The sequence below is a fragment of the Acinonyx jubatus genome, chromosome B2 (genome assembly GCF_027475565.1).
Source record: "Acinonyx jubatus isolate Ajub_Pintada_27869175 chromosome B2, VMU_Ajub_asm_v1.0, whole genome shotgun sequence".
NCBI classification, from domain to species: Eukaryota; Metazoa; Chordata; class Mammalia; order Carnivora; family Felidae; genus Acinonyx; species Acinonyx jubatus.
The window spans coordinates 23,431,510-23,503,598 of NC_069385.1; positions in this window are offsets into that span (position 1 = coordinate 23,431,510).

Below are 72,089 nucleotides of genomic sequence, written 5' to 3' on the forward strand. Positions count from 1 at the left end.
AAAATGTCATTGGCTAAAACTGAAGGTAAAGGATTTCTCCAGAATGCAGAAGGCAAACTCTCAGCATTTTCTCACTATTGGTGAGTTATGTAAGAAGCAAGATCATAATCAGAATGTTTCTTAGGTGAACACAGAGGTCAATTAAAAAAAAATTCAGATGATCTCATAAAGAGTCCTTCAGCTGAAAGAGGGATAATCTTGCTCATAGGATAAGGTACTTATAGCCCAAAGGCCACGAATATTCTCACTTGGGTGGTTCCAAATACACTCTTGACAAAATTCTAACGCAGGCCTTTTTCCAATGTTCCATTCAGGTTATCTACTAGTGACAATTTTTATTTTCTTTATAAACATGCAAATTCAACAGACTTAATATACCAGTGCCATAGTATTTTGGTTAAACTCTAGAGCAAGGTTTCTTAACCTTTGCACTATTGATATCTTGGGCTGAATAATTCTTTGTTGTGGGGGTCATCCTGTGCATTGCAGGACATTTAGCAACATACCTGACCTCTACCCGCTTGATGCCAGTAGCACCTTCTCCCCACTCCCCCACACCCCCCGAGTCATGACAATGAAAAGGACACCAGACATTGTCAAGACCAAAACTGACCTAGAATTTCTTTGGTCACTTGATTGTAAGAAACCTTTTAGTTTATTTTTATTTTCTTTTTTAAGAAACATTTTACTTTAGTCACCCATGTACAAATTGTTGAATTGCATTTTAGAATGGCCATCTTCTCCTTGTGACTTACCATAGTCCCTGAATAAGAGAATCTATTTTTTTTTTTTTTAAATCAACATTCATTCTTGCAAGATTCTGGCTTCTCAGTAGCAGCCAGTCTCTGTATAAAGTTATTTGATGCAATGCTCAGAGAAGTAGAAGAGTGTAACACATTCTATGTATTCTTAAAATTGACATCTTTTTATGTGTGACCCAATCCCTCCTTGGCTCTAAAGTCCATTTTATCTTATGTTTTCATGTACTTCAACTTCCATTATCCTCCTGCATGTGACATCAGCCTGTCTCAAATGCCTTCTGAATAAACAGTGGCAATAGTTACATACCTTTTTGTCTACCTGATATTTACCCTCAACCATCAATTGTTGCAGCTTATTCTGTATCATCTAAAAATCTCCAAACCTTCCAAGTCCCCCTTCTTTATGTTATTCATTATTTGAAGAAACATTTGGTCTCTTCTTGAGAAGAGAGTTCTTTCTTTGCTTTGAAGTTCCTTTTTTTCAAACTCTAATGTCACTCATCACATTGTATTACTACTCATATGTCTCTCTTTTTCACTAACAATGTGTCATTTGAGGACTATACTGCCTATTGATTTCGGCATCACCCAGGACCTAGAGCAGAGGTAGATGGAAGGAAGTATTGTTTAATGAATTGTGTTAGTGAATAGCATTGCAGTTGAAGAGCTCAAGAAGATAATACTGCAGTACTATGAGCTACCCCACAGGTCGACTGCTTATGTCATTAGATATCCAATCACACTTTTCTTCTCTTCTTCTGCCCCACCAGTAAGCCCAGCTCCTTCACCTTTCCTGCTCACAGGCTCAGGGGAAATAGAACTTTGGAACTTTTGAGTTTTGATAATGCATACTCTAAAAAGTGATTCTAGGCTGAAATGGGAAGAGTAATTTAGAAGAAAGAATTGATTAGGCAGAGGTAAGCCATGTGTCATTATCAATTTTAGAATAAGAAGTAGATGTATATTGAAATATTAAACCCTTCCACCAAAAGGAATCAAATCAATTGACTTTTAGGAAAGAAAGGAGCTATTTTGCCTATGGGCAAATTACCTTTGGAAATTATAAAGCCTAAGGACTTAAGGCTGTAAAAGTTTCTGGGTTAATATTGGACTATTGTGGGTAGGGAGAGACAGGAGTTAGCATTTTCTCTCTTTGTCTCAAATTTGGCCTTTTATTTATTTTTTTTAAGTTTATTTATTTACTTGGAGAGAATGCAAGCAGGAGAGGGGCAGAGAGAGAGAGGGAGAGAAAGAATCCTAAGCAGATTCCGCACTGTCAGCATGGAGCCCAATGTGGAGCTCAAACCCATGAATCGTGAGATCACGACCTGAGCTGAAATCAAGAATCAGACACTTAACTCACTGAGCCACCCAGGTGCCCTTCAAATCTGGCCTTTTAAAAGACCTCCTTAAAGGTGCAGATCATAAAAAAAATAGCTTAAGATCCAGGGATATCTAAATAATAAACTAAACCCACATATTTATACAAAGAGACTAGTCTTTAAAAATAAAATTTTTAACTGAAGAGCAAAGACATCTAGAATCCTATAATTCTAGAACTAGGAAGAACTCACTCTCCTCATTTGTAAACATATGAAGTTAGAATGGTTGTTTGTTGAAGTATATTTTTTCTTGAGGTTGTATAAAATTTTGAGTCAGTGGAGAATGATTTGATTTATAAAACAAAAGCAAAATCAAAAACAAAAAAAAACCCACCTTTTCATAAAATTCTTCAGGAGCACATCTACTGTAGGTAATAATAAATATGTGAATTCAAATTAGGTGTCTAAGAAACAATAATGATGTGAGAAGAGGCTGAGAATGATGCTGGTAAGCAGAGAGAAATGTGTGAGGTATGATCACTTGATAGGAAAATATAAGAATTGAGAGAGGTGTTCTTTAGACTCCCCTATACACACAGGGCCATGCTGAATTGCATAGCCAGCTACACAGTATTCTCTCATGATACCAGTGCCCTGTGATCAGGAGGGGATGTTCTCACATGGTCTTTCCAATACTGGAGATGGCTTTTGGCTGATGCATCACAATACCCTCTTTGTGATCTTTGAAATAGGATTTCTGGATAGCTCAGGCATAGTCTGTGGTCATGAAAGAGTATTAAGCTAAAGAGGGCTCAAAGTCTTGTTTTTGGCCCTCTGGGTGTGGTAGCTATCCAGCTGAGGAAAGGGCCACATAATGAAGGTTCAGCAGGCATGGGCCCAGCTCTTGGGACAATGGTTCTCAAAAGTCCACATGCAATAATAGTGCCCCTGGGGAAGGTGTTCACAGTGCAAACGTCTAGACCCTATTCCCAGACATTTCGATTTAAAAAGTTGAGCGAGTTGTAAAATAAATGTCACTGTCATGAGGATGAAAAATACAACATATGGAACAGCCAATAACTGTAATAATGTTGTATGTTGACAGATGGTAACTACACTTATCATGGTGAGCACTGCATAATGTATAGAATTGTCCAATAATTATGTTGTACACCCGAAACTAACATAACATTGCATGTGAACTATACTTCAATAATAAAAATGTAAAAGTGAATAAAAAATTAAAAAATAAAAAGTTGGATGTCGGGCCCAGAACTTTGCATTTCTTACCAGCAGTCCAGGAGATTCTGAAGCAGGTGGTCTTCTTTGAGAAATGAAGCTCTAGAAATTCAGTTGATTTCTGCTTTTCCTCCTTGGCTCAGGTTCTTTGAGTTAGACCCATTAATTTTTTTTTTCATCTGCTCCTATTTTGATGAAGCCAATTTTAGAATCATAATTTACTTCTAGAATGCTCTTACTGTTATTCAAAATAGTATCATTTGGCAAAGTGGAAATGATTTTGAGAAGAGGGAACATAAAAAGCTTTTGAAAAGAAAACCAGATCATAAGATGGCCTATTAAGCAGCAAGAATAGATTCAACTTTCAAGCTATGGAGAATTTTGCAAATGGTCTCAGTGAGGAAATGACTAATGGAGATTTGGGGAGCCAAGGGAAAGAGAGAGAGCACCATACTCCTGTCAGTAGTTAGACCAAGAATGTTTATTCTGCTAGAAGACCTTGTGACACAGGGAGAGCCAGGTGACTGGGAAATTAGTGTTCTCATCACAGACTTTTATTCACTTACGTAGAAACCATTCCAGCTGAATTGGTGTTTCCAAGACTGAAGAACATCCAGGGGGAAACTTGCCTGGATTTATAGGAAATCTAAAAACCTTGGCTTCAGCCTGAGTATTTGGATCTTAGGTTGAAATGGCTGAGAGATTGATTTTGTGGTCCCCATTATTAGAAGAACCCAGAGTGGTTAATTATCCAATATGGGTTGTGGTGGGAAATGGGCTTAGGCAAACACATAAAATCTGGTGAATAATTTGGAAAGAACAACATACAGGTACAGCGGTGTTTGCCCTTTTGCCAGAATGATGATTTTGGTAAAGCAGAAAAAAAAATGCACATAAATTACTTTGGCCAATATATGCCAAGAAGCATAATGACTAACAACAAAGGCAGCGGAAAATACTGTGGCATCTGTTCTCACTATAGTTGAATTCAGAGAATCACCATAGGACTAATAAATAAAAATAAAATTAAGAAAAAAAAATTGTAAGGCAGGCAGTCTGAGCCAGCCCTTTTCTCAATGCCCTCCAGCCTACCTTTTTATAACCAGGGCTCAGCTTTCCTGTGTCTCTAGATTGCCCTCTGGCTGTCCCTGCCTGTACTGCTGCCTCTTCTAGGCTGAAAGTCTACAGAATTTCCCTTGGAAAACAGATTGCTCTGCATCCCATTGTCTTCTTGTTCTGCTCTCTTCTATTAAATCTGACAAGCTATTTTCAAATACTTCTAATTGCAAAATCCTTTTTCCAGATAGCATTTCATGCAGAAGCCCAGTACATAAAACAGAAGTACTGCTTAGCTTGAATGGAGGAGAACCTGCAGCCATATCCATTTGGCCTCTTTGGGGAGGCAGCCCCATGGAGCAGTTAAGCAACTACTGTGATAAACTCACTGTGCATGTGGACTCCTCTTTGGTATCTTAAAGGCTATATTTGTATTTAAGCAGAGCCATCTTGAGAATAATATACATTCATCAGAAAATCATTAGGTTGGAATCAACAGAAACCCAACTCTAACTAAAGCAAAAATGAGAATCTTTTGTTTATGTATCTTTAAAATGTAAGGGTCTGGTCTGAAGTAGGACCAGATGTAGATGTTCAGAAAATGTCAACAGGAATTGTCTCTTTTTTCATCTTTCAGGTTTGGTTAAAATTTGTTGTCTATATCCTGTAAGTTTTCTCCACAGAGCTGCAGAAGAAGACATCCAGGTCTGCATGGTAGATAAAGCTAGACTCTCATAAAAGAGACATCTTTTTCCCTTTGGCTGAGTCTCTGTTCCTTCCCCACCACCTTTACCCATCCATAAAAAGACTCTGTTTGGCCCTGTTTGGTACTGAGATTCGCTACTGCATCAGGCGATGAGGTTATATATTGATGACTCCCACAAGGATGAGTGTACCAGAAAGGATCCTTATTACAGAACATTCAACTATTTTCCCCTATTTTCTTAATAAAGGGAATGAATTATCTAAGTGAAAGCCAAGATGGGGTTCAGGATGCAGAAGTCACAAAGTCATTAGAGCTATAGCTCGATTTTGGTGCTCTTGGTTCTGCCCTCCCCCTCCTGCATGCTTTGCCCTCAGACTGACTTCACACATGCTGGTAAGATGGCTGCAATGGAATCCCAAGGCTTGGGGCCTGCATGGCTCAGTTAGGCGTCTGACTTCCGCTCAGGTCATGATCTCACAGTTCGTGAGTTTGAGTTCCACGTCGGGCTCTGTGCTGACAGCTCAAAGGCTGGAGCCTATTTTGGATTCTGTCTCTCCCTCTGCCTCTCCCCCACTTGTGCTCTGTCTTTCTCTCTTTCTCTCTCTTTCTCGGAAATAAACATTAGAAAAAAATTAAAAACAAAAAAAAATCCCAGGGCTATGTGCTCTCTCATTCATATTATTCGATAGAAGACCTAGGCTTCCCTCTGACTAGATTAACTAAATTAATGGTCACAGCCCTGAGTCAATCTCTGCTGTAAGAGTTTGGGAATTTACTGATTGGCTCAGGTCAGTCAGGGTCCACTCCTGTAGCTAAGGATGGCTCAACGGATAAGAAAGTTAAGGTTTGGGAAAAAAGGGATGAAAGGAATGGATGCCTCTCACTACAGTGGGAGAAGTTAACTCTTTATGGGGCATAAGGAACTGTATCAATCAGTATCTGATCAGAAAAGCAGAATCACCAGGAGACGGAAACACACACATACACACACACACACACTCCACCCCATTCCATATGTTGAAGGAAATAATTATGATTAAATAAGGTCATGATCTGAGACTTCCAGCCTCCAGACTGTGAGAAAATAAATTTCTGTTTTTTTAAACCATCCACTCTATGCTACTTTTTTTTTTATGGTAGCCTGAGCAACCTGAGCAGTTTTTGGTACCAAGAAGTGGGGTTTTGCTATAAGAAATACCTGAAAATGCAGCAAAGACATTGGAATTGGGTAGTGTGAGAGGCTGGAAGAGATCTAACGTGCATTCTAGAAAAAGCCAAGACTGCCTTGAAGACACTACTGGTAGAAATAGAAATATTAAAGGTGATTTTGGTAAGAACTCAGATGGTAACAAAAAAAAAACACTATTGGAAACTGAAGGAAAGGTGGGCCTCCTTATAAAGTGGCAAAGAACTTGGCTGAATGGTTCAGTGGAAGGTAGAATCTGCAAATGATAAAATTGGATATTTGGATGAGGAGATTTCTTTTTTAAAAAAAATGTTTAAAATGTTTTATTTATTTTTGAGAGAAAGAGAGAGTAAGAGCAGGGGAGGGGTAGAGAAAGAGGGAGACACAGAATCCAAAGCAGGCTCTGAGCTGTCAGCACAGAGCTCAACATGGGGCTCAAACTGATAAACCAGGAGATCATGACCTGAGCCAAAGTCAGACACTTGACTGACTGAGCCCCTCAGGCACCCCAGTGGCTGAAGAGATTTGTAAGCAAATGTTGAAGGTCTAGCTTGGCTTCTTCTCACTTCTTACGGTAAAACATGAGAGGAGAGAGAGAAATTGAAGGAATCATTAGGCAAAAAGGAATGAGAACTTGGAGATTTAGAAAATTAGCCTATTCATATTTGAAAAAAATGAGAAGGCATGATCTGGAGAAAATACCAAGGGTGTGGTTGGACAATCACTCCATAAAGAGATTACCCATGATTTTAATCAGTCAAATCAGCAGAAGCCAGGAACAGAGCTGGGATTATACTAGGAGAGATACTGCCAGTTTGAACTAAAGTGAATAGAGACAGGATGGAATAAAGGAAGGCTTTTAAGCCCCTGGGATTCTACAAAAGAGGACAAAAGAAGTATCTAACTATGAACATACTTTATTCTTCAAGCAAAGGTAAGAGTGACTCTCAAGGTGATTTAGAGATCGTTGGGTCTGTCACTTATAACACAGGCCCAGACTGTAAAGGCCCAGGGGACAGCACTGGTTCTCCTTGGTTTCAGAGAGTGATGCATCACATGCCCACCTGGTGCCTCAGGGGCAGGGCCACCAGGAAAGATCTATGTGAGCAGAGCCACTGGAAAGAGCCATGAGGATAGGGCCACTGCCTAGGGCCATGGGGGCAATGCCATCCCCCCATGAAGTGATCCCAAAGGGGAGAGCATTTATCCGAAGAAGATTATTCTTTTTTTTTTAATTTTTAATTTTTTAACCTTTTTATTTGAGAAAGAGAGAAAGAGAGAGCACACACAAGCAGGGGAGAGAGACAGAGATTCTCTCTTAAAAGAGAGAATCTTAAGCAGGCTGAGCATGGAGCCCAATATGGGGTTTGATCCCATGACACTGGGATCATGACTTGAGCCGAAATCAAGAGTTGGACAGGCACTCAACCCACTGAGCCACCTGGGTGCCCTCAAAGAGATTATTCTTGAGGCTTAAGTCCTAATGGAATTTTTCCTGCTAGCTTTTGTACTTGCTTGGAAGCTGTCACCTCTTTCTCCTTTCTCATTTCCCCTCTTTGGAAAAGCAATGCTTAATGTATATATGTCCCACCAATGTATTTTGGAAACACATAACTTGACTGATTTCATAGGATCACAGCTGGAGAAGAATTTTGTCTCAGGATGAATCACACCTTTAGTCTCACCCATACCTGATTGAGGTGATGTCTAGATGAGATGTTAGACTTGGAATTGGTGCTGGAATGGGTTAAGACTCTTGGAGCTGTTGGGATGGAGTGAATGTATTTTATATGCAAGGACATGAATCCTGAGGGACCAGAAGACAGAATGTTATGAACTGGATTTGGTCCACCCAAAATTTCTATGATGAAGCCTAATCTCCAATTTGAGTGTAGTTGGGAGGAGGGCTTTCAAAGAGGTAATTAAATTTAAGTGAGGTCATTAAGATAGGACCCTAACCTGATAGGACTCATGTCCTTGTAAGGACAGGAAGAGCTATCAGAGCTCTTTCTCTTTCTCTTTACACATGCACATAGAGGAAACTCCATTTGAAAACACGGAGAGAAGGTGGAGGTCTATAAGCCAGGCAGAGAGTTCTCACCAGAAACCAATCCTACTGGCACTTGATCTTAGACATCTAGCCTCTAAAACTGAGAAAATAAGTGTTTTCTTTTTTTTTTTTTTATTATTTAAAAAAATTTTTTTTTTCAACGTTTATTTTTGGGACAGAGAGAGACAGAGCATGAACGGGGGAGGGGCAGAGAGAGAGGGAGACACAGAATCGGAAACAGGCTCCAGGCTCTGAGCCATCAGCCCAGAGCCTGACGCGGGGCTCGAACTCCGGGACCGCGAGATCGTGACCTGGCTGAAGTTGGACGCTTAACCGACTGCGCCACCCAGGCGCCCCAATAAGTGTTTTCTTTAAGCCACCCAGTCTGTAGTATTCTGTTATGGTAGCCTGAGAAGACTAACATATGTAATAATTTTCTCCAAACACAATTATTGGAACTGGTTAAATAATCCATATGAGGCTACTGCTTCTATATCTGGTGCTGAATCCTAAAGTTGCAGATAATTCAGTCTGTAGTCAGGAAGAAAAGACAGGCATGAAGTAAAAAAAGCAAGGACAAACTAGAAACTATGAAGATGAATTAGAAGTCCCAGGGATGCTCCGGAACTTGCTGGTCCCTCACCACCTGTAGGCCACCAACTTTGATGATGAGATGATCTAAAGAATCAGCTGATACCCTTTTGTCATAGACCTAAACGTGCACTTGGCAAAGTGGAAAAGATTTGGCAAAGCCAAAGGGGCTGTGGGTCTGGCTCCTGCCCTATGCTAAATGACCCAGCAGATAAGTGACAATATATCTGAGCATCAACAATCCTTCATGGTCTGTGCCAAGCTTCCAAGCATTAAAAAAAAAAAAAAGTATTACCTGTCAGATCTCATGCAAAATGTCTCATGTGGCTCATGCCAATCCAGAACTAGGCAGTGATGGAAATTCTAGAAAATGTAGATTAGCTAAATTGACACAATACAAGTCTACCACAGGAATTAACACAAAGTAGAAAGAAAGGAAACATGCCAACTGGACAGTATCTTAACCATCGGTCAGACGGAAGATCTGAATCCACAAGAGTCCTTCCTGAGCATTGGGCAGATGTTTCAGTGCCCGTCTTAGAGCACTCTATGTCCTAGCAGAGGTAGTAGCAGGACCCGTTTTCCAGGAAGATCCAGGCAAAAGGTAGTTTTAGATGCCTAAGTTCTTTTTTAAAAAATAATTTTTTAAAACGTTTATTTATTTATTTTGAGAGAAAGCATGAGCAGGGTAGGCGCAGAGAGATAGGGAGAGAGAGAATCCCAAGCAGGCTCAGTGCTATGAACACGGAGCCTGACTCACGGCTAGATCCCACAACGGTGAGATCATGACCTGAGCCGAAATCAAGAGTCAGATGCTTGAGGGACTGAGCCACCCAGGAGCCCCTAGATTCTTAGGTTTTATTGAGTATGTTAAACACAGAGTCATTTTACCTTGGAGTCATTCTTTTTTTGAATTTAAGAAGTGATTGTTTTCTGGAGTGTTCTAAGAAATGTTTTATACTCAAGCTTTCTCACTTTATAACATTTAAGTCTATTCATACGGGAAAGAGAATGACAAGCAGCACAAAAGAAAGAGAGAGAGGATACCTATTTAGGATTTTTATCACTATGGGCAAAGGAGTCATACAATTGGGTAGAACTTTTTTTTAAAAAATGAGCTTTACTATGGAAGTGAAGCAAAATATTGCCTATTTGAAAGCAGCAGGGACAGCTGACTCTCAGTTACACCTAAGAAGGTGAACTATTTGTATGTGTTTTTGTATAAGAAAGCTGGAGCAGGAATAAATTTATAAGTCCAAGGATCAGAATTAAAGTCAGAGAAGTCTATGGACAGTTATAATAGGTAGATCTGAAAGCAATAAGTAGATGTTTTATTTGAAACCATCAGGTGTTCTGAGAGTGTAGTGAGGGTGTATTGATGAAAAGCATTGAGTTTAGTTATAGTCAAACTACCCATAAATGTATCTGGTTTCCAATATGTACTAACCATGGGACCTTGGGCAAGCTACTTAAATTCCCTTTGACCCCATTTGTTCATATTTAAATGGGGATGAGAGTAAAACTAGCTATTTGAAATAAAGATTAAATGCTTTACATATGTAAAGTGCTGACTATCACGAGGCACACAGAAACACTATGTGGTAGCTATTATTATCATTCTATATCTGTATGAGTTGAGATCATAGAATACCGCCATTAGCATTTTTCAACCAACATGTTGAGAAGCACCAAAGATCCTATTTTTTAAGTGGTTATCATCTGTTGAGTACCCATTGTATGGCAGGTACAATGCAAAGTACTTTTCAGTTATTATTCAATTAAGTCCGTGCAACAATCCAGGAAGATAAATTTTCTTATTCTTATTTTATGGATAAGGAAACTGAATCTCAGAGTTGAGTAATTACTCAAGGTCACATAGCTAAAAACAAACAAACATATAAATAGGACCAGGATTCTAACCTGGTTTTATCTGACTACAAACTCTAGGACTGCTCCCTCTAGTATTATGAAGTCACACCCCGTGAATTCCAGCACTGAGCCTGCCCCTAAGGGAGGTCCTTTTGCACATAATCTTAATGAAGTCTCATCTTTCTCTCAATGCTCTGAGCATCCTGTGAGGGAGACAATTTTAGGCCTTTTTTTTTTTTTTTTTTTGCATTTGTTTTTCTTTTGAGGAGTGTCCCTGAGCATTAGAAAGCCTTGGGAGCCTCATCCAGTTTGGGGATGGGGAGGATTGGTTGATAAATCTGTGAGCATTGGGAGATTTTCACTGAGGTTTTGCCCTCAGATCAGAGCAGCAAGTACCTCCAAAGGGAAGAAGACAGAGAATTGATGGGAAATATTAGCAAGACCCCCGATATCTGAAACAGTTACTTGGATTAGGCAAGAGACCTGCAGGTGAGACAGAGAGCGAAAGCGATAACCCCCCCAGAAACTGCAGTGTCCCAAGCCTTAGGGACAAGCTCACCAGTGCCTGTGTGGCTGCCTTGGGCTGCTCCCCTTCATCCCTCACTACTGGATTTGCCCTACAGGGTATTAGGATGCTCTCCAGTCTCCTGGGGATTATCTCTGCACAATTACTTTGTGATTAAATTGATTAGAGACCAAGCAGTCCTTTCTTTCTTTTTCTTTTTCTTTTTTTTAATTTATTTTTGAGAGAGAGAGATGGAGCCTGCAAGTTGGGGAGGGGCAGACAGAGGGAGACAGGATCTGAATTGGGCTCTGCGCTGACAGCATGGAGCCCAATGGGGGCTCAAACTCACAAACTGTGAGATCATGATCTAAGCCAAAAGATCTCACCTGAGTCACGAGCTTAACCGACGGAGCCACCCAGGAGCCCCTCTTTTTTTTTTTTAAGGTAAAATGTTTGCAATGGTGGCAACTAAAATAAATTTTAGGGCCACTGAGATCACGTTGTGAGAATGACCTGTGTGTAAATGGGAAAGTGTTGCTCTACTGATTTTGTCTTTGTTCCCAAATATTTTTTTTAGTTGGTGTTCTAGGTGTGAAACTGGTCAGAAGACCTTGGAAGTTTCTTGACGACACTTCTGGTGACTGAGGGGTGTGTGTGTGTGTGTGTGTGTGTGTGTGTGTGTGTATGGCGGAGCCACTGCCCTAAATCCCTTTCAATTACATCCACTCTCCTTCATCAACTCTCAAGACTTGAATACAAAATCATCACAACCCATAATATTGCCTGCATCAGAGACCTTTCTAAATAGTCCTTAAGTATTTGAGAGATCTCCTGTTATCTGTATCAGCAACTCTGTGCTCTCATGCTAAACATTATTTGATTCTGTAAAAAGTTACAGAGAGACAATCTAGAGAAAATTAAACAGAAAAAGAGGTTTTGTTTATTTTTTGTTTTTCTTTTCCTCTACTAAAAGAAATGTCGATTAAGGTAAGTTGATTCACAGACAGGAAGAGAACTCTCTGTCTTTTCCATATCTGTTCTACCTGGAGACAAAAACTAATGATTGTTCATAAATGGTTTGCTGATGCTTCTGTATTGACTTGTGGTTTGCAGCAGCCTTACTTCCTTTCCTTTGTGACATCATTTTCCTGTTCATTTCCCACAGTTGCATATGTGGGTTTATGTGGTACACACTAATCCAACAAATGGAAGAAATTACGGGCCATGTCAAAGAGCTTTCAGGAATAGAATTTGGAACAAAGGGGCCAATACTTGAAGCATCCATAAAGCAAAAAGGGTGATGAGACAACTGGCAAAGAAGGTTCTTCACTTAAAATTAGAGTCCTGCTCACGGAATGTTCTGAGTGGGCTGTGGTGATTTTCTTTATTGCCCTTGATTCTTACGCTTCTGATACTCACTTCTGGGCTAGTGGGCATGTTGGGCTATTAGGCAGATATTTCTCCCAAAGAGCCCAATGCGTTGACTAAGACTGACTGGCAACCAGGGGGAATCGTTTTCATCAGAAAGAGATAAGAAGACTTCTTTAGGGTAGTATGGTGTGAGGGAACCATAGAATTCCAGGAACTTTAGGATACTGGTAGAGTTCCCATGGAGAGAAAAAAAAGGGTTTGAGGCTGTTCCACATGGCCAAAAGCTTTCAGGCTGGAAAATCCTTCCCAAGATAATTTTGGGTCACTACAAATTCTGTAATCATTCTCATCCACTTACTACCCCACGAGCTAAGAGCACCTTGGAATTTCAACTGAGTGCCAGAAGTTCCCCTTGACTGATGATAACTCTTACTCTGAAGGATGATAACTTGTGTTGTACTTTTGCTAACATTATCTGCTGTGAGGAGCACCCTGGGTTTCTGTTCACTAAAATCCCTTGCCACATTACTGGGATTTGAGCTTGATAGTCAAGAAAAAGGTGCTCTGTAATGTTGCATTGCTGTTTGATGTCTATTCATTTCTTAATGTTCCCCATGCACTAGAGGCTGCACTTACATATTGCATTAACCACTTGCATTAAGTCCATTATCCAAGCAATTTTTCACTCAGAACTTATCGGACTACAGAAAAGAGTAAGCTTTTTTTTTTTAAGAGTCTGAGTTCCAGTTCTCAAAGTGGCATCTGAAATAAGTTTGCTATTACGTGGCATCCACAGAAGCTTAAGGAAACAGTAGAGTCACAAGGTGTGCAGCAATGTTGATCACGGAAAGATCCCATGGTTACCATCAAAGCCACCATTATGCTCTGGAAGGACAGCAGTAGAATGAAAAAATTAAAGATTTAAGCTCCAACCTACTGGATTACCTAAGTATCTTAAGAGGCGAGTCCCTTAGTTTTTCAGTGTTTATGGCAGTGCCTGACATATAGGACATGCTCAATGAATGTCTGTTGAAAGAGTGACAAAGGAATGTTTAGCCTAGGCAGAGCTTGGGGAGGACTCTTTGCATCCAAGGCTGTGAAACCCCAGCCTAACACTGTTGACACCTCCTGCAGCTGGAGCAGGAGCAAATGCTTGGAGCAAATGCTGCCATAGGACTTTCTCTTCAACAGAAAGTCAGGGTACCTTGATACAAACAGAAGAAAAGCTTTGTGATTGCAATGACCTAGATTTTGAATACAGAACTTCAGTGCTTCAGCATACTCATTTATAAAATGAGATATGGAAACATATATAATTGGAGGACATATTAAATAGTACTATAGGTCATTGCAGTTGGAAAAGCATCTAGTTTACTGCCTAATGCTTTCCTGAAGATTTTTCCCTACGCTATTCTGGTCACTTAGAGAAAAATCAGTGTATCTTTATCATTTTGAGGTGAAGGATTTCTGGGAAAAAAATGAACATTTAGCGAGTACCTGAAATACACACACATGTTAGAAATACCTATGTGTCTCATCTACTATTTACAATAACTCTGTGAGGTAATAGTCTGTAACTTATATAGATCAGCCAAGCCTCAAAATACTTAAATATCCATATCTAGCCAGTAAATGATGAAGCCATCATTTCAGTCCGTTGTGTCTGATCTGCCAACCTATGTCTGTTCTCTACATGATGCTGCCTCCCTATGGGTAGTGTAAATTGGGTGAGAGAAGTTTAGAACTGTTAATTTTTTTTTTTTTTTTTTACTTTTGGCATTTAGTTGATGTTACTTAATTATTTGCTTGGCTTCAAGAGCAACACATGTAAAAGAGGTCTGGGTGAACCTTGTACCTAATGTCTAGTAGCCTATACAAATTAATTTTAAATCAATTCTTGCCTTTAAGATGTCATGTAACAACATTCATAATTCACTCATATGATTTTTCTAAGGTTTTAGAAATTTTCTATTTTAGCTTTTGAGTTAATGCAATTGAATTTTATTTTCTTTCTTTTTTTTTTTTGCATTTTTTTCTTCTAAGTTCACAGGCCTTTCTTTTTTTCACAACAGAAAGAAGTATCTTTTCATGTCTTAAGGATGAATGAACCACCTATGGATAAATATACTATAATACACACCCTCACACACACCCACATCTACAGTAAAGAAGTAAGGCTACTTATTCCTATGACTTCATTTCTCTTGTAGATGAAATCATCTCATGTATATATGAATGATATATATATATATATATACATGCATGTGTATATAATGTGCATACATGTAAATTATATATGCCCATATGTAGAGCATATATATGTACATATCTACATATGTATATATACTCTAGAGGCATTTTCAATAAGATCAATTTGAAACAAATCATTATTCTTAAACCTTTGATTTGTCTTATGACTCCTCTACAGCTCTTGTGAACACCCAACATAGTATTTTTCTTTCCATTCTGTTTCAAAATATACACTAATCTCACTCAGAACCAATATTGAACAGCACTTTCTGAGAATTTTCCTTTAAGTGTCAACTGTCATCTCAAAACCTGGACCATCTAGGCTTCTGTTCCAGGAAAATTCCTATATATGGCTACCTTTTAAGACCTAGGAAAATATATTCCCCATCAGTCTAGGGCTACGTGATGTACAGATCTCTATTTTTCAAAAGCACAGATTTGTCCACTTGTCGTTATAGCACGTGTCTCAGGGCAATATGCTGCCCATCTGCTGAGCCAGTCTTCCTGGTTGTAAGCCTACTGTGGTGACCTCCTGCGTCCTAAGCCTACGACTTCTCATTGCAGAGGCAATACTGGGACGGCTAAACAAGTTGAGGAAGAGAAGTTGCTGGGGCAACTCCTCAGTCTGAAGTAGAAGACACATGTGGGTAAAACTGGCATAAAATAGCTTAGCTGAGGTAGCTTCCACGTAGCTACCTTACCATTGTCCCTCACACCTCTGGACTGTGTAGCAAATGGATGCCAGGTGTCCAGAGTTCCAGTGTTGAAACGCTCTGTTACAAGGGCTCCCTAGGCTGCCCCAGAGCCATCATTACCACCGGTAATACCCGTCTACACTGAACAGTACCACGGCTTTCCTTCTCTTATTTACTGTTGCCCCTGGCAGGATTGTTTTTATTGTATTTTATTTTATTGTATTGTATTGTATTTTAGACTCAGTGTGGAGCCTGACATGGGGCTTGATTCCATGACCCTGTGATCACAACCTGAGCCAAAATCAAGAGTTGGGTGCACAACCGACTGAGCCACGCAGGCACCCCCCTGGCAGGATTTTGATGACTAATTTTCCCATTGGATCATTAAGCCTGAGCTTTGACATTCTATTGGCCTCAAGTTTATATGAATATTATCCCTATCTTTGTCATTGTATATTTTTCTCAATCTTTTATTTGATTGCTCACAAGTCAGAACAAAGTAAAATTTTTTTAAATGTTGATTTATTTTTGAGAGAGAGAGAAAGAGTCAGAGCACAAGTAGGGGAGGGGCAGAGAGAGAGGGAGACACAGAATCCGAAGCAGGTTTTTGAAATTGCTTCTGTGAATTGGGGGTGTTTGAGGCAAATGGAAGAGTACAGAGTGGATAGCAACTCATTGAGCTTCTTGGCCTCAGATGAGTATGTGAGTGGGGAGTGTGAAATCTAGACTTCACCATCATCAAACACAATTACATGTTTGTCTTCACCATCATCATCACCAAACACAATTTGTAAGCACTGTTGGTGCATGGTTGGAATGAATGACCCAATGCTCAGTTCAGTGTTTCTGAGAACTGTTCTGGGGCACGACAGTCAGCCTGTACCTTGCCCTTGGTCCAGCACAATGTGAGGTCAAGTCCCATTACCAAGTTTAGAGTACCAATGAAGCCGTTCCAATCTTTCTCCATCCATGCAAAATTAGAAAATGGTAATATTTTATGGCATTTGGATAAATGCATAAAGATGCTTTTGGCCCGAGGCCACCAGTCCAGGAACTTTGGCAACTCCAGGTCACATATGGCTGTCATAAGGCAAGGAAAGCAGTATCTCGGCACTCCCTTGGTCCATGGCACAGCATTGTGCTACTATCTACCAGTTGAGAAGTGCTAATCGACATTACTTATATTGGTGAAACACATGTGTACCTACTGACAAAACTCTGTGCCTATAATATGTGACGATTCTATGCCCCTAAATTAATGAAGGCATTTAAATATTCAACAAAATGCTAAATTCCACTCATTGCTTCTCCATGAGTTCTAGCAGTTCAGTTGACCCTAAAGGCACATACAGACTGAAGGGAAAAGAGGAAGCTGTCACAAAATACGTCAAGGTTTCATTACTACCAGATGTCTCTAAACCATGGACCCACTGTTTTCAGAGTATCCAGGAACTTGGTAGAAATGTTTCTATTTAGTTACCTCCACTGAAATAAATCTTAGCTAAGTTCAAAAAAGTAAATCAAACAACCCACTGGACATGGTGGCATGGGAGGGAGACTTGGAGGAAAGTAGCTAAAAGGTGTTGCCTAGGGGGGTTTCAGATCATTGCGGCACTTAATAATTGCTTTAAATGGTCACTAGAATTACAGACCCCAGACCCACCCTTTAAGAGAGTATCATTTGAGACATTCCTCAGGAGAAATCTAATATACTTGTCCTTCAAGGTACAAATCCGGATCCACTTCCTCCTAAAATTTTTCTGTTATGCTTGCCCCCCATCCCCACTCCCCCCTTCTCAAGAAAGCATCTTATTCTCTCTTCAACCACAGCCCTCATGTATCATGTGGTAACTGCTTTTTCAGAGTATGGATAAACTCCTTGAGAGCTGGGATCATGTCTTACACACTTCTGCATAGCTATCTTGCAAGCACCCAAGAAACTATCAAATGGCCGTTGATGAAGAATATAAAATTGGGAGAATGTTTATTATATTCCTCTATTAGATGTATTTTATTCACAACAGATGAGAAGCTGGTATGTTATAGACTAGATAGGCCGCCCCCAATTTACAAACGTGGCTTTCCGAAAGTTCATTTTATCAAGTCAGTTGTGGAAGGCTTGGAAAGGGTTTTTTGGAGAAACATTTTTTATATGTGGTGGGTAAGTTCCCACTCAAGCTATAAACTTCGACCTAACAGCGAATGTCACCACATCAAAAGACACATGTAACAAGCCTGAAGTCTGGACGTGGAGGGTTCATAATGCAGAAATGAAGAGAAGGGCCCTAGCTTCTCCCATCTGGGCTGGGCTGGTCCTTGGCAACATTTTGGAAAAGGGAATATTTGAGACTCTCCCCATTTATCTTAAAACATGATTTTTGCCTCATCCTAGATCTGTCCTAGTTCCTAAAATGCTGCACTTTAAAAATATCCCCTTTAACTTCAATCATAACACAGATTTTCTTACTGTACAACATCTTACGCTTGCATTCAGCATAAAACAAGCTGATCCAAATGAATCCCACAAAAGTGAACGACTTATCTGTGAGATGCTTGCTCTCTTGAGTGGTGATTGAGGTGAATCCTCTAAAGTATTCTCCAGTTTCCCACATTTTGTCTGGCTTTGAGGACCCACAGTGTCTCTCAATGCTCTGTTATTTCACTCTGACTTTCCTGGAAACAGAAACGCCGGTGCTGCCTCCAGCCTGGGCAGGAGTGACCCTCTGTGTCTCTCTTGGATCATTTCTTTATAAACTGGGAATGTGCAAGTCTGGTACTGCCTGTGCTCGGGAAGGCTGACTAACATTCCCCATCCGGAGGCACCGGAATGCCCACTTCTCTCCACCTTCCGAAGGCGGCTCCTGCCACACCCCTGAACACCCCGGGGGACAGGGGAGCCTCCCTGGGGCTTGGAGGCTCGAGCTAATGACACACAACCGCCTGGCTGTGGTTACGGGCTGCTGTGCCAAGGTTGTACAGCTGGTTGCCTGTGTGTTGGAAGATTCGGATGCCCCCTGCTGAAACCCGGGTTGCCAGGGAGAGCAGTTCCAGTGGGTTTTAAAGGGACCACGATTTATCTTTTCTCAGAGGCATCCTTGTTCTGTTGCTTCTGGCAGCTTCAGCTCAGCTCAGGTTGTGGTTACGTAAGTGTTATCCAGCGAGCCATCTGTCTTCCCGAGGGGCCAGGCTGATTTACAAGCAAGGCTACAGACAGTGTTCGGCACTGTCGTAGCTTGGATTTTACCTCAGGTTTGAACCTCCGGAATATTCTGTGCTGCCTTCACTCCCTTGCATGGGGCGAGCATTCCATGTATTTTTTTCCCTTTCCCGTTTGCCTGGAGTGTTTGTTTCCCATAGAGCTGTGTAACACCTCGGCCATTTCCTTAACTCTCTTAATCTCCCCCAATGAAGACTGTTTTTGCCTTCTATTCAGTTGCTCTCTCTACAGCTGCTAGACGCTCTTCAAATGTATGCTTTTATTAAATATTTAAACATGTATTCTCAGGGATGGAACATAGTCTCTGCTAAGAGCTGTGCCAGCAGATTTATCTCCTCTACCAGTGGAGAGATGAATTTATGAAAGGCTGTGAAGTGTCCCCAAGTAGCTAGCAGAAGATGAAGATGGCTGAGGTTTTATGTGATTTTAAGCTTCAGACTGACCCTTATTCCTAGAAGCCCCTCGGCACGCAGTAGAATTGCAGGGCCATGAAATCCGAAGGTCAGCATCACAGAATGAAAGCAAAATGGACAAATGCAGGCTGGTCTAAAGTAAAATGTGCACCCCTGAAAGAAGATGGTAACGTTTAAATTCCTGCAACTAAGGCAAAAATCTTTTATTCAATGAACGGGACTCCTGCAAGTAAACTTCGCAAATGAGATCATCTTTTAACAGTTGTGTGGAGCGAATCAACCCCTCCAAGTGTTTTCTGAGCCCCTGCCATGTGCTCAGCCTGGTGGTGGGAAGAGGCTGCGTTCAGAAACAGCATACAGAAGGGCCCCCGTGACTTTGTCAGAACAGTGAGGGCCGAATCCAGCCCTGACAGTGCAGCAGAGTTTTTCTTCTGAATGCAGCCCTTTCCCCATCCACGACCCTCCAGGGTAAATAGTGCCATTTATGAGAAAGGAGAACAGAGTGCAGAAGGGAAGACAGATGATTTGGTGCTGAACAAGTTAAAATCCTCTGGGGAAATACCAAGCCACCATTACCCATAGTAAGGAAAAAATGATCTTAAAAGAAGCAAAATTATTAGTTTATTTTCAACTCTAAAGGCAGCAGGCATGAATAATATCTAAAGGCAAAGCAAAGTAAGTGGTTTTACCAATTGTCTTTCCATCCTTTCCAGCTCCTATACCAGTCTGCGTTCTTAACACCTAAGACTTAGCCCTCTTCCTGGTTCAAGCACTCCAAGGGTCCTTAGCCAGTGACAGGCCATCAGTCCTCTGCACTAAACCTGACCTTGCATTCCAAAAAAAAGTAAGCAGACACTTACCTTGACCATTTCGCCTTGACCAAATTTCCTTGGAACTAGCCTCTTGTTTCTTCTTTTGAGGTCGTGGAGAGACCATATTTTGCCTCTTACCTTCACTCACATAAATAGTTACCTGGCACCTGCCGCCAAACATTCCTCGAGCTGCTTCCCAGCCTACCTGTCTGCCGCCTCTCACCTGTCAGCGTGCTCTCGTGGTACCCTCTCTGCCTCCCGGTATTCATCTCCTCTCATTTCCCCCTGCTGGGTTTGCACACCCTGGCCACTCACCCCGATACACACACAACTGAAAGCCGACACATATTGCCTCTTTGCAGGATGTGTAATTGCTTATTTTGACCTAATTCCATCTGGGCCCCTGGCCAGTTTATCATTTTTTTCTTACTATCTTCTGTTCTAAATGATTCAAGTCCCAATAAAAATTATAAATTAATACCGCTTAGAGTTCAAATACCTTCTATCCCAGTTTTGCTTATTTGTTGGGTTGCAAAGAAGTCTGTCGCCCCTTCCTAGAAGAACCTTAAAAACCCTCCCTTTGATCAAAACTGGTACTCTACATTCTGAGATAGTTTTCCGTACCCCATGCCTACGCTGGCCAGCGCCGATGACTTCGGTCTTGCAAATCTTTAAGTCTGATACTAGGTGAATGATGTCATCACTTGGCATCTTTTAAAAATACCAAAGTTAGTTTTATGCACAACATATGTTAAAACGAACTTGATCTCACATGTGGATATATATAAACAAATAACTTTCCTCACAGTCCCTGATTGCAGTCTACTTGAGGAGACAAGACTAGCACACATTCATTAATTCTGGAATAATGTAAGGGTGCTAAGCTAGGTGCTAAATCACATGATACCGTCAATAAGAAACCAAGAAGTATAGGGAAGAATGAGAAGGATACAGTGTCAGTAATGTAGCAATGGTGGTTTCTGAGGACCAGACGATTTAATGAAGAGAAGAAAAGAGCAAGGCATATAGGGAAGGGGAACAATTAAATAGAGGCAAAAAAAAAAAGCAGGGACATGTTTCTTGGGAGAGAAGAGGACATTTAGAAGATTGGCTGACAAACATACAACAAGAAGTGATGGATTATTTTTCCATTATTTTTCATTATTTTTCCATAGTTTAAGTAGGGTGAGCCTCAGTTGTGGTGGGCTTTAACAACTAGATGTCAAGACTTGAACTTTAGATGTTAGGGCATCGCTATTAGGTGTTGAAAACATTATGAAAAGTTGAGTCTAAAGAAGCTGAATTCAAGGCTTGGGACAGCCGAGAGGTTATTTTATTATACATTTGCAGATAATGAGGGTCTTGTCTGACGAGTTTTTTCTTTAATCGAAGATTACATGGCCTTTGGCAATACTCATCAGGAAACTTTGAAAAAAATAAAGATTTATTACTTACAGGACCTGGAAATTACACAGCACACCTGGGGCCACATAGCAAGGTCTCAGGGACCCAAGGTTGAGGGTTGGTGCCTAGGGTTTCCCAGGCTCTCTCTTTACTGATGAATTTAAAACGTAAGAATGGGAGGGGCTCCGGGTGGCTCAGTCGATTGAGCATCTGACCCTTGGTTTTGGTCATGACCTTGCAATTTGTGGGTTCGAGCCCCGTGTCAGCCTCTGCTCTGACAGTGCAGGCCTGCTTGGGATTCTCTCTCCCCTTCTCTCTCTGCCCCTGCCTTGCTCGCTCTCTCTGTCTCTCTGAAAACAAATAGATAAACTTACAAAAAAAAGGAATCTTGAAAACACAGGGGAGGGAATTTAAAACAGAAGAGAAAAAAACGAGTGACCTAATGATCAGTTACTGAAATCAACCTACATCTCTAGACCAAAAGCCTCAGTTCAGGGAGACAGCCTGGTTCTTTATCTAATCATGTGGTTGGCCCTGTGTTTATTGGAGATAGCCATCTTTGAAGTGGATGCCTCATCAATCAAAGCTTAAGTTTGGCACTTACATTACAAAAAAAGAAGATTTAAAGTCAGGGCTTACAGTATAATGGGCTACACTTGGCTACACTGTGATGCCATGGCATAAGAGTCAATGGTGAGGACATCGACTGCCTGGTAGCTGATATGTTAAAAGTCAAGGGTGGGGCACACTGTAACCCAGAAAGTGCACATCTAAATAGCATCATAATTACAAATCCTATAACCATTATACAGGCAATATTCTGAAATCCAGTCTGTAGCCACTGTCCCCAACTTGATAGTGTTCAGCCATGAAAACAAGCCAGTGATCTTGTGGGCTGGCCCTGGGAATCTGTACAAAGACCTGAGTAATGTGAAATATTTTAACATCTGGAGCCATCAGGTATAAGGAGATTTGAACCTGCCCTGAGTTGATAGACTATTTCATGTCTCATCAAACTAATCTCTTAGTCTTAAAAACTGGTCAGGTCAGTTAAAGCATTGTGTCTTATTTCAAGAGGCACTGATGACGGTGGGCTTCCAAAGTTAGGCCTGTATGATGCAAGTATTTGCATCAGGTATTTAATAAGAGGCATTTCTATAGAAACAAAAGAAAAAACCCCACAGAGGTTAGTAATCCCAGTTTCTGAGTTCTAAAGACAGCCAGTCGAGAATATTTCTAGATGTCAGATGGCTCGAAACCTCTTCAGATGGAGTGATAGCAGACAGGGACATCTGATAGATTATGTGTCTGGTGATCATTCTTGGAAAAAACAATTTTTTTAATGTTTATTTATTTTTGAGAGACAGAGTCACAGCGTAAACAGGGAAAGAGCAGAGAGAGAGGCAGACACAGAATCTAAAGAAGGCTCCAGGTTCTGAGCTGTCAGCACAGAGCCCGATGCGGGGCTTGACCCCACAAACTGGGAGATCACGACCCGTGGTTCAAACCCATGAACTGCAAGATCATGACCTGAGCCAAAGTCTGACGTTTAACCCACTGAGCCACCCAGGTGCCCATGTCTGGTGATCTTTCTGAGTCAACTTGACAGCAACAGGCATGAAGACTGTCCATCCAGGAGCTGTTGTGGGGATTTCTCTGAAGTTACTGTCAATCTGTGCCACTTTAACTTGCACGGATTTGGGAAAGGGCAGTTTTAGTTCTCAAGGATTCAAAGTCAGAAGTGGGGTGGGGGGAGCTGAGGTGGAAATTGGAAACATTAGTTTGGAGAGTTGCAGCCAGATATTGGAGGAATAAGAGGAGTCCCGTCCAGGTTACAGGTGGAAAACAAAATCTTACAGACAATTAACAGAACTAGAATCTAATATTCACAAGCATATATTATAATTTCTACTGGAAAATAATTTTTCTCTTCATAATTATCCCCATTTCTGTCAAAGATACCCATAGTAAGACTAACTTGTGTGCAAATTAAGTTTAGTTTTAAATAAACTTGGCCTGTTTCCGTAAGTGCCGCAACAGTAGCGATTGACCATATAGGCTCTTTTAAGTCCGCTTTGTTGGAGTCTTTCATAAAAAACCTCAGATTCAACTTTTAATAACATCTCCATGGAGTGCCTGGGTGGTGCAGTTGGTTAAGTGTCTTGAGTTTTGATCTCAGCTCTGGTCATGATCTCACAGTTTGTGAGTTCAAGCCCCACATGGGAGGCTGCTTAGAATTCTGTTTCTCCTTTTCTCTGTCCCTCCCCCATTTGTGCACTCTATAAATAAATAATAAACAAACAAACAAACAAACCTCTCCAGGCTAGGAAGCCCAGCCAAGGACTTCCCATCAGACCTTGCCTGCAGTACCTATAGATTTGGATGACTTCTTGAGATCCTCCAAGATATTCTGAACCTTGGCCTAGGAACCTGGAAGGGAGTGAATTTCCTGGAAGTAAGGCTGCTGGGAACCCTGTAAGCATGGTACCAGACTGATTACCAACAAAGTTTTTTAAAAAGTCATAAAAATTATAATTATCCTCATGAGATCAACCAGCCCTATGTAATTAATTCTTTCTTTAATGGAATTGTTTTTATTATTTTTTTATGTTTATTTATTTTTGAAAGACAGAGCATGAGTGAGAGAGGGGCAGAGAGAGAGGGAGACAGAGAATCCGAAGCAGGCTTTGTGCTCTCAGCTCAGTCTGGGACTTGAACTCAGAACCTTGAGAAGTCCAATGCTTAACCAACCGAGCCACTCAGGCGTCCCTATGTAATTAATTCTTGATCTTAATCTTTTGTTAGCAGTTTTATGAACCCAGAATTTCCTTAGAGCTCTGTAAATTCTTACCCAGTGCAGTGGTATTTTCTGAAAGTTATCAGAAAATTGTACCTGGCAGAGTCCTTTTCATGAATCTCCTTGCAGATGAAATACTTTTGAAAAAGCATCAGAGTAAAGCCATAACTGCAAATGACAAAAGACTTAAAAACATCCATGGTTAAAGATTTGATGAGAGTTCATTATAATGCAATTAACAGGGAAATTTGATTATTGCTGTGACACACAGTGTTTCAAGATAACTGGGATTACAACTAATAACATTTCATATCAGATTTTTAAGAATTTCATATAATTTTTGGAACACTTATATTAATTACACATATCCACAGGGTATGCACTTATGTGACAATGCTTCCCATGTAACTTAACATATCAAATCAGCCTAATTAGTTTAATGTCTCTTTACGTGGAGAGAACACAACTCCTTTGAGATGTTCCAGTGACCCTTTGGAAAATCACAAAGTTATTTCCAGGTCAAAAAGATTTCATTTAAGATTTGATTTGGGGAAGTCTGTGAAAAGTATTAAAGGTTTTGGACACTTGACTCTATGGGATCACAGCTCATTATTAAACAATACTTAATTATCTACTTAACCAAGGTGACAAGAGATTAAAAAAATTTTTTTTAATGTTTATTTATTTTTAAGAGACAGAGAGACAGAGTGTGAGCAGGGAAGGGGCAGAGAGAGAGAGGGAGACACAGAATCCGAAGCAGGCTCCAGGCTCTGAGCTGTCAGCACAGAGCCTGACACGGGGCTCAAACCCACAAACTGTGAGATCATGACCTGAGCCCAAGTTGTATACTTAACCGACTGAGCCAACCAGGTGCCCCTAAAGTTTTTGTATTTAATCTTATTTGGAAACAATCTAGACATTCAAGGAATTCCCATCAATTAATTTAGCAAAATTCTAAAGTTTCAAGTTATCAAAGAGATTTAGGAAACTATTTTGAAGTAGATATAGCATAACATACAGTTATTGCTGAAAAGTTTACCTAAATTCTTATGCCACTTAAATCTATGTAAGTCAGTTGTTTCCAAAGATTATGTTTTGGCTACCAGTGAAAATTTATTACAATAGTAGCCAAAGCCAGCCATTGTCCCAAGCTACTTTTCTTATTGACAAGATCTGTAATAGAGATAGCATGAATTTATTTGACTAGTAAACACAGGTAGAATTACAGTTGCTTCTCTGCATAATATTTAATATTTATAACTCTGAAGGCATACCTATTTTAACTAAAACAAATTTAAACTAGATTTTATTTGCCAAAGATTATCCCAGATGATGTGAACTTGAAAAATATTTGAGTTAATTTCTATATTTCTGAGTTTTAGAAATACTTAATTCATAAGCAATTTTTTTTACCTTTTTAAAGTTTTATATAAATCCAAGTTAGTTAACGTATAATATAATAATGGTTGCAGGAGTAGAATTTAGTGATTCATCACTTACATATAACACAACACCCAGTGCGCATGCCAACAAGTGGTCACCCATTTAGCCAATCCCCCCACTCAATACTCCTCCAGCAACCCTGTTTGTTCTCTGTGTTTAAGAGTCTCTTATGGCTCACAAGCACTAATTTTTAAGCCAATTAGAGCTCTTTTACAAATTAACTCTGGTAGTACTTTTTGGAAGTAAAAGGGGGGACGAAGCACATATACATAACATACATCCATAGACATGCGTAAACATAGCAGAAACAGAGACTGTATAGCCTGCATTCCAAACCTTTCAGCGCAAATCAGGTACAATAATATAAAAGTCAGAAGTTTGTAATAACAGTTGAATCCAAATTTCCAGATGAAACAAGTTAAGCTTATCTCCTCCTATGGCTAAAGCATTTTACTAATATTCGCGGAGACTTTCAAGATTTGTACTTGCAATCTTGAGGAGGCTGAGGACTGAATTTGGGGCAAAAGCTTTCATAGCATTTTGTGTGTATTGGAGTGTAGTTGACACATAATGTTACATTAATTTCAGGTGTACAACGTAGTGATTCCACAAGTTTATACATTATGCTGTGCTCACAGTGCAGCGTTTTGTAATTTAAAAGGCCTCTCCCTTAGCTCTCTCCTCTCACCCCACCTTTTTTTTTTTCCTTCACCTTTTTTTTTTTCCTTCGGTCTCCAGCAACTGTGGGCAGTTTTTGTTACTTTCTGAGGTGGTTACATTTCAAAGACATTGTAAGATTTACATCTGAAAGGGACAGCCAAACAATGTGAGTGTTCTCCCAGGAGTTTTATGGCCTTTTGGATGGTTTCAGCAGTCCCAATAAAACGCAGTAGCTAGGGAGAGTGCCCTATAAAAGTAATTCTCTTGACTCCAGGTCAAATGGGACCTCTTCAGAGTTAGAAGCAGGGAGCGGGTCTTTTGGGTCACTGTGGTCATGAAAATGATAAATCCCCTGGACCATGTCAGTTTTGTGCAACAGGGGATGGGCTTCATCTTAATGTTTTTCCTTCCCTGTGAGCCTTAGCAGCAGCCATTGGGAAGGAGGAATGGGCACAGCGTACTGGTAATAAATATCCAAATGAGCAGAGGGGGGACCCTGCTATGAATATCAGTGGCTCCAGGGCTTTTGCCTTCCTTCTCTCTAGAAGCTTCAATCACCCTGTCAGCTCTTCTCTTGGTGACAGGTTGATGCCCTGTGAAGTGTGCTTCTGGCTCTCCCCTGTTAAAGGAAAAGCTGAGGTGGCTCAGCATCTGTGGTATCTCAGAGGACACAAGCATATAGCCCACTTGGATCTTCAGGAAAATGACGGATTTTAGGGTCTTTAGAAATATTGGTCAGTTGCATTTTGGCAGCTGTAACAATTCAGAGCCTATTCCAACAAATGAGAAAACCCACACTAGGCAATTAGTTCCCCTCTCTCCTTCCTGCTGCATAAAATCTTAAAGAAAGGTTTGAATTTCAGGTAAGCTATAGCTTTTGATCTGTTTCTATTTCTTGTTTTTATCTTGTTACCTTAATCTTATGTGTCATTACCAGAAAATTTTGGATAACCTCCCTCACTGTGAACCTTCTTCATAGGTAGATGTTTTCCTTTTTAGGGTGTCCCAAGAGACTGCTCTGGGATTAGGGTCCATCTCCATTAGTGAGATATGCACAGAGTCTTTGGGAAAAGCTCCTAGGCGTCTGGAGTATAATATCCGAGTCTGGGGATGCTGGTGTGCATGGCACTGAATAACACCCAGGAAGTGTTCGTGGGGTTTTGCACTTATCAAAGAGCTGGTGTATCTCCTCAGGGTTCTTAGGAGACGCTAGCACCAGAGGTTTAGGACATTTGTATTTATCCATTAATCTTTTAGCAACATCACAGCAGGGATTGGACCCACGATATCCCAGCGGGTCAGAGGGCAAAGAACAACAACAGTGAGTGAAATGGTGACACATAGACCATAGGCCTAGGAGATATTTTCCCTTTAGAGATGTTATTAGTTTCCAGTTGCAAGACTACTTTACTTTTCTGGTTTAGGACATGTAGTCCTGGCATGACCCACCAGCTCAGTGGTTGCTGGTAAAATTCTCCCATTGTTCTTTTCACCTTTGGAAGTCTTTTCTGTGCCTTTACCCTGAAAGGGCGGGCCTATGCCTGCCGGACTCCATCTTGTTCTTTGTCCTTCACCTTGACCACACCTCCTCCCCTTGAGTAACCCCCCCCCCCCACCTGCCTAACAGGACTCGGACCCTTCCCCAGCCAATCGGCTGAGGCCACAACCATTACCTCACCAACTGCCCCTAGACCCCAATAAAACCTTTGTCCTTTTGAAACTCGCTCTCTCTCCCGGGTATCTCACCGCTGCGACGTGCAGGTAGGGGATTGAGCTCGAGCTAGCTCGAATAAAGGCTCTTTTGCTTTTACATCGGACTCAGCTCCCTGGCGGTCTTTGGGGATCACGAATTCTGGGCATAACAACCCCAGAACCTCTCTTTGGGTGATGACAGACAATAGCCTTGCAATCCAATCCACTCTCCTTAGCTCTCCTTGGCCTTGAGGCCTTGAGAACACTTGCACACATTAATAGTCAATTAAGGCCTGTATTATTAGTAGCCTAATCATCCTGTTAGACCTTATGGCCTTGATCATGCTGCTCTGGGGAGACCGTTGGATTACTGGGACGCCTTTTGGGTTGGATATCACAGGCAACACAGAATGGAGGCCGTATGCGAAAACGCATAGCGTGTGACAGACCCACAGCAAGTGGGGCTCCTTTTCCAGATGGTGTTACCCACCTGAGTTAGGTGGTTCGTAAGCAAGTTGCTTTATAAAGGGCATTCCACCTGGTTAATTCCAAGGGCAATGGTGTGATCCTGCCAACTACACCAGTTGTTATGTGTTGGTCACTGCCCGTCGATAGCCAGTGTTGTGGCTGGACCAGCCCTCGTGCTTCTTTTTATCATTGCAAGATGTTTTGCAGTAATAACCATCAGGTAACTTTTACAGAACAAAGGCTTATTGCTTATAGGACTTGGAAGTTACATAGCACACCTGAGTTCACACTGAGTTCAAGGGTAAAAAGAAAGAGAAAGACAGAGAAAGAGAAAAAATGGGAGAGTGTGCATGGGTCTGGGGTTCTGCTTTTATTGGGATCAAGGGGGGGACTTAGCATTTCTGGGTTTACTCTTTATTGTGTAATTTAAAGTGTAATAGCAGGAGTTTAAAGCAGAACAGAAAAAAAAACAAGTGGCCTAAATGATCAGTTATTGAAATCAACCAACATCTAAACCAAAGGCACTTCAATGTGGGAAGGCAGGCTGATTCCTGGTCTAGTCCTGAGGCTGGCCAAGTGTTTATTTGAGATAACCATCCTTAAAGTGGATGCCTCTTTGAAGTGAATGTTATGTAATCAAAGCTTAAGTCAGGCACTTGCATTACAAAAAAGAGAAAAAAAACAAAACTGTCAGTGCTTATAGGACAGAGAGCCAACCTTGCAAAAGAGCTGAAGGAAGTAAAATGGAAATCACACAAAGGCTTAAGGAAAACCACTGTCAAGGGGGCGTCTGGGTGGCTCAGTAGTTAAGTGTCCAACTTCAGTTAAGCTGCATCTGACTTCAGCTCAGATCATGATCTCACAGTTTGTGGGTTCGAGCCCTGCATTGGGCTCTGTGCTGGCAGCTCAGAGTCTGGAGCCTGCTTCAGATTCTGTGTCTCCCTCTCTCTCTCTGCCCCTCCCCTGCTCGCTCTCTCTCTCTCTCTCTGGAAAATAAACATTAAAAAAATTTAAAACTATATATAAAAAGAAAAACTATTGTCAAAGATACCACACTAAAGAATATGGAAGGAGATATAAAATCTTAATATTTATTTAAAATTATTTTATTTTATCAATATGCCACATGCAAATATAATAATTCAGCTGGCAGCTGGTATTTATTTTTGAAAGACTCTGGAATTCTATTCCTGAATATCAGCTTTCAGAATGGCATTCTTGCTTACAGCCTCTTAAAAATGGTATAGTCTTCTTACATCATGGCTGTTTTCAGCAATATGATAGATATTTTGAAGAACTTTTCATTGATTGTAAGAATGTCAGGACCAGTAATGAAATAGGTATATGGATGAAAGATAGGAATATGGAAAAGGCAACACATTTGGGATGATCAGGATGATGGAGATTTCAATGAGAATTAAGGAATTGGGGAGAGAAATTATATTGTGAATAATGGATTTGATCTTGATTATGCAAATTAGCAGCAATGTCAGGAAGCACAAGCAAAAGGGTCCAGGAGGTATGCTAATGACCACAGAATGGCCATTCTTGATTTGTGACTTGCTGTTCCTGTGTGTGTGGAAGGATGCCTCTTTCCCAGCAGGGTGGTTCTTATGGAGTAAGTTGTGAATACTCTATTTACTGAAGTAATAAATGTGAATAGATAGGTCTGAACTGGCCCCTAGCACATGTATCTATACTTACTCATCTGTTGGTTTGTTTATAAAGAAATATACCCCTATTAAACACACTGGCTAACTTATTAGCTCTATCTTGTATATTTGTCAATAGTAAAATGAAGTCAGCTTTTTCAGCATTACCTCAGAGAGCCAGCAGGTTTTTCTATTATACACTCTATATTATACACTCTCTATTATACACTCTATATTATACACTCTGTAAACCCTGATTCAGAAGACTTATTTCCTAAAAACCTTCATGGCGCATGTGAACAAGATCAAGGAGAAAGCCAGTAAGCCATGACAAGCTGCCAGTGTCCCCCATGAGGGCCCTCAATTTGATGTAACTGTTATTAATGAAGGAAGCCAATGATTTGAGATAGGCCATTGCAAAGAATACTGGAGCCTTCAGAATTTTAATAGAGTGGAATGTGTAGAAGAAATCAAGTATAAGATGTTTGGGAGGATCCCTATTCTCTAACCAGTGAGAGAAATGAGTAGGAAGGAGGGTTTAGGGTTAGCTTTCTCTTAAAATGTCCCTGTCAATGTATTTGCGTATGGTGAGAATGCCAGAAATCTGAAGACTGGAGGACATTTGATCTGGTGAAGAGGAAAGGTTAGATTAAATGTCAATATGAGATATTTGGAATTTGGTCTTAGGTATTCTAGAAACATAAACAAAAGCCTACTATTAATTTAAATGTTTTAAATTACAGGAATCAAAACATATGTTTTAGTAGCTATGGTATAGAGTAGGGAATGCAATGATTATGATCCCACTGTTTGGTGGGCACCTGCATGTCCCTGTGGGTTTAGCATCCAACTCTTGATTTCAGCTCAACTCATGAACTCACAGGTTCCTGAGATTGAGCCCCGAGTTGGGCTCTTCCTTGGCAGGGCAGATCCTGCTTGGGACTCTCTCTCTCTCTCTCTGCCTCTCCCCCACTCACACTTTATCTCACTCAAAAATAAATAAAAACTCACACACACAAAAAATAGAGCTGTTAAGAGTAGCATCTAAACCCAGATGATCCGATTCTGAAATATCAATACTAATTTTGGATCCCTTGCTTCCGGTTTGCTTCCATCTGTAGATCACATTGAAACAATCTGCATCTGAACTACTTTGTCATTGTTTGATCCCCTTTCAAAGCAGAAACTTGAGGTGTTTGATATTCCCTTCATATATCTGTCTATGTTACCCGGATCAGCTACACTTCGAATTTGTAGCTTCGAATTCAATGATGTGTACCTTTCTTAAATTAATCATTGATCTTTTAATCTTCTGAGAAGGAATGCTAATCAGACAAATAAATAAGCTTTATTTCCAGTTCCCAAGGGGGAAAAAACAAAACAAAACAAAAAAACATTCAAGAATAGCCTTAAAGGGAGTGCAGCCGTTAGCCCGGGCATCCTCAGATAGGTAACAAGAAATACCGTGAGAGTTGGCCATGTCTTTTTCTTCCCTTATGCATGCATGGGTAATTATCAGGTTTTGTATCTCTAAGTGACTAATGAACTTACTTGTTAGTGAGTGGCAGGTATATCCTGCATTCTAATTTCTGGGAAGGTGTAGGTAAAGGAACGGGTTGTAAGTTACAGTAACAAATCAGTGCTGTCTTTGTCAGAAACAGAGAAGTCATTGAAAGAAGCTGTTGAATTGAGTTTTATAAGGGAATTAGTGGGACTGAGGGAACACAGTTACAAAGTTCCCAGGCATGATATCACCACACTTTGTCTAAGGGACAAAGATACTAAAAAGCTAACAGAATCTAAAGAAAGTGCAGTGGTTAGGCCTTTGTAAACAAGTTGTCAGACATGAGCTGCAGGCTTCAGTGAACAAACAAGGAAGAAAAGAAAAAACTCAAGCAACCCTAGTAATGACCTGGCAGGACCAAGTTCAGGGAAACATACCCACCCTGATGTTACTCTACCCCCTCACTCATCTCTAGCCGGTGCTTCCGTTCCTAAACACAATCGGAAGCCAGATGTCAAGAGACCCTTTGATGCAGACATGGAGGTCATTCTCCAAGAGCATCAGGAGCAGGTAAGGGGAGTGCATCTGAGGGGTAGACAGTGTCCAGTGCAGCTGATGGCAGTGAGTGAGGTTAAGACAAATTGACTTTTTTGGTGGACCAATGCTGGTCCTATCTGACCGAAGAATATTTGATAATTATTCTTTAAACGAATGGCTCCTGGGAGCAGAGATCTGCTGTTAATAACACCCTCTGAATCAAAGAGTAAACATCACTGTCTGAATCTGGAGTCTGGGCTGGGACCATTCGAGTTGCGGCTTGTACGTTAACAACCCTGGGCCAAGCTTATGGGACACTCAGAAGGGAATCCAGCAGGAGGTCAATGGCTTTCACTTTCCTAGAGAAACAACCGCAAGGATGAAGTAGATCAAATCAGGGGAGAAGGAGAGGTTATTTCATGGTCAAGCTTATTCTAGGGCATTGGGAGTGAGAGCCAGTTCAAAAAGTTTTTTTGCAAATGAGTTGGCGATGTTTCTTTAAAAGCCAATTAAGGGGACCTCAGATTGAAAATGATGGTGAGCAATGTTTTTCTCATTTTAAATCAGGGGTTTGAGGTTCATTTGTGAGAAATCAATGTAACCACATTTATCCTTGGGTTAGTATTGAAAAAAATATATAGTTACAGTGCAAATGATTTTAGTCTTTTGAAGCTGTGGGTAATATGAGTGATACTGACTGAATGGAAATTTCAGGTTAAGTGCATGAAATGGCAATTCAATAATGATGTGGAATAGTTTGGGGGGGGGGAGTTGGTACATTTAATCTAAAGACACATAGGTAACTTCTGTGCAAAAAAATCATTGCATTCCAGTAAATGATGTGACCCTGAAATTTTCCTGGGGTGGGCTCAATCACATTTTCACAACCCAGCACACTTCAGCACCAGTTAAATATATACTGTGACTGTGGAGGAATAAGGCCGGTATTGATGACAGCAAGCCTTGCAAAAACCAGACTCGGCACAGCATTCCCCTTCTGTTTTCCCCCTTTCAAGAAAGGGCTTCAAGTGTTCATTTGAAATTTGTCTCTTAATCTGTTTCCCATTGATGGCAGCAACTGAAAGTTTTCAGCCGGAAAAAGTCAAGCTAAGTCAAACCAGTTTTGCGTGCAGCAAGCATACAAATTGGCCATTTTTTAAAAAATCAGAACTTAACCATATGCTTTGAATTCAGAAGTGGGATTACATACTAAAAGGCTGCATTATCCTTAAAGCACCTTGTGTGTGTGTGTGTGTGTGTGCATGCACATACGTGAATACATGTGCATGAATGCATGTCTATGCCTGTATATGGGTGTGTGCATGCCAGTGAGCACACAGATGAGGGTAGGCCTGTCTTGCTTGGTGGATGATCCTGAAACAGGGACAATAGAATGGATGACAGTTACCACAGATTCTACCAAAGTCCCCCACAGAGATTGTCTTTTAAGGACTCTGGAGAGAGAGGCTCACTCTAAATAAGCTCCGAGAGAATACCTACAGAGCCCCAGTAAACCAAGAGAGGTTTCAGTAAAGTCTCTTCAATAAATAACACTTGAATAGATATGTTCTTTTAAAATAAAAAAAAAAAAACATGCCATTAAATGTTGTACCTTGAAGTTTAAGACATTCACCACTAGTGAATGGGTGTATATGAGAAAAATGTTCTACACATTACAAAGAAGTACAAGAAAAGGAATACAGAATACAGGAACACCTCTCCAGCAAGTTATGAAGTTGGCTGAATTCAAAAGTATCTCTAGAGATGACTGCTTCATAGTCTCCATCCCATATAGATTTATACACAATGCCCAAGTTTCAGGGTTTTTACATTTTTTTTCTGAGCACTGTGTGTGTGTGTGTGTGTGTGTGTGTGTGTGTGTGTGTATTCAACCCAGAACCTTGTTTTCACACTGGGGTTGGAGCTCAGAAGTGTATGGCCATCCCATATGTCTCAATGAGCTTGGCTCTAGCAAGAGGTGAACATGTTGCAGCCCTTCTTCATGCCCCAGACAATGTGCTTTTTCCAGAAGCCCAAGTGAGGCATAGAGAAGCTATCCAATTGGGATGTTGAAGGGGCCAAATGGTATGTTACTTTATCTGATAACCAAGATCAGGTGAGAAGGGGAGTGTCATAAGATGCTCCATCCCAATTTGACCATTTTTTTCTAGGGAAGCCACCTATGTCTCAGTGCTCACAGTCCCTGGGAACTATCATATATTGTTTTTTAAAATGTGGGTGCATCCTTTACTTACTTTCCAACACAGGCTATAGGTAAGTGAATTACCATATAACCTTTCCCAGACCTTTTGTTGAACATTGAGGCAGCAACATGTGCTCCAAGGTCTTTGTATCTCAGCAATGTTTCCAATTATCCAACAATGTTTCACAGATGTTGCATCAATGTTAGGAGACTGGATACCACTTTGGGACTCTCCCACATTCTCGCCCACACTAAGCAGAGATGTGGGTCAGAATAAGTGTGACAGCAGCCTGTGGCCACCTGGGGTTTTGCCCCACTTTGAGTAGGGAAGATCACCCCCTGGGACTCTTGGGTCAGGCTTGAGGTGGGGAAAGAAGGAAACATGAGTGCGGGTCCTCTTCCTTGTACTGCCCCAAAATGTCTGGTCACATGTGTGCTCTGGACCTTTGGACAAGCGGTAATGGATAAGGATGGGAATGGTGGAGAGAAGAGAGTAGAAACTTCGCTACAAACAGAAGGGTCATAGCCCTCAGTGAACTGTTGTTGGTTGACGGAGAAGTGTTCATCTGGCCGCCATGAGCACACTAGAGGGGCATGGCTGTTGATGATGTTACAGACTTCTGCATATAAGATTTCTGTCCACTAGTCCTCCAAACTCTGGGAAAACTTCCTCTCTAGTCATTGATAAATTCAATTACGTTTCTGGAATGCTCTTTCATTAGAATCCTTATCACATTCTATCAATATATATATAGTCCCTCTGTGACTTCTAAAGTATTTTATGTCCTTGTGTCATTTATCACAATTTATGTAGCCATTTCTGATTTTTTCAGCTCATAAAAGGCACAAAAAAAAGATAAAATATTTGAATCAATCACTGGGCTAATTGAATAAAGTTGCCCACGGCTAGAGGTAATTGGTCTGGGGCTATAGCCATCCATTGCTCAACTAGTCCCTGGTTCTAAGTTTATCAAATTGAGCTCTTTGTAGGCTTTAAGAATGTCTTCACTGGCTGCAAAGCAATGGACAGGCGGATCATTTTGTCATTTTGAAGACTCGGTGTCCCTCTTATATAAGCATAGTGTGGAACACTGACAGGTGGACAATGCTCTGCAAACAGATTAAAAGTGTCATTGTGGAGAGACCTGAATTGACTTGATGACACATCGATCCCAATCTAGGCAAGGTTCATTTACACTGTGATTGCTTAACTGCCACATCTGGTTTATCCTTTTCCTGGCCACTATGTGCACGCTGCCTTGGGAAGTGAATCACTACTGCAGTGCCTCTGGCATCACGGTCTCCATACACACTGATGTTTCAAGAGACAATGAAAACATGTAAACCTTTTCTTACCTACATTCCAATCACCCTCGATTCTAAAGGTCTAGAGGAACTCTCTGATAGTCTACCTTAACTGCGAGAGCATAACACACGGAAATGTTAATAGAACGCAATGCAGTCCGGCCACCCCATAATATCAAACTTGAGTATGAAGATCCCAGACTTTGATTCTGTATCAGGGAGGATAGTTTATAACGCCAAAGTTCATTTATCACTAAACTGCATTTCCATGATGATCTGCAAGAGGGCCCTCTTCACCATCAACACTGAGAAAGCCAGGATATTGGAGGCTCCTTTGAGCCTCCTTTGAGGTGATTTTCAATAAAATTGTCAGGGAAGAACTCACCAAATAAGTAAAACTTCAGCAAAAACTTGAAGTAGGTCAGGGAGTTACTTAAGTGTATATATGGTCGTACAGGGCTTCCTTGGCCTTCATTTTTAGTGAGTTAGGAAACCATTGATGGCTTTGAACAAAAAAGTGGCATTACCATGTAACTTCTGTTTTAAAAGGAAGTTCTCTGTTGAACATGGACTGTATGTTTCAGGATGAAGGAAAGGCAACATATTAGAAAGTTGTCTCAGGAATCCGGGTGACATATGACGGCAGCTCAGACCAGCGTGGCAGCATTGGAGATGCTGGGAAATAGTCGAGTCTGGACATTTCCTGAAGGTGGAGACAACAAATTTGGGGAAGGACTGAATGTGGGATGTGAGGGAAAGTTTATGTACTGAAGAGTTTTATTTATATTAAGAGTTAAATTTATATTAAATTTATCACAATTTATGTAATCATTTCTGATTTTTTTCAGCTCATAAAAGGCACAAAAAAATAAAATATTTGAATCAATCATTGGGCTAATTGAATAAAGTTGCCCACGGCTAGAGGTAATTGGTCTGGGGCTATAGCCATCCATTGCTCAACTAGTCCCTGGTTCTAAGTTTATCAAATTGAGTTCTTTGTAGGCTTTAAGAATGTCTCCACTGGCTGCAAAGCAATGGACAGGCGGGTCATTTTGTCATTTTGAAGACTCGGTGTCTTCAAAGACTAGATGGCTAGTGTAGGAGTGCTGACGATACTGACTCCATTTTGGTCCTCTGTCTTGTTCATGTTTGCTCAATGACCTCTCCTGGCACTACGTGTTCTGGATCCCTTGGACATAAATATATACACTTTAGGAATGCCACCAAGGCCAGGATGGGGGAAGGCTTGCTTTGGCCTCCCATGCATCTGTGAGATATGTCATCATCTTTCCCCTTCCTGAGGCATAGGTGGTCTGTGGCATAGATCTAATTGAAGATTAGTTGTTATTTAGGTGCATGCAAGCCTCCCATCGAGGTGTGTGTGAACCCTTTAATCTTGCTGCAATACTCTTCCACACGTCCCCTTGCTCTGTAAAATTTGTGGACCAAGGTCTGGATTTTGTGGAGGATAACCACACAGCTGCCATAGATTGTCTTCTGCCAGAGCCCTGCTGTCAGTAAGCTACCCCGAATAAAACTCTGTGTCAACTGTATGGAGTGACCTGTTTCACTTTCTGGTTTCAAGGCGCCTTCTCAATTTGGGGGATAGTTTACTGTCCCTCCTCTACCTTCTAAGAATAGAAATGGAGCAGAATTCAGGTGAAGTGGAATCTGGGGGAAGACAAGGTTTTGTACATGCTAAGTTTAAGACCTCTGTTAGATGTCATGTGGAGACATTGATTAGGGAGTTGAATATATGACTCTGGGGTTGAACAGACAGATTGGAGCTGAAGATACAAACTTAGGAGTTCTCAAAGTGTGGATGGTATTAAAATCCATGATATTGAATCAGATGAATATGAGCATAGGTATTGAAGACAAGGAAATCCAAGCCCAAATCCTGGAACACTCCAAAACTAAAAGACATTATTTCCCAGGCCCAGTATAAATGCACCATAGTGTTTATTTAATTCTTATTGTTTTTTTTTCTCTTCTTCTTTTTCTCTAGGTTATCCCACACTTGTATTCTACATGAAAATGAATTTTGGGGGCACCAGGCTGGCACAGTGAATTAAGCATCTAACTCCTGATTTTGGCTCGGTCATGATCCCAGGGTAGTAGGATAGAGGCCTTCATCAGACTCTGTGCTGAACATGGAGGCTGCTTAAGATTCTCTCTCTCTCTCTCTCTCTCTCTCTCTCTCTCTCTGTCCCCCTCCCTCTGCCCCCTCCCTTGCTTGTGCTTTCTCTCTAAAAAATAAATAAATACATAAATAAATACATACATACATAAATACATACATAAATGAGAAAGTGAATTTTCAATTTAATAGACTTTTGAATGAAAAGAATTTATTCCCTGCCATCACGTAGGAATTAGGCTCCACATCAATTCGTTTTGAAATGAAATCTGAAATGAGATCTATGACTAGGTGCTGAGGGTAAAAACACGTGAACGAAAGAATCCTCACTCTAGTCTGTCATATAAACGGTGTATGTATACTTGTGATGGGGAACAGAAAGGGAACCCGCTCCTCTTCCTCTGCTACCAATCTCAGTCTGCAAAGCCGCCATCTACTCGCAGACGGAAAGAGAAACCAGAGTGTTCTTCTTTGTACCTGCCTGTTTTTTTTACTCCAACATCAGTTGTAACCAAGTTTTGTTGAATCCACTTTCAAAACAACTTAAATCGATGCACTTCTTCCATTTCCAAAGGGTCAGTAAGAGCTGTTTTTCAAAAATGCCCCCCCCCCCAAAAAAGGAGGCACCTGGGTGGCTCAGTTGGTTAAAAATCCAACTCTTGATTCCGGCTCAGGTGTTGATCTCAGGGTTGTGAGCTGACGCCCAGCATGGAGCCGACTTAAAAGGACACACACACACACACACACACACACACGCAAAGAAGAAGGAGAAGAAAGAAGGAAGAAAGAAAGGGAGAAACAGAGAGAGAGAGAGAGAGAGAGAGAGAGAATGAAGGTAATCAGGAAGAAGGAGAAAAGGAAGGGGAAGAGGGAGAGAAGAAAGAAAGATGCTGAAAACCCATCAGTGGCTTCCTACTGGCTTTGTGATAGACTCCAGTCTTTTATTACCTGTTTTTGCTGCCTCTATAGCTCTCTCCTCCTGGTCTTACTCCTAAGTACCCTTCAGGTCTCAGCTTCAATTTCAAGTCTCTGACCCCACCCTTATATGCCCTCCAGACTGGAACAAACGCCCCAATATTTGCTTTTATAATCCCTTCTACTTCTTTTATCATCCGCAAGATATGTTGTTATATTTGGGACTGGACAGGCTGTGTTGCTCATCCACACACGCCCAGAACCCAACATTTTATGAGACACTCAACCAAAAGTTATTAAGAATCTTAATAATAAATGTCAAAAAGGACACTAAAGTTTTATCCTCTCTCTATAGAGTGTGTGCTTGCTTTTTCACAGGGATAAAAACTGATTTAAGAGCTGAAGCCATAATTGATACTGGGGAAGAAGGCTGAAAATGCCAGAGGAACCATCATGCAGAAAACCCCGAGCTGCTCAGAATGTTTGGACCTGGGAAGAAAGTGGCAGTTCCCTGTGTTCTGCTCCCTTCTACTGTGAGCTGCAGAAGGAGGGTGAGGTGTGTTACATCACGAGTGAAGTCCTGCACATTTCTTCATCCCTCCTCCTCTTCCTCCTCCTCTTCTCTACTTTAACATTTTACAAAGAAGGAAGTATTTCTTTCCTGTAAATTCATATAAATTTATTTGGAATTACCTCATTCTGAACACTGTTTCTATCTGCCTGTTTTTAATTTGTTGGAAATTATAAAAAAGAAGATGATTTATGGATGTGTCAAATAATTCATGTTTGAAGTAACTTCAATATCAGCATTATTTGTCCTGCTGAATATTTCAAGTATGAAAAAAAAATATTTGTCTTTAGAGTCTTCAGATGCTTAAACTATGTGGGAATATGTGATACCTGCCATAGCGCTGGTTCTTTCTCTTTCTTTCCTCCTTTCTTCTCTTTCATCCTTTTTCTTCTCTGGATAAGAATATATGCAGATTCATGGACAAGCAAATGACTTTGCCAGTGGGTCAAGACAAGTGGAAAAATCAGGATTAAGAGGGTCTGGATCAGAGAGCTATGTATGAACTTATGGGAGTGAGAAGGAAATACAAAGATCTTTGTATTTCATGATAATGATCATCTGAGAGCATCCATTATGTAAAAACAAAACCCGTTTATCACTAAATCAAGAAGTAGACAGGAAAGAATAACTTGACCAGTTGGTAACAGCCAGTCTCTATCATCAGATGTCAGTGCTAAACAATGTGTGAATGCCCTGGTGGCAGAAATGGAGGCTCTGCATAGGTCCAACAACATGAGCTCCACTCTCCAGTGCTAATATAGCCATTGATATTGACAAGTATCCAACCTCCCAGTAACAGAAAACAGTGATGACTCCCTCCCACCTACTCCCCACATACACACTCTTCCTTGGTATGGAATTCTATTTTGAGACCAATTAGCCACTTGGCAGAAAGTTGGCTACATTGGATACCATCTATGTTAGAAAGAGTGGTGATTTATTTTTATGAGAATTGATTTATATTTGTGGGTTGAGTGTACCTTTCCTGCCTGAAGAGACTCAGCTGGCACCACTATTTGAAAGCTGAGGGAGTGGTTGATCCATTAACATGGTATCTCATATAACGTTCCATCAAAACAAGTGAGTCACTTCACAGGAAAAGAGGTGAAATAATGGGCAAGTGACCATGATGGGATCTATGGGTGTTATCACATACTGCACCATCTTGGAGTTGCCAGACTAGCGAGTGATGGAAAGGCTTGTTGAAGACATAGCAGATGTGCCATCATGGAGCCATTATCTTGTAAGGATGGAGCACCATCCTCCCAGATGTAGTATATACACTAAATAAACAGCCATTATATGGTGCTGTGTCCCCAACAGGTAAAACAAATGTGTCTGGGAACCAAGGGGCATAAGTAGTAATAGTTTCACTTCCCATTAATATAACCAACCATATTGAGTAGTTTGTGCCTAGGCTCTGTGGGTTTAGAGGTCCTGGTGCCCAAAGGGGACATGTTTCCACCAGGGAATACAACAAGCATCCAACTGAATATTAAGCTAAGGCTGCCATCTGGAAACATTAGGTTTCTCATGTCAAGACACCTGAATTTAAGAAGAGGAATCTCTACCCCGTCAAGAGATCGGACTGACCTTCGAAAGGAGATGGGGCTGTTTTTACACAATGGGAGTAGAGGGGAATTATATTTGGCACCTAAGCAAATTAGCTGGGTGTCCCTTAGAATCTCCTTTCCCATTTTGGTGATAAATGTACAATGGCAACAGCCTTAATGTGATAAAGCCATGGTGATGAGGGGCTTGGAGTCCTCAGGAACGAGAATCTTGGTCACCCCACCTGCCAACTAGACCAGCCAAAGTGCTAACCAAGAGAGAGGGAGTCTAAAATGTAAAATTAAAGAGGAAGATAATAAGTCACAATGTGACCCTGAGGCCAGCTGAAACAAAGGTCTATTACCCATTAGCTTTCTTATAAATCTCACCCAGGAAAAGAGGTTAACTGGTATCCTGGAGGAGCCTCTCCATAATTTATAAAAAGACGTTGATCCAGGAAGAACAAAGAGTGGATTTCCATGGTTGTTGCACTGCCCTGCTCAAGTTTCTTGTCAGGTTTGCAGGACCTATTTCCCATAGGCTGAAGCCAGTCACTCACCCAGTGTCATACTTCTTTACTGGGGCTGTCTGTATCCAGTAACTTGTCAGCACAGGGGCATAAGGACTTACCCCTCTTCCTCAGCGAGGTAACTGAATGTCCCTCCCAGCTTCTGAGCTCCCAATTGCTTTGGGTTGGCCCAATCTCTTCCTCTGTCCTTTCTTGCTTTCTGTTATTCCTTTTCACAGGCTTTGATCCTAATATCACTCCTGAACAAACTTCATGCTAACACATCTCCATCTTGGAGTCTGCTTCCCAGGGGCCATTCCCTGGGACAGATCAATTTACAAAGATAGAAGAAAGGTTTAGGGAAGTAAAAGGGTAGCTGTTACTGCTTCCAGGCCTGAAGGGATAAGAAAAGGAGCCTGGAATAAAAGCTAGATAGGAAAACGCAACTGATAGGTTGTAAGAATTCTAGCAGAAGAACAAGGCCAAGACCAGCCAACCCCCACCTCTCATCCCCTCCACTCTTTGAACTTTTGCTGGTTCCTACCATTGGTAGAACTAACCTGGAGGCCAGAGGTCAATGGATTCCTTTGTTTACTCCATACAGGTCAGCCTCCTAGGGTACCAAACAATGTGTGGAAAAAGTTAAAGAGTGGGTTTGGAGGGGCAAATGAAAATTCTACCATAGCCCATCTGACTATGCTAAAGATTTCTTTTATCCCTTTTTCCAGGAAGCAAAGTAAATCATACTTCTTCCTTAGAGATAGAGTGCGACTTCTTTTTGTTTTTTATGTTTATTTATTTTGAGAGAGGGAGAGAGAGAGAGAGGGAGAGGGAGAGCAAACGAGCAAGTGGGGGAGGGGCAGAGAGAGAGGGAATCCCAAGTACGGCTGTGCAGAGCCTGATATAGAAAAGAGCCTGCGCCAAGAAAAGTCAAACACCTAACTGACTGAGCCACTCAGGCACCCCTAAGGTGTGACTTCTAATTTGAGTTATCAGTGTCAATTAATTAATATACAAACAAAGGGAGATCAAAGGAAATATTTATTTGAATATGAAGGGAAAATATTTAGATCATAGCAAAGCCAGCTCTTTAAATGAGATTTTATGCAACTGCATTTATAAGAAACAGCATTATCAAAAACTGCTACCAAAACTGGGCAAATGATGTTCCCGTTAAATTCTTGCAAGGGAGCTGATGTCAGCCCCCATCTCATTTCCAGGTCTTTGCCAGCTTAGATTCCAAATTCCTTACTATGGGTTTTGTCTTTTGCAGACTCAACCTTTCTCCAGACAAGGACCAAACCATATGTAAGACATTTAAATATCCCAGGCTCCACATTTAGTAAGTTTGGGGCTTAAGTTATGTTCCTAAACCCATAAAGTTAGATAGATATGCGCGCTCATCAGATGGTAAGCAGAGTCAGAATTTGAACTCACATCTGTCCTATTCATAGCCAATGATCTGTCTACTGAACACACATCATTACTTCTTCAATGTTGGCTAACATATGTACACTGGGGTCAGTCATTTCCTCATGCAATGTTGTCTGCAGAGCTCGAATGGGAACTCTGGGTTCTACATTCTGGTTTCCTATGGAGCAGCTGCAGTGTTATTAGGATATAATCATTTCTCTTTAGTGTAGAAGACAATTGTGGATTTCTCAGTAGGGAAGGGCTTTTGCAACATGAGATTTTATTTTAGCTAGACAAGTAAAGAAAATCTCTCGTTTTGGTTGATATGTCAGCATTAGAATATATATAAGTTATAAAGACGAGCAAATGTGGCTGCAAAAGCCAGGTTGGCATCAGAGTATTCTACCCAGTCTTCTAAGAAACTGGTCTTTCTGGTTGGAAATCTGAAAATGGTCAGAAACTCTGCAGGTCTTTTATCAGATCAGAGGTTGTAAGTTAAAAGCCAGAGACTTTGCAGATGAGTCTTTCTTGGTCTTCAATGTACTTTCTAAAACACTTTTCACTTATTTGATAACTCTTAAGAATCACACCTTGAAGATAAGAGTTGGGCTCTACACTTGGACATAGTCCTCAACACTTGGCAATAATTTGTACTGGCCCAGCAGCACTCATTTAAGATTTGCAGACACGTCGGTTTATAACTCCTGGTCTAGGCCTTCCACAATTTCTTATGATGTTCTGAATTTCACGATTCAATAGGTTTAGTGCTTAATATCCAAGTGATCCAAATAAAAAAGCCGTTTCATTTCTTTTCCTTTTTAAAAAACAAGGGGGGCAGTGAGGACTTCAGTCCATATTATATTTACACTATACACAAACAGGTTAATGATATTGGAGCCTAAGAAGATATTTGGGAGGGAAAAAAAGTTTTATGATTTAACTAGAGTGTAAATTTTACCTAGTAAATAGTTTTTGACATTTATCCTCAGAGAACACCTACTTCTCTGTCTGGGTGATGCGATGCACCATTCAAGCAGAAGGATGTAGATGTGAGGACAATATTTAATTCATTACTCACATTTTCGTGTCTTTGGGGGTTTTGTGCTAATACTGAGCTGTGATCTCAACAAACATCAACTTTGAAGGTTCCAAAGGTTTTCTTTTTTCTTTTTCTCCCCCTGTTTCATCAAAAACATCCTTTCTTCCATTTGCACATTTAAAAAGTAAGCCTGGGGTGTGTGGGTGGCTCAGTCGGTCCAGCGTTCAACTCTTGATTTTGGTTCAGGTCATGATCTCACAGTTCATGAATTTGAGCCACCTGTCAGGGTCTGCACTGACATCATGGAGCCTGCTTCAGATTCTCTCTCTCTCTCTCTCTCTCTGGCCCTCCCCTGCTCATGCTCGTTCTCTCTCTCTCTCTCAAAAATAAATAAAAATTAAAAAAAAAATTAAGTAAACCTGCAGCTAGCATTTCGAACTTCCTTTAGCAAGAGTCCTGTTTCTTTACTAAAAATGTGGCTTGACTTATCCAAGCCCCAGAGCCTGCCAGGTATCTTTCCTCATTGGATCGGAGGGAGGATGTGGGGAGACCAAGAACACTGATGATTGATGAGATCTTGGGGAATGGCAGAAAATATTTCCAATTTTAATTTATTAGGCTCATGTTGACAAAGAAACCATAAGCCCTTAAAAGCTTACTTCATTCGCATATTTTTTGGCCAACGAAAAGTTTCACCGTTGCCAAGTAAAAATGCTTCCTTTATTTCTCTCACTTCTGCTGACATATAAATTTTTTGGGAAAGACTTAATTAGAATCAGAAAGCAGCTGATCCAGCCAGAACTGTTGATGGAGACAAGGTGTTTGGTAGCTGGATCCTGCATATATATATATATATATATATATATATATATATATATATATATAATTTCCCTGGTTTTGCTACAGACAGGAGGGAAGAAGCACAGTCCTTTGGCACCAGAGAGTTTCTTTCCCACTGGAGCAAAAGGAAAACTAGAGGAAAAGGAAAACTAGAGCTGCGTGTACTATTCCTACCAATATGGATGCTGCTGACCTTGGAGGTTTCAAAAGAATAAATGTTGTTTTATGATTCTTGGAATAGCTGCTGCTGTGAAAAAATAGTTTGAGTTCTTGATGAATTCTTTAGAAAAACGAGTTTTGCAATCTGTTCAGTTCCATGCTTGTAGCCAGAAATGAGAGAGTTAAAGATGCTGAAAACATGAATACCTTCTATAATCATGAGTTTGGGGACAGAAGTGGGTGTATCCATTTGGCACTTGCCAACTCTTGCTTTCTGTTTACTTCCCTCTTGTGTAATCGTTCTTCATGATGCTCTTGTTGATGTTGACATTTAATGAGGGCCAAAAATACGCTAAGCCCTCCGCGGTTACATAGAATGAGCAAAGCCCTTTCTTTGAGGTCTCATAAGACACAATGAGGTTAGAAAAATAAAAGATTAAAACGAGAGACGTAACTATAGAATTATACAATGAATTCCACCAGCCATTTTCCAAACAACACAAAATACCACTCCTCCCCAAATAAAAACCAAAATGCAACCCCCTAGTGAGGCACATTGATTGATAGTCAGACCACATGTACTAGAATATGCGGGAAAATATGTTTTCTGTGAATATATGTTCATGAACTTATCCTTTTATCTCTTCGCTCAAAAAGTGTTTATTGTGTCAGCACAAAGTCCTGGAATAGGTTCTATGTAGGGTAAAAATGTGTTTCCATAATAATCCTGACCTAAAGGAATCTCTGATCTGTTAAGAAAGGTAAAGACAAAATATATGGAAGATATTTGCTGATGGGACAGCACCGCATGTTTAATAACAGGAAGTCAATGATGCTTCCCAACCAAGTGCCATCTATTTCTCTCTATCCCCAAACCTTAGTTTCGACCGCATATGCCCTGACTGGTCTCCTGACCAGTCTTGCTTCTCTCTTGTCCATTCTTGAATTAGTAGCTGGTGGGCATTTCTCATCTGGACAAAACCTGAAGCTTAGGCAGGACTTAGACTCCTCGAGGGAACTAAGCATGTTCTCAGAAGAAATTCACATGTGAGACAAGCAAGTGAAAGACACAATGGTACATTTGAAGAAATGAAACACACTCCCTCTGTACCTGCATGAGAGGGAGGAGGCAGTGAGAGGCGAGGCAGGAAATGCAGGCAGGGTCTTAGAGATTATGTAGGAGCTTGTGCTTTCTCTAACATGAGAGTAATTGAAGGCGTGGAAGACTTTGGGGAGGTGCATGACATCCCTTCCCACTTCCTACTTTCCACCTCTTTCTACCTCTTTGTATCCATAGGGCATTTTACTCTTCCTGAGTAGCACTCCACTGGGATTTCTCTTCTAAGCCTGTAAATGAGAATCAGATTCAGGGCCCAGAAATACAGAAGACTGAGTTACCACACGTAGATATCTTTCCTTTTAGATGCACTTGTTTCTACCGGATAAAATATTTAAAACAAAATTATAATACTATAGAATTCATTCATAAGGAAAAAGGAAACCCTCAAGTGCTAGGAGTAAAATGAGATTTTAAAGTCAAAGCAGTGAATGTCTAAGCTGACGCCAGGGAGTATCTAACCCAGATAAAACTCTAAAGGCTAAAAACTGGAAGTTTAATATCCTTACAGGAAATTTCAAGCCAGGACCATATTATGGCAGAAACTGAGTGGCTTAAAACAACAGAAATGTCTTTCTGTCACAGATCTGGATGCCAGGAGTCCAAAATCCAAGTTCTGACACTGTTGGCTCCTTCTGAAAGCTTTGAGGGAGAATCTGTTCCAGGCCACTCACCTGACTCCTGGTGGTGACTTGTGATCCTTGGTGGTCCTTAATTTGTGGCCACATCACCCCAATCCTGGTCTCCATTGTCACATGGCCTTCCTTTCTGTGTCTCTCTCTGGGACTCTGTATTAAAATCTCCCTCTGCTTTCGCTTATAAAGATACTAGTCATTAGATTTAGGGTCCATGTTAATCCAGTATAGCTCATCTTATTTTGATTACATCTATCAAGATCCTATTTCCAAATAAGGTCACATTCACAGATATAAGGGGTTATGATTTAAAACACATCATTTGGGAGGGGGCACAATTCAACCCACTAACAAGAACATTAATATGGAATTTGGTCCCAGAGTAGTAAATTACCTATAATGCTACTTCAAAACAAATATAAAATATCTTACTGGAACAATCTCCTCCTATCAAGGCATATACAAAATATACAAACCCACACCTAAAGATGAGGGAACAGTAAAAAAACATTACAGAGCTCACAAGGAAATGATCTACCACAAGGAAGAAATAGCAAGCACAACAATAAGGGACAAGAATTGGAAAAGATAAAAAAAAAATCCCCAGAGTCCAAAATTATGAAAAACATACACCATAAAATAGTTACTGAAGTGTTTAAGATATATATAAACAGGAAATAAAGAGGGGAGGAAGAATAGTGTGGACTTAGAAAAGAGAAAATAGGTATTCTAGAAATAAAAATATGTAGTTATTAAGCTAACAAACTCAATAAATTGGTTAAACAATAGATTAACCATAACTGGAGAGAAAGTGCCCATTCATTGGAAGATGAGTCTGGTGCACATGCTCAGAAAAAAGCACAAACAGACCAAACATAAAAATAATATTTAAAAGACTGAGAAAGAAGCATGAAAGACTGAAGAAGAAATCTAATATATATTCAAATAATTCCAGAGAAGAAAGGAGAATTAATGTATTTGAGCAGTATTTTAAAAGATAACGACTGATAATTTTCTAGAATTAAGAAAAGTTATGACCCTCAGATTCATCCCTGAGCATCACAGACGCTCAGTAGCCTGTGGACTATCAAAGACAGAGAAAAAAATCTTAAACAAACACACTAACTTGACAGAAAGAACAAGTCACCTAAAAAGAAAGATCAATGGGACTGACAACAAAATTTATTGTCAGTAAGAGTAAAGACCGGGAGACAATAAGATAATACCTTTAAAGCACCAAGGAAAATACAGTCAGCTAGATTTCTACAACAGGTGATTCAAGCAGGAGGGTGAGAGAAGGCTAAACTGCTAAATAAATGAATAAATGAATGAATGAATAAATGAATGAATGAATGAATCAATCAATCCATCAGAGAATGAGTCATAAGCAATATGAAAACCATAACTGAGGAAGTAAAATGAAACCCAGGGAGGGGAAAAAAAAACAGTAGGACCATGGCCCATGAAGCAATAGAAATTTTAGAAAGTAAAATTACTAGTAATCTATCTAATCAACATAGGTATAAAAACAGTGCATGATACATTAGCTTACCAAATCTAGCAGTGGATGTTAAGAATAAAGACAGAGATTGGGGCAAAAGATGAATAGTACAGGGGAGTGAAATTATGGGATGAATACACATTTGTCACAAATTATAGAATACTCACCACCATGTCATTATGGATAGTGATAGATACGTGTCATTATACATTTGTCCAAAGTTATAGAATACACAACACCAAGAATGAAACCTAATGTAAACTACAGACTTTGGATGATAATATGGTGTCAAAGTAAGTTCACCAATTGTAAAAAATGTACCATTATGATGGGGGATGTTGATTATGTGGGAGGCTATCCACACATGGGGGCAGAGGTATGTAGGAAATCCCTGTACCTTCCTCTCATTTTTGTTATGAATCGAAAACTTCTCTAAAATACTGACATCTTAAAGAAATACATGTGACAAAAGAGGGCTTATCACAGAAAGATAAGGATATGTTGATATTAACAAATGTAGTAAGATCAGAAATGTGTAGTAACCACATTTTAAAAGGAAAAAGAAGAGGAAAACAAAGTACTTGAATATCTGAGTTGATGTAGAAAAAGTATCAGGTGAAAATCAACATTCAGATGTTATTACACACACAAATACACACAGACACACTTACTTAGCTAACTAGGAATAAGAAGGAAACCCCTTAAACAGGTGAAGGATATCTACCTAACAAACACTTAATGGCAAACAACATACTTTATTTGTCAAACATTAAAGGTATTTCTGCAAAGTCCCAAATAACACAAGGATGCTGATTTACAACCTTATGATTTTTTAACGTTTTAGTTTCAACAAATTCTAAGCTTACAGAAAAGTTGAAAAACAAAAGTACAGAATTTTTTTTATATCTCTCACCAGGATCCCCTAATATTAACATTTTATGTGACCCAGAGTACAATTATCAAGCCAGGAAATTAACATCAGTACAATGCTATCAACTAAAGACCTTATTAAAATTTCTCCATAATACACTTTTTTCTGGTCTACTTTTCTAAAGAGGTTTCTGTCACACTTCCTTGTTTAGACATAACTGTCTCTAGCAATTTGCACTCGTTCCCCAGTGTTTGCTTGTCTTTCACAATCTGGACACATTAACAAATGTTGATCAGTTATTTTGTTGAATGTGCCTTAGTTTGGATTTGTTTGCTGTTCCGTTTTGTTTGTTTTAACAATTGGGCTGAGATTATGCATTTTTGGTACGATTAACACAGAAATAAGGTTGTGTCCTTCTCAGTGCCTCAAATGGTTCAGTATATCCATTTGTAGAAGATGTGCTTTTAATATTTGTAATGGGAGCCTAGTCAGAGCAACAAGACAATGTAAGTCAGGAAGTAAAGTTTAAGAATTGGAATGAATACAGTAAGTTATCTTATTTCATAGATAATGCTTATCTACATAGAAAATCGAAGACAGTGTACAGACCAACTACTAAAGCCAATTACATAGTTAAGCAATTTTGCTAGATAAAAGATAAAAATATCATATTTTTACTCAACTGCATTGACTTGAAAATGCAATAACAAAGTAAGGTGTCACTTATCAAAATGTAAAAACAATAGAAGGAAATCTAACAAAAATATGCAAGACTTATGGAGAAATTTATAAAAACTTTATTGTAAGACCTAAAAGAATAACTAAATGCATAAGGAAATATACTACATTCATGGACTGGAAAAATAAATAGTTAAACTGACAGTTCTCATGAAATTGATCTATAAATTCAATGTAATTCCAGTCAGTCTCAGTATGGTTTTTCATGGAATTAGACAAACTGATTCTAAAAAAATTATGAGAAAATGAATCATCAAGATGATACAACACAATTTGACAGGAGATTTTTTTAAAAGCCTTATTAAATAATACTGTGATATTGGCGTGGAGATAAATAAACACATCAACTGGAAAAAAAATGGAGCAGAAACAAACTCACATTATTTGGGGTACTTGGTACATGACTGAGATGGCATGAAAGATGCATGAGGAGGGGTGCCTGGGTGGCTCAGTCGGTTAAGCAGGCAACTTCAGCTCAGGTCATGATCTCAAGGTTCATGACTTCAAGCCCTGCACTGGGCTCTGAGCTGTCAGCACAGATTCAGAATCTGGAGCCTGCTTCAGATTCTGTGTCTCCTTCTCTCTCTGCCTCTCTCCCACTTGTGTTCTGTCTCTGTCTCTCAAAAGATGAATAAAAGTTAAAAAAAATATTTAATGAATAGGGAAAGGATAGTTTGCTCAAAATGGTTTTTTTATCTGATAATTAGTTATTCTCATTAATCCCTATGTCACACTGTAACAAAACATTAACCCCAAACGAATTAAAGATCTACAGTAAAAAAATTAAAGCTGCAGAAGTTCAGAAAAAGATGGAGATTATCTTTATGATGCCAAGTAGGAATACCTTAAAGCCTAATAAATAAATAAGCTTTATAGAAAAAAAGTATATATTTGACTACTCTAAAATTAAAAACTTCCACTAAAAAAAAATGCACGTAAAGAAAGTAAAAAGCAAGTAAACAAAATGCTGGAAACTCACACAAGGGGCAAAGAATTAACATTCAGATCTCACATAACCTAAATTATAAAACACACATTTTATCATATTTTAATATCTCTAAATCTGGATACACCTGGCTACTGAAAGGACAGTTTGATATTATAATACCTTGATATTATATAGATATTATAATACCTAATAAAGTTGAGGACAATCACACTCTGTGAGCAATTCTTTGAAAACAAGCCTGTGCTTTTCAAACCTTAGGCATTGATTCATTGCTGGGTTATAGAATCAATATAGTAAGTCACTCTCAGAATTTAGAAAGGAATAGAAAGGAATAGAATAGAATAGAATAGAATAGGAGTAGAATAGAATAGAAATGTATCAGATTGCACCTCAATTTTGTCTAAGTTAGATGCACATGTATATGTTTATGTGTGTTTGCACTTGGGCTTATGGATGATGATGTGAAATGTAGTCAAACTGTGTCCTTGTCAAAACAAGGTTGAAAAATACCACCCTAGGAAAATTCTCACACACATGAGCAAGGAGACATATACAAGAATGCTCACTACAGCACTATTCTTAATGGTGAAAAGTTTTAAATGTGTAAATATTCTGGGGCACCTGGGTGGTTCAGTCAGTTAAGTGTCCAACTTCGGCTCAGGTCATGATCTCACGGTTCATGAGTTCGAGCCCCATGTTGGGCTCTGTGCTGACAGCTCAGAGCCTGGAGCCTGCTTCGGATTCTGTGTCCCCCTCTCTCTCTGTCTGCTCCTCATGCTTTGTCTCTCTCTCTCTCTCTCTGTCTCAAAAATAAATAAACATTAAAAAATTTTAAATCTGTAAATATTCATCAAAAGTAGAAAGGATAGATTAAGGTAAACTCATAGAACAGATTAACAGTAAACTGGCAGAATATACTGTTATTAACTCTACATGTGTCAAATTGGAAAAATGTCACAAACATAATTTTGAATGGAAGATGTAGTGTCTGAGAGGGCTTATAAAGTAAGATACCACTTTGATATATCCTTAAAAACCAAAATCATGCATTTTGTAATACATGACCACCAGGTAACTAGGCTAGTAGTTACCTTGGGGAAAAGGATGGAGGGAGAGGGGGAAGGAGAGAGGGAGGAAGGAAAATTAAACTGTTGGCTCTTTGATTCTCATGGTTACATTTTCTTTTTTACCAATATAAAGTCTTTAGAAAATTGGCCAAATTTTGATGTTTATATCTGTTTAGTATTATATTAATTGGTGTATTTTTTGACTACTTAAATTATTTTAAAATAAAAATTAATTTCTTGAGAGCAAAACAAAGTATCATGTCTCTTCCATATCCTCAGTATCTAGGGCATGCTGATGTAGTTGATGCTTAATTCGGTGCCTAGTCAACCAGTGGACTCATTGATGCCATTAGAGTGTGTGCTATGGCAGGTGGCTTGCAGGAGATAAACTGGTAGGGCACTCAGGCCTATAAGAAGAGGGGGGGCAGGGTTGGTAGGGACAGCCTTATGACTGATGTCTTTACTCATTCTGAAGCACTCTATAAGAAAGCAGTAGGAGCGTTCAGACATCCCAGACAATGTCTTTCTGAAGGGGATGACAGTACGGAGAAAAATATCACCATCCCTCCTTCGTTAAGAATGCAAGGTCAGAACCAAGAAGTGGTATTTTGTTGCCAGATACTTTTCATCAGTCTCTTGATTCCCAAGAGACTAGGGAAAAGAAGAAAACCTTATGGCATCAGGGGACGACCCAGTGTGCCTTAGACTGCTATGGAGCTGGAGATTCAGAGAAAGGGTGGGTGGGAAGGAAAGAGGGTCTCAGGCTCAGGGCAATGGCCTTTCCTGACCTTGTGTGGCTCTGTAAATTCTTCTAGTCTGAGGAGCTCACACAGCTGTTTGTACTCAGGATACTTCCCCTTCCAGGCTATAGCTGTGATGGATTTTGTTGCTCTCAGGGAGAGGACAAAAATAGGTTGGGACAATTCCCTGGTTTAGAGAGAAAGAGAGAATTCACAGTGAGAGAAAGATTGTCCACACCCATTCTACCTTGTCTGAGATACTGCCTCAGAGAATATGCAGTTCTAAGCCATTCAGGATTGATTAAAAGTAAAATTTCTCTTAGTGGCTTATCGTAGAGCTAACTAGGTAAGGGATCAAGTGGCCCCAAATTCTTGTTCAGTGCGCATTGCGCCAGGCCATTGTTACTGATTAGGGGATGTAGAGGGTACAGGGCGTTTCCCAGATATCATTTTACAATCTCCTTGAGTTTTCATCTTTTAAGAAGAAGCCTGATTTATTTTCACAAGGAAGAAGAGGACTTTTCTGCTCTCCTCTTTTTCCCTAGCAGTGGCTTTGTGGGGTGGGGGATGGACAGAAGGGCTCTTCTCATTAGGAGAATGAATTCACTGGTAGAACAAAACAAAATGCACATTGGCCAGATGAAGTCCAGGGCTGAAAGGAAGGCACCGGAGGGGGGAAGCATTAAGGAAAAAGAATAGAGAAACAAAACAATGCCTAAAAGTTATTTGGGGTTTATTATATTGATCTATAATATCTATAATAATCAGTTTGTAGAATCTTACACACATTGCTTCATTTAATACTCTACCAACCTTAAAAGAGAAGTACAGTAGAATTATTACAGATGAATAAGGGGAGGTGTAGAAAATTAAATAACTTCGCCGTGGGAGTCATTAAGTCTGTCCACCACTACTACAGTTCCCCTCCAAAGTGCATGGTCAGCACACTTCTGCTTCCTGAAGGTAGGTGTCACCATTTGACTTGCTTTGTCCAATAAAATATGAATAGAGGCAACATATGCCATTACTGGACCAAGTTTTAGGAAGCAGTGTTTCCTATGTCGTTGTTCCCTCCCCCTTGCCAAACCAGAGATGCTCCATCAGCCTGGGACCCAGGATAAAGAGACATGACCCAGTTCCAGTATTGATTGGAAAGCATAGCCTAGAATCTACTGCTTCAGCTCTTCCCACAATTTTGTAAGTAGCTAATTCAGTGAATTCTATTTCTTCTCCTTCTCCTTCTTCTCCTCCTCCTCCTCCTCCTCCTTCTTCTTCTTTGAGAGAGAGAGAGAGAGAGAGAGAGAGAGAGAGAAAGAGAGTGGGGGGGGGAGAGAAAGAGGGATGGAGGGAAAGAGAATCTTTTTTTAAAAAAACATTTAATGTTTATTTATTTTTGGGAGAGACAGAGCATGAACAGTGGAGGGGCAGATGAGAGGGAGACACAGAATCTGAAGCAGGCTTTAGGCTCTGAGCTGTCAGCACAGAGCTCAACGTGGGGCTCGAACTCACGAACTGTGAGATCATGACCTGAGACAAAGTTGAAAACTCAACTGACTGAACCAATCAGGTACCCTGAGAGAGAGAATCTTAAGTAGGTTCCATGCTCAGCACAGGGCTTGATCCCACAACCCTGGGATCATGACCTGAGCCAAAATCAAGAGTGAGACACTCAACCACCTGAGCCACCCAGGCGCCCTGAATTCCATCCCTTCTTGCTTATAATACCTGCCGTGTTTTCTGTTACCTTCTTTGGATGATACACTTAAGTAAGGACTCTTGCAGAATCTGACAGTGAACCACTCTCTCCTTGAACTTCTCCCTTTGGCTTTGATGGCATTGTTCTTTTCTGAGTTTTCTTACTCCTTCTTAGTGTCCTTCACAGGTTCAGCACCCTGTGCCCATTCGTAAACAGCACCCTGTGCCCATTTGTAAAATGTTTCCATACTTCAGATCTGATCCTTGGAAGACTTCTTTTATTGCACAGTTTGCCCATAAAGTTCTATCCACACATGTTCATTTATATTGTAATCTATACTGATGCCTGCCAATATGTTGATGACTATTTTCAGACCTCTCTCCCAAACTCCAGATCTGTATTTGCAGCTACCAATTAGACATCTCCATCCAAGCATTACACAAGTTCCTAAAACCCAAAATGGAGCTATCCTCCTCAACAACACTGAAGCTGCTCCTTTTCTGGGGCTTCACATCTCAGGTAACGATATCACTATTGACTTCATGGCTTCTACTCGAAACTAGTCTCTTCAACTTCTTTTCAGTAACCCTCACAGTTTACCTCCCATCTGTCAGCTCTACTTCTTTTTGTTTTTAATGTTTATTTATTCTTAGAGAAGGGGAGTGAGCTCCACGCCCACAGCAGAGAGCCCAATGCAGCTCTCTCTGAGCCGAAGTCGGTCACCCAACTGACTGAGCTACCCAGGCGCCCCTGTCAACTCTACTTCTTAAGTAAATTTATGCTGTCCTCTTCTCAGTCACTTTTTAGTTAAGAAAATATTTATTAAACATATAAATGTGTCGGCAACATCATGGCAGACAATGGTGACGAACATGTGGTCTCTGCCCTCAGCGTGCTTAGCTTAGTTCATGCCATCATGATGTCTTGCCAGCCTATGCAATAGCCTCCTAACGGGTGCATTTCTCCAATGTACCTTATTATTGCCAAAGTGATCTTTCTGTACTGAATATGGAGATTAAAGAGTCTTCTGTACTCTGAGAGATCTGGCTTTGCATGCCTCCTCTCCTACTTCTTGGTTATGTACCCTAGTAACTCAAATAAATTTTCTGTTAATGTCCTTCTATGTAAAATAAGCATAGGGCAGCTCAATAAATGTTAACACAATTAAAATAAAAATTTGATCACATTACTAGCCAGCTTGTACTTCATTTGTGAGCCTTTATCGTGAATAAGATGAAGCCTAATCTCCTTACCATTGGGTATTAGAATCTTAACGACCTATGATGGAATAAATTCGACTTTGTTCTTCTGCGTCCTCACACACCCATCCTGTGTTCCCACCACAACTGAATGACTTGTACTGACTGTACCTGCTATGTTCTATCTGGCCTTTTTCTCTTGCACATACTGTTCTTTCTGTCTGGAATACTCTTCTCATGGTTCACTGTGGACTCCGGATCATCTTTCAAGACTCCATTTCTTCAGCAACACTTATTGGTTGCTTATAATTGCCCAGACACTACTATAGGCACTGGGGACTCAATATTTTATAAGACATTGTATCTGTTCAGGATATACTTGCAGTTTAATGAGAGAAGTGTCCAGTAAGCAGATCATCACCACACCAGGTAGTAGGAACCGTGATGGGCAGAAGAAGACAGGGGAAGACCATCTATCTCAAATTCAGAGAGTCCTATGTATGAGATTTTGGGGTTGAAGAGATGCCTGAGCTGAGTTTCAAAGGAGGAGATGGAGGAGAGGAATTGGAAAGTATAGTCAATGCTTTTGAGGGATTTTCTGTAGAGGAGAACAGAGAAATAGGGCACAAGCCCTGAGGGAATTGAGTCAAAAGAGGGTTGGGTTTTTTTTGTTTTGTTTTATTTGTGTGTGTGTGTGTGTGTGTGTTGTTTTGTTTGTTTTAAGATGGGAAATAGGAAAACATGTTTGTATATTGGTGTAAGTGACCCACTGACCCAATAAAGAAGCAGTAATCGGATGGCACAATTAGAGGGGAGAGTTGTAAAGCAGTGGCCTTGAGACTAAAAGAGAAGACAGGGTGTGGTACACAAATGAAAGGCTGGGCCAAGGTTGGAGCATGGGGTGGTAGGGGGGCTCATCTACAGTAGCCTCATGTCTGCCTCTTCCTCTGTTTTACTCCTTTTCATCTTTCCAGAAGCTCTTGTTACCATTTCCCCAGCAGAGATAAGACTTTAACCATACCTCTGTAAGCAGAAAGCCCAAAGGAATAGATCTGTCGAATGAATAATAAATGAGGAATAACCCAGAGACTGCACTAGTCTGTGCAAACCTAAAACACAAAACATGTCCAAAGGAAAGAATAACTGGATTAGAAGTTGTCCTTTGGGGCACACTCATTTGTAAATTGAAAATTACCTCTGAATTTCTTCATTGCAAACAATTTGACTTGAAATGGATTTAAATAATTTTGCAACTTTTTTGAAAGGGGGCTGTAAATGCTGTTTATACAATTATCTGTTTCAAAATAATTAATAATTTTATTGCATATAGAGAAGCCCTCAAATTTTGTGATTTTGAATATTTGCTCTGAGTAATTCCACTAAAGAGAATAATTTTTAAGTAGAAAGATTAAATTATATAATTATTCATCACAACACTATTAATAATTTTAAAAACTGGAAGCAAAGGAATTAGATTTATAAATTTATTAAGTTTTGGGGCACCTGGGTGGCTCAGTCCGTTAAGCGTCTGACTTCAGGTCAGGTCATGATCTCGCAGCTCGTGAGTTCAAGCCCACATCAGACTCTGTGCTGACAGCTCAGAGCATGGAGCCCGCTTCGGATTTGTCTGTCCCTCTCTCTCCCTGACCCTCCCCAGCTCACACTCTCTCTCTCTCTCTTTCAAAAATAAATAAATAAAATTTTAATTCTTTTTAAAAATTACTAAATTTAATATGGCTAAATATATTCTATATAATATAAATATATAAATATATTGCTAAATGTGAAATTAATGAATAAGAGAATAGGCATATTTAATGTTAAAAGCCTGTTTATGATATATATTTAAGTGAAATAAACAATTTGTAAATCATATGTTAAATATTTTAGGAAAAATATAGATTTATGCATTGGAAAATTCCTGGAATATCATATAATTTTCTCTACATATAGGAAAAATCATAGGTGTTTTTTTCTTTTCTCTCTTTTTGTTTATCTAAATTTTCTAGTTTTTTGCAATAAAAAGATACTGCTTTTGATTTTAAGTATCAATTTTAATTGAGAAAAATACACATTTGCTGCGTATTCTATCAGCTCCTACAACATTCTACTTACGTGGCCTATAATTCTCCATCACTGACATCCTTCATGGACCACGTTTCCCTCCACCCTTCACAAGCAAAAAGCAGTTAAATCTCCAGTGTTAAATCTCTCCCGAAGTAAAACACTGTTCACGCAGTGTAGTATTCATCTGGGAGGAGTGAAATGGTGTGGCAAACATTTCATATTTTCCATTCCAGACCAGGAGATGTACAGGTGGTCTGAGTATGTCAGGAGTAGATGTTCATGGCCATTGCGTGTCCCGCCTAGCCTGCCTACCACCTATTCTTTGGGTGGGAAATTACTATTCATTTATCCTCTCAGAATATTTCATCTTCTCCAATGCAAGTGTGCTGTTTAAAAAGTAGGCTTCAGTTTTTTGAATGAGGGATGGGAGGATTTAAACTGGTGAGGGGAGCCTGGGTGGCTCAACGAGTTAAGTGTCTAACTCTTGGTTTTGGCTCAGGTCATGATCTCATGGTGCATGGGTTTGACTCCCACATCGGGCTCCCCACTGCCCTGTGGAGCCTGCTTGGGATTCTCTCTCTCTCTCTCTCTCTCTCTCTCTCTCTCTCTCTCTCTGTCTCAAAATAAATAAATAAACTTAAAAAAAATTTAAAAAACTGGCGAATGCATTATATCTCTAATGCAGAATCTATAGCATCTCCAAAAGGGCATTGAAGAAGTATTACACACAGGTACTAGTGTTTCCCAGTTTGACTCATTAAAGGGAAAGTAACATTTTAAAGTTTATGCACTTAATGCCCTCCATCTTAGTTATCCTTAATTTCCACTGTAATCTTCTCCAAAATTAGCCTCCAATAGAACACAAGCTTCCTCTCCAAATATAGCCTCCACCAGAGCTAAAATAGCAAGCTTGTTTTTTTTTCTTTCCTATTTCTTCTTGGTCACAATCAGAGGAGAGAGAATTCAGTAAAAGTCTTCCCTGTGAGAGCATGTTAAGCATAATTTGAATCCTTTGGGGAAAAGAGCAACTTACTCTAGATGTGTAACTGGCAGGGGTTGGGACTGTTAATATTTTATATGGCCAGTGTTCCTTCAGCCCTAGAATGGATTTTGATTAAGCAAGGATGTGGATTTCTCTATAGACCAGGTGATGGGAGGCAGGCTCGCAGTTCGCCTCATACTGCTTGTTTTCATTGGTACTGGTGCTGAGGAAAATGCCAATGTGTGAGGAATAAAGAAATGCAATAAGGAAAGGCTCAGCAGAAAAATGATTTTCAAAAATAGCAAAAGAGAATGGGAAGGATCTGCCCATTCTTGGGGGCGGGGGGCGCACAGAATTATAAATATATGGGGAATACGTGCCAGAGAGGAAAAAAAAAACGGAGTAGAACAAGATTATGAGATTAATCAGATGTTGGATGCCCAGCTAATTGAGAAAATATATGTCTTAGTCAGAGGGAAAGAAGTACAAACTAAAGATTTACAGAACTTCTCCAATGTAGAAAATTAAGAAATGAGCACAGGAGAGTTTTGATACTTCATGCACAGCAAATGTTCAGGGATGGCACCCCTTTCCGCCCTGCGGAGGGAGGACTTTGGAGTGAAAGAGAAACACATGCGGGGGAGCAGAATGTGGTTTATTGGAGGGAAGAAGGCTTTGGAGGGGGAAAGATTTTGAGAATCGCTTCCCAACTGTGCCTCAAGGAGCACAAAGCCTTCTCCCAACCCACCCTCAACCAGAGTCTGCTTGCTTTTATATAAAACGGGCAATTTATCCACTCTCTCTTTGCAGTTTTGTTATCTCTGAAAATGGATAGTATAATGCCTGCTGTATGATCGATGCTCACCAAATAGTACCTATAGTTATTTCAGAGAATGTTCATACCTTTAAATATAACTTCCCAGCAAATGCTTGGGGTGTTTCTCAGACTTCGGGGTGTAAATAATATAGTGCTACTGCTATGTGTTTGTCTAATGTGGCCAACGTTCTTCACTTTTTATGAGCAAACCAATGTAATGCACAAGTTAATTGATAAATAACATTTTCTCGCCCACCATGATGATTCGGTGTTAAACACTGTAAATATATTGTAAATATGTTTTGCTTCTGTTGCGTAAATTTAGGAAGCAGCAGAGACCAGAATAGAGAAATGGATGAGTCAACAACAGAGAACAGGTAGAATATGGTCGTGGTTTCTGGTGGCAAACAGACCTGGTTTGAAAGACTGGCTCTGTCCACTTTATGTTATGTGACCCTTACAACTTGTTTAAACTCCGTAAGTATCAGTTTCTTCAACTCTATAAAGTAACACAGTAAAGATTAATTATCATTTAGTAATTAAGACACAAATGGGTGGCCAAGAGTGGGTACGTGGTACACTCAAGTCCCTGCCTTATCTGGCATAGAGCTGCAGGCTTATGGTTTGAACTTGGAGGGTACAAAATAGGACCTAAAAGCAGGCATTACTTTTGTAGGTATGAACTTGATTTTCTCTGACCCTTGATTAGACGTTGGGGGCGAATTTCATATTAAATAAATACTTTTGAGACTTATCTTTTAAGTTACTGTTAATTATGGTGGGATTTACAAAGCTGAATAAACCCAAGCACTGCTTCTGTAAAGCATACATCATCACAGGGATATACACAGAGACATATATATACAGGGACATACAAGTGAGAACGTGACATGTGTCGTAGAAGTATAGATAAAGTGTTAAGGGAGTTTAGTAAGTCATTACTTTCAGTTGGAGGTAGTAGAGATGTGACTTTTTAAAAAGCTGCTCACAGTTTTTCTAAACCCAACAAAATCTATATCTAAATATGGGGTCATTGAGACACAAACAAGGTGTGTGTTCCAATTCAATCAGGGGACATATGAGTACAAATTAGAATTAGGTCATGAATAGCAACATGAATATTTGGTTTCCTCTCAATTTAAGGTAAAAGATCAGTTTGTATTATTGCGTGAAAGTTCCAATGTGCAACAAAATATACTGATCAAATAAGCAAATCAGAAATTTTGGTTCTAATTCCATTATCTCATATATAATTAGCCTTAGAGCTAATGGTACCAGAACTTCTTTTTAAATTTTTTATTTTACATTTATTTATTTTTGACAGACAGAAAGAGACAGAGTAAGCAGGGAAGGGGCAGAGAGAGAGAGAGGGAGACACAGAATCTGAAGTATAATTGTACCAGGACTTCTAAAATATGACAAGAGCTATAAACCAAAGACTAAGCTTTACTAATGATCATTACAGAGAAGTGTTCAATCAGGCATCACTATTTGTCTGTACTCATCTACATGAAAAGCAAGTAGCTCCAAAGACTTAAAACCACTTTCCTGCTTAATATAGCATCTTGTCTGCTGGGGGGGGGGGGGGGGGATGGGGAGGCAGGAAAAAGTATAACCTTAATTGCAAATGTGCACACTACTCTCAGAGAAAGTATTTTTTATTTTGAGTGAAGATCAAAATAGCAAGTTTTCCCTTACTTGGCAAAACTAAACAATGACAAGAGGTCTTTTTCACAGATTCGATATTGAGTGTGACCTATGGATTCTGTGAGAGACTGTTTTTACATATCTATAATCTCTGTGACTCTTTAAGATTACATAACTGAAATGTCATTTAGGCTACTTGAAGTCTTTATTGTTTAGATTATTTGTTTTTAGCGGCACCTGGGTGGCTCAGTCGTTTAGACATCTGACTCTTGCTTTTGGCTCAGGTCATGATCTCACGGTTCGTGAGTTTGAGCCCACATTGGGCTCTGTGCTGACGGCATGGAGCCTGGTTGGGATTCTTCTCTCTCTCCCTCTCTCTCTCTGCCCCTCCACTGCTCTCTCTCTCTCTTTCAAAATAAATAAGTAAACTTAAAAAATTATTAAGATTATTTGTTTTTAAATGTTAGTGATGAAAAAAAATCAGCTTATTACATTCCTTATCCCCATTTCCAGATATTCTGATTCAGTGAGTCTTGGCTGGGACCCAGGGGTCAGCATGTATCATAAATGGGCCCAAGTCATTCTGATGCAGAGGGTACATGGATTGCACTTGAGAAATCCTGTGCTATATGTACTACGCTTCATATAATGGGCTCTTTTAATCAAAGATCTAGTAAGTTCTTTCTTCCTGAATTTTCTAGAACACATCCTGTTCCCATTTTCACTCTTCCTTAAAAATGTCACTCATTTCTGGGCCAAATCTATGCCATGCTGTGACAAAGAAAAATATGCTCTCTGTGAAACTCTGTCTAAATGCTCAAAGTTAGTGGTCTTCCAAGGAGGTGTGTGCAGCCTAAGAGTTGTACAAGGACATCCATTGGAGAATTTCGATTTCTATTTGCTTTCATCTAAAAAGAAAAACTAAACTTTATTAATCTCAATGAATCGGGGCAATAGTGTAAGTGCACTGTTTGTAAGTAAATAAATATGCGTCTAAAGGCATGCACCCTCAAACACTTCTTACTGGTAGGAATGAGTAATGAGGACATTGAGAACCAACTGCTTTAATCAGTATAGTTTCAATTTTCCTAAATGTTTTAGCATTCATTATAGCCTTGTGTCATTGCTTACGTTTAATGTCCTTATGTCTTCTTTTCCCATTTAGAATATAACCTGGAAGACAGGAATGGTTCCCACAATCCACTTTCCCCACACCCAGCACTCGGCCCAGAGCTTTCAATTAGTGGGTGTTACACAACTATTTGGAGATTAACTGACATGTTAATCTTCCAGTTTATCTGTTGTCTAATTTCAGTAAGTGGCAGTGCCACTGACTGCCCTTTCTCATGTCTGTTTTCTTATGCGGTGTCAGCCAGAACTACTTTTTCCTCCTTCCCCTCTGATGAACGCATACATCATGTGTCAAGTCCAGTACCTCCTCTGTGATGGCTTTCCTACTTTCCCTGCCTCAGTTAGCTCCATTTGTTTTCCTGACTTTCCAGAGTAACTCACCCATAGTTCTGTCATAGTAATTGCCATGCTGTGCACAAGCCTGAACTGTCCTGGATTCTTAGTTTACAAGGGACAGACTTAGGTCTTATGTCTATAGGAGATATTCAACGCGTGTTCTTGAATGATTGGTTGAATAACGAATGGAGGAGGAAAAAGTTGCCTCCATCCTTTGTCTATGGAGGTAAAAAAATCTTAGAAACATGTTTATAAGTTGATAAGAGAAGATAGCATGATTTTATCAACTTAAAGAGATTTTTCTCAGGTCAGTGTGTGAATAAAGAATTGCAATGCTAGAACTAAAAAAAAAATCAGGTAAGCTTTAGTCCAGTTTCCGTTAACTGGTAGCAGTTACAAATGAGAAATGACTTAAAGAATGCACAAGCACCCAGAGTACTGATGAGTTTATATGGTGATTTTAGGAAATAAATGGATTAAGTTAACTATAAATGAAAGGATAATCAACAATCTTAATTAAAATTCATCTCTTTAGAATAGATCAAGAACAGCAGAAACATCAGCTGTTGGCAAGGATGGGGAAAAAGGGGAACCCTCTCATAATTGGTGGGAATGCAAATTGGTGCATTCTGGAAAATAGTATGGAGGTTCCCCAAAAAGTTAAAGATCCCTATGATCCAGCAACTGCATTACTAGGTATTTATCCAAAGAATACAGAAACACTAATTTAAAGGGATACATACACCCCAACGTTTATAGCAGCATTATCTACAACAGCCAAATTACGAAAACAGTGCAGAAGTCCATCGACTGATAAATGGATAAAGATGATGCGGTATATACACAAGGGAATGTTACTGAGCCATAAAAGAAGAATGAAATCCTTCCATTTGCAATGACATGGATAGAGCTAGAGAATAATATGCTAAGCAAAATACATCAGCCAGAGAAAAACAAATACCATGTGATTTCACTCATATGTGGAATTTCAGAAAACAAAACAAATGAGCAAAAGAAAAAAAAGAGAGAGAGAGGCAAATCAAGAAACAGATTCAACTACAGAGAACAAACTGATGGTTACCAGAAGGGAGGTAGATGGGAGATGGGTTAAATAGGTGACAGGATTAAGGAAGGCATTTGTTGTGATGAGCACTAGGTGTTGTATTGAAGTGTTGAATCATTAAATTGTACACTTGAAAACAATATTACACTATATGTTAACTAGCTGGAATTTAAATAAAAACTTTAAAAAGATAAGTGAATCTTTGTCCAGGTTTTCTTTCTTTTTTTAAATGAGCATTTGAACACAGTATTTGGAAATTTTCTATAGTTACACTATTCCAATATATTTTTAAACCTCCTATTTCCTAGCAACTGAGCATGACTCCCATCACATTAAGTGTATATTTCCAGAATGATTCCAACAGAGACGTTTTGTAATATGTTCAGGTTGCTATTCTATACTCTATGCTTAAAACTCTAAAGAAACTTCTGGGTCCAGGAAGTGATTGGACGGCCTGATTTTATCCTGAAACAGACAGACAAAATGTTCTGGTCTTTGAAGTAAATGAATGTTTATACCTATGATTGGGAAAACTGTTTTCTTCTCTTTTCTTTTCTTTTTTGTCTCTCTCTTTCCTTCCTTCCTTTCTTTCTCTTTCTTTCTTTCTTCTTTCTTTCTTTCTTTCTTTCTTTCTTTCTTTCTTTCTTTCTTTCTTTCTTTCTCTTTTTCTCTTTTCCTTCCTTCCTTCCATCAAATCCAGTGATTGAGTTAAGTACTAAAGCTATAGAAAGTAAGTTATTCAAAACTATAAAACTATTCAAAACTTTGTCTGCAATAGAATCGGAATTGGGTAAGAAAATTACTCTTGAGGCACCTGGGTGGCTCAGTTCATTGAGCGACTGACTCCTGATTTCGGCTCAGGTCATGATGCCAGGGGCGTGAGATCAAGCTCTGTGTTGGGCTCTGTGCTGAGCTTGGAGCCGCTTGGGATAATCTTTCTCTCTCCCTCTTCCAGTCTCGCCTGCTCGTGCGTGCTCTCTCCCTAAAGTAAAAGAAAATAATTTTTTTTTAATAAATAAGAAAGAAAATTACTGTCTCATTTTCATTGCCAAGTGTGTGTTTGCTATGGCACAAAGTAGAAAAAGAAGTGGTTGTAAGACACTTAGGAACATCTAGAAGAGAAAAATTTCATGGAAATACAAATTTGGTTACATCAACAACTGTGATATCTTGCCTGATGTTTTTTTTTAAACATTAAAAAAAATTTTTTTTAATGTTTATTTATTTTTGAGACAGAGAGAGACAGAACATGAACGGGGGAGGGTCAGAGAGAGAGGGAGACACAGAATCCAAAGCAGGCCCCTGGTTCTGAGCTGTCAGCACAGAGTCCAACGCAGGGGCTCAAACTCACAGAACATAAGATCATGACCTGAGCCAAAGTCAGCGCGTAACAGACTGAGCCACCCAGGCGCCCCTTGCCTGATGTTTTAAATACTAGGCATCGAACTCTAAATCTTGCTTCAGTAATGTATTGCCCATTCTTATTTCATATTTGAAATAAAAATGACAGCAAAGTGCAGAAGGAGAAATAGAAAGTCACAACTTTTTTTTTTTTCTCTCCATTCTAGATACTGGAAACTCAGTAGTTAATAAAACGGAGGAGTTCCTACTCCCAAAGAGCTTCTTATCTGGGGAGACAGCGAAGAAGTAAACACATAGATAAAAACAATCATTTCAAACATATGAAACATCATGAAGGAAATTGGGTGGTAAGAGAGAAAGCAATGGCTGAGGGGGGGTGGGGGGGCAAGGTGGTGCTACTTTGATATTATGGGGTATATACTGATCTGAGAGAATATTCAAACAGGGACTTCAAGAAACCTATCCTAGGAGGGTCCGGGCAGTGAGAAACTAATGACCCAAGCTCTGTGGTGGGCAGAGCAAGGGCAGCTGGAGTAGAGTGAGCAAGAGACTGGGTGCAGTAAGGAAAAGAAGCCAGCCAATGTGGAGTCATTATATATGTGTCATGTCACTATACATCATGCTATATTTCTGCTAGTAATACATTACCTGAGTCTAATTGCGAGGAAAGAAAAGATAAGCCCAGATTCTGATATGTAATCTTTTAAAATGTCAAAGTCAAAGAACAAAGGAAGATGGAGAACACTTCCAGATTAAAAGAGATTTAAAAAGACAACAACACAATGAAATGCAATGTGCAGTACTGACATTGGATACTGGATTGAAGGCAGTGGGGTTGCTATAGAGAACATCACTGGGAAACTGGCAAATTTTAAGTATGTATTATTAAATACTATTACAGGATCAATGCAAAAGTCCCAAATTTGGTCATTGCACAGTATTTATGTCAGAGAATATCCTTGTTCTTAGGAAACTAATGCTAAAGCACTTAGGGATAAAGAGGAGTGAAAGAATGTAAATGTGGCAAAATATTAGTAAATTCATATAATGGGGTAAAGTTAAGCAGGAGTTTATTGAACTACTGGAATTCTTTTCTAACTCTGGAGTTAGTTTAAAAAAGAAATTAAAATATATCACTCTGAGTTCTGTGTGGAGAATCCTTTTTAAGGAGAAATAGTGGAAGCAACAAGGCTGGTTAGGTCATTGAAGCCCTCCATGTGAAAGGCGGTAGTGGTTTCAGTACGGAGGTGACAGCACCTTTATTTCTGATTTTAGGGAGAATGCGTTCAATCTTTCACACTTGACTGTGATATTAGCTCTTTGTTTTTCCTGGTTATTCTTTCTCAAGCTGAGGAAATTCCCTTCTATTTCTAGCGTATCGAGAGATTTTTTTTTCCAGAAATAGATATTAGACTTTGTCAAATGTTTTTCCTTCATCGTTTAAGAGAATATATTTTTAGTTTAATAAATTGGTGATTACATTGATTGATTTTCAAATGTTAACCAATCTTCCATTCTTCAACAAAACCACACGTGATGTCCACTCTCATCACTAGAACAAGAACTGAGTTTTACACAACTGTAGATGAGCTCAATATACAAAGCCAACTGTATTGGTATACACAAGCAATGAACAACCAGAAATTGAAATTTTAAAGAATACATGAACTGCTTAGTGATAAATCTGACAAAATATGTGCAAGACTTGTATACTGATAACTATAAAATATTTCTGAGAGAAATTAAATAACGGTTATCTAAATAATTGTAGACATACTACCTTGTTCATGTGTTAGAAGACTCAATATGAAGATACTAATTCTCTCAAAATTGACCTACGGGTTGCAAACAATCCCAATCAAAACTCCAGCAGTCTATTTTAGTAAGGATTGACAATCGGATTCTAAAATTCACATGCGAGTGCAAAGAACCAAGAATATGTGAAACAAATTTGAAAAAGAACAAATTTGGATAATTTTTCAAGATTTTTTTATAGAGTGATGGTAATCAACATAGTGTGGTGTTAACCTAAAAACAGATAAGTAGATAAAAGGAACAGAATAGAGAATCCAGAAATAGACTGCTCATATATGGGCAACAGGTATCTGACAAAGGTTCAAGGCAATTCAGTTGAGAAAGAATACTCTTCTCAAGAAATCGTGCTGGAATAATGAGACATCCACATGCTCTCTCCGCCGAAATGAACTTCGAGCTATATGTCACACCACATACAAAAATTAGATCAAAGTGAATCATGGAACTAAATGTCAAACCTGAAATGATAAAATTTTCTGAAGAAAACATAGGCTAAATTATGGTGACTTTGGGTTAGACAAAGATTTCTTAGATTCTACACTCGGAGCCCCAAACATAAAAGAAAAAAATGATAACCAGATTTCACCAAAATGAAAGCCCTTAGTTCTTCAAAACATGCTATTAGGAGAATGTAAAGACACACTAGAAATTGGATGTATTTGGAAGATATACATGATAAGGAACTTGTATCCAGTATATAGAAAATCCTCAAAACCCAATAATAAGGAAAAAATGGCAATTAAAAAATGATCAGGATGCCTGCCTGGCTCAGTTGGTAGAGCATGTGACTCTTGATTTTGGGGTCATGGGTTCAACTCCCATATTAGGCATGGAGCCTACTTAAAAAAATGATCAAAATATTTGGCCAGACATTTCACCAAAGAAGACATAGGGATGGCAAAAAAGCATACAGAAAGATGCTCAGCATCTTTAGTCATCAGGGAAACCCAAATTAAAACCATAATTAGATACCTGTCAGAATGCTAAAATTAATGCCAAGCCCTGACAAAATATGGAAGAATGGGCACTCTTATTCACCGCTGGTGGGAATATAAAATGGTATGGCTTTTTGGAAAAAATTCATCAGTTTATTAAAAAGATAAACACACCCCTTCTATATGATCCAGCCAGTCCCCTCACATTTTTACCTGTGAGAAAAGAAAGCATTTTCCCATGCGAAGAATTAAATACAAATGTTCACAGCAGCCCCATTAAAGATATCCTCAAACTGGAAATAATTCAAATGTCATCTCTAGATGAATTGTGATTTATCCATGTAATAGAAAACTACTCAGGAATAAAAAGAAACAAACTACTGGTACATGCAGTGACATTGGTGAATCACAAAATATTTATGCTGAGTGAAAGAAGCCAGACATGAAAAAACACATATTGTATGATGTCATTTATTTAAAATTCTTGAAAAAAATGCAAATTACCCTACGCTGACAGAAAGTAAGTTAGTGATTGCTTGGGGGCAGAAGTTGAGCGCAGAGAGAGGCAGGTATGGATTAGAAAGAATGACAGGAAGCTTTTGGGAGTAAGGGATACGGTCACTGTCTTGTTTGTGGTAATGACTTCACAGTTGTATACATAGGCCAAAACCTTGAAAATTGTACTATTTTTGTACACGATTATACAAAAATTTTAAATTGGCCATTTCCAAAGTGTGCGGTTGCTTGCATGTCAATTACACCTCAAACAAATCCTGAGTATGTGTCCCTGTTAGAGTAGACGAAAGACTGTAATACAGCATTTTAGATTTTTAAAACCCAACATGACTAATACAAAGCTTATTTTATAATCATACTTATTTTATTTTTTTAATTAATAGGTGAAATAAAAAATTATTTTCTCAAAAGAAAATTCTAAGAAGAGCTGGTCATCCCACTAGTTCCTGGGTAGGTGTTTTTACCTTCTAAGGTAGTTGGATCCAGGCACACACCTCCAGTTTATTCACAGCAAATTGTATTTAGGCTAATTTTGCACGTACTCCCTCATATTGTTAAAAGCTTTATTGCTTCTTCACCTCTGATCCTTGCTAAAATGGTATTGCTTCCTACAACTATGATTGGAGCCAAGTAGAGCCACGTGACATGAAGTCATGCTATGTGTCAGCCACTGTTTCTGTAAAAGTCCTCATTTCATTGCTAATGATCCAAAGACACTCTTTTAAATTTAACAATAGCTTCTAAACAAACAAACAAACAATAGCTTCTTTATGGTTGGATCATCTTTAATCATTCATGATGTAGAAACAAGAATGGAAAGTTAGATTTCTTTAGCCTCAGTATTCTATCAAAAAGAAAAATAGTGTATAAAATGTACTTAGCAAATTACCAAGCATCAGGCAACCAATGGTCTTTATTATTGTTACCTCTTTATCATCGTGTCCCCATGAATGTCCATCTGTCTGGACATCACCCTCCTCAGTGTCTGTTTCTAGACAGAAAAAACTATCAAACTCCCCAAAGCAAAAGCAAACAAAAAACTAGTAAGTGATGTAGTTTTGTTTCAAACCCTCTCTGCCTGACACTAAAGTCTGTGTTTGTCACCATTCTTGTGTCCCTGCTTCCCACAAATGTCAACTGAAATGTTTACGTATCGAGTGGATTCTCATAGTAGGTGCTCAGTAAGTACTTCTAGAATTGAATAGAATTGAAGCTTGTATCAGGAAGACGGGATGGTTGCATCCCAATACTTTTTTTGCATAACATGACCTTGGATGTGGCTTCTTTGAGAAAAGGCAAAACAGTTAATTTCTCCACAGTTCCCTGAGTAATTTCCCGCTGCATTCGCTGTGTATACCCCCTCCTATTGCCAAAAGCCAGATGTTTTTTTGATCTATATTTGTTCAGTAGCTGGTTTGTGCATGCTATTAATTGGTCAGTTGGGACTCATAATATTTATTCCTTTATGATCCAAACAATACTAATTCTACTGGGGACAGAGAACAGTTGTTGATGATATATTTTGGCCCAAAGATCTTATTCTGTAAAACATCAGCCTTGTGCTAATATTTCCCTTTCAAAAACATTAGAAGTAAAAAATCCTGTTTCTTCCTCTCAATTTTGTTATAAAACCTAAATTGCTCTAAAAAATAATCTTTAAAAAAATCCTTGTTTCTTCTCATTTGCATTGCATTCTACACCCCACCCCCTTCCCAGAGAAATCATGAAAAGCATTCAGAGTGTGACTACACTTTTTAAATATTTTACATAATATACAGCTTTGTGAGTGCTAAGCGTGTGTGTGTGTGTGTGTGATTTGTGCTTGTTATAAAAATATTCTTCAGTTGACGTTGGTATATTAATTTTTAAATGCTCTAGCTCTCCAAAATTATTATGGGGAAAGACCCACCATGCCATGAGTGCCTATTGGGTACGCGAGGATTTTGCATGATATGAGCAATCCTATGAGAAATGAAAAGAAAATCGAGGTTCTGAGAAATTAAGGAAATTGTCACATTGTAAAGTGGCATATAATCTGGATGATTCGATCCCAGTTGTGCTTATTTTAATGGTCTACACTACAGCTGCTAGAGGGGAAAACAGGATTCTCATCTTGGGAAAAGTTTCTGCATTCTACTGCTGTATGTTGAGTCTGTTCTCCTCAAAAGTAGGGGGAGGGCACCTGGGTGACTCAGTCTGTTAGGTGTCCAAGTTTGGCTCAGGTCATGATCTCGCAGTTTGTGAGTTCAAGCCCCACATTGGGCTTTCTGCTCTCAGCACAGAGGTTGCTTTGGATCATCTCTCTCCCTTTCTCTGCCCGTCCCCTGCTCATTTGAACATTCTCTCTCTCTCTCTCTCTCTCTCAAAAATGAACATTTAAAAATATTTTAAAAAGCAGGCAGAATTAAAGCTAATTTCAGAGAAACAAAATTTAGTTCAGAGGTAATATTGACCCTAACAAGGAAGCAGAATTGCCCATCTCTTGCTTCTTGTTACCCACAGTGAAGCTCTGGTAAGTGTTGGAGCAGAGTCCTGTGAAGAATTGTAGGTGCCGCTCACAACCTCCCTGGGGGTTGTTCATGTCATGGTGGCCACTTCGAAGCCTCTGTGTTTCTACTTTGGACAGGCAGAGTGGAAAAGGTAGGAAGGCAGTTAGCAGAGAAGAGACTCATTAGAAATAAAACTGGGTATAGTAACTTGAAGAAAAAAAAAAGTAACAAGCAGAGAACATAAGGGTTGAAGGTCAATGGTATGTTTCATTAGCTCCTCTGGGCTTCTAATGGAATATGGATTAGTTTGCCCTGTGAAGGCTGGTTATAGCATAAGTCAGTGGTAATGTTCTTCTTGAAGAATACATTATCAAACTTGTTCTCCTGCCATAGCTGATACATCATCATTTTACAGTAAGGCAAGCATAAATGACATCGTAAATTTCTTCAAGACAGAAAAAACATGAGGGAAGATACTAGACAAGTTTATAAATCTTCTCTTTTATAAACGTACTCTCAACACATCACATAGTCACTTAATTTGAGCAATACTTTTGAGTTGTAGGACACAAGGGTACCATTCCCAGCTTTTGGTTGGGAAAATATAGATGATATAACCAAGTATTTAGCCAAAGCCTTATATGGGATTGTGGCCCAACTCATGTGCTGTCACTTACTAGCTGGACTTAGTATGTTTCCCTCCTGCCAGGAAAGACAGTGCAGTTTATTGTGGTTTCTAGAGTTTGGCTGCCCTGTTCTTAATTATCACCATCATCAAAAAATAGGTACAGCCTGAAAGTAATGGTGATAGACCAAAAACATAAGAAAAGAAAATTTTAAAATTGCCTTTAAGGAGATAAGCACCAATGAATGGGACTCAAGAAGTACCACTTCTGAGCCTGACGTTGATTTTTTTTTTTTTTGTCCACTAAAGGGTTATCTGAATATGTATTAAATGACTATGAAGGAGGAACTAGGGGTCTATCAATATCTTCCTTACTAGGAAAGAATTTTTACACTAAGAGTTCCAAGTCTGTTTTATCAGCGTCCTATTGGAAAGAGGAAAAAAAAAATTTTTACTGTTCAGGTCATTTAGATCAGATCTAGTCTTTTGGGTTATTCTGCCTGACCCATAATGCCTTCAATTGGCACTAAAAAAGTTGCACTGATTAGAATTGCTTTGCTTTTTGAATTGACAGAAATTGGTATGCTCACACTGACCTATGTTCTAGCAAAGTCACATTGCCCACTGGAAATATTGCAAGAGGACCTCACACCTAGAGCAAGAGAAAATTTTTTTTCTCTAAATTCCTTCTTTCTTGACTCTTGAAACTACAAAGGAATGTTAACATTCCAATGTTTCCCTCCGTCTCTGCAAAAAAAAGAGAAAATGTTTTAATCATTGTAGAATATGATTCAGCAAATCTCTCAGATTCGCAAAACTTTTACTTTTTGCCTTTTGAAATTTGGATGAAATGTTTCTATAGTGATTGATTTGTAGCCTGACCCAGTTTTCCAGGCTGCAGTAGAACACAGTTCGTCAGGTTCCCCAGAGTTGTGATAGTGACGTGG